This window comes from Vigna umbellata, chromosome 1 (assembly GCF_029865625.1).
Source record: "Vigna umbellata cultivar VRB3 chromosome 1, Vumbellata_1.0, whole genome shotgun sequence".
In the NCBI taxonomy this organism is placed as follows: Eukaryota; Viridiplantae; Streptophyta; class Magnoliopsida; order Fabales; family Fabaceae; genus Vigna; species Vigna umbellata.
In genome coordinates, this window is record NC_142165.1 from 52,595,724 (window position 1) to 52,667,010 (window position 71,287).

General features: G+C 32.1%; 5 protein-coding genes and 2 long non-coding RNA genes across 12 annotated transcripts in view; 6 read left to right on the top strand and 1 right to left on the bottom strand.

Moving 5' to 3' along the window:
* Positions 1-1,056: 1,056 nt before the first annotated feature.
* Positions 1,057-2,224, bottom strand: LOC148205722 (uncharacterized). Of its 2 annotated transcripts, XR_015785648.1 has the most exons (4): positions 1,764-2,224; positions 1,594-1,677; positions 1,305-1,498; positions 1,057-1,208 (listed from the first exon to the last, which is right to left on the bottom strand). It is a non-coding gene; the product is annotated as an uncharacterized LOC148205722 (long non-coding RNA). The 2 variants fall into 2 exon arrangements; XR_015785647.1 differs by having other exon boundaries at positions 1,057-1,498.
* Positions 2,225-4,284: 2,060 nt separating this feature from the next.
* LOC124820284 (katanin p80 WD40 repeat-containing subunit B1 homolog KTN80.1-like) lies at positions 4,285-14,307 on the top strand. Of its 3 annotated transcripts, XM_088103738.1 has the most exons (20): positions 4,285-4,522; positions 5,062-5,192; positions 6,073-6,190; positions 6,493-6,719; positions 6,817-6,919; positions 7,811-7,881; positions 8,469-8,543; positions 8,633-8,776; positions 9,067-9,211; positions 9,426-9,614; positions 9,718-9,891; positions 10,651-10,707; positions 10,789-11,060; positions 11,779-11,895; positions 12,235-12,309; positions 12,444-12,556; positions 13,104-13,220; positions 13,314-13,382; positions 13,820-13,886; positions 14,067-14,307. In XM_088103738.1, the coding sequence occupies exons 1-19, from the start codon at positions 4,498-4,500 to the stop codon at positions 13,878-13,880; spliced, it is 2,283 nt and encodes a 760-aa protein (XP_087959864.1). In that variant the 5' UTR covers positions 4,285-4,497; the 3' UTR covers positions 13,881-13,886; positions 14,067-14,307. The 3 variants fall into 3 exon arrangements, with proteins under 3 accessions (XP_087959864.1, XP_047147903.1, XP_087959865.1); XM_047291947.2 differs by having other exon boundaries at positions 13,820-14,307; XM_088103739.1 differs by lacking the exons at positions 13,314-13,382; positions 13,820-13,886; positions 14,067-14,307 and having other exon boundaries at positions 13,099-13,220.
* An 8,550-nt stretch (positions 14,308-22,857) lies between these two features.
* LOC124820285 (uncharacterized) lies at positions 22,858-27,393 on the top strand. The gene is made up of 5 exons (XM_047291949.2): positions 22,858-23,630; positions 25,104-25,156; positions 25,258-25,335; positions 25,605-26,202; positions 26,458-27,393. Exons 1-5 carry the CDS (start codon positions 23,484-23,486, stop codon positions 27,064-27,066), a joined length of 1,485 nt encoding a protein of 494 aa, XP_047147905.1. The 5' UTR covers positions 22,858-23,483; the 3' UTR covers positions 27,067-27,393.
* Positions 27,394-32,063: 4,670 nt separating this feature from the next.
* LOC124820287 (protein POLLEN DEFECTIVE IN GUIDANCE 1-like) lies at positions 32,064-37,536 on the top strand. Of its 2 annotated transcripts, XM_047291952.2 has the most exons (11): positions 32,069-32,566; positions 33,584-33,723; positions 33,949-34,052; positions 34,516-34,604; positions 34,737-34,810; positions 35,190-35,346; positions 35,453-35,620; positions 35,741-35,838; positions 35,955-36,077; positions 36,854-36,922; positions 37,019-37,536. In XM_047291952.2, exons 1-11 carry the CDS (start codon positions 32,152-32,154, stop codon positions 37,223-37,225), a joined length of 1,644 nt encoding a protein of 547 aa, XP_047147908.1. In that variant the 5' UTR covers positions 32,069-32,151; the 3' UTR covers positions 37,226-37,536. The 2 variants fall into 2 exon arrangements, with proteins under 2 accessions (XP_087959868.1, XP_047147908.1); XM_088103742.1 differs by lacking the exon at positions 35,955-36,077 and having other exon boundaries at positions 32,064-32,566.
* Positions 37,537-38,993: 1,457 nt separating this feature from the next.
* Positions 38,994-41,629, top strand: LOC148205723 (uncharacterized). Its single transcript, XR_015785651.1, has 3 exons — positions 38,994-39,495; positions 39,599-39,661; positions 41,368-41,629. It is a non-coding gene; the product is annotated as an uncharacterized LOC148205723 (long non-coding RNA).
* Positions 41,630-42,023: 394 nt separating this feature from the next.
* Positions 42,024-45,663, top strand: LOC124820281 (uncharacterized). The gene is made up of 8 exons (XM_088111849.1): positions 42,024-42,259; positions 42,353-43,084; positions 43,172-43,392; positions 43,473-43,634; positions 43,712-43,816; positions 45,150-45,225; positions 45,316-45,411; positions 45,495-45,663. Coding segments are annotated over exons 3-8 (573 nt in total). The 5' UTR covers positions 42,024-42,259; positions 42,353-43,084; positions 43,172-43,390; the 3' UTR covers positions 45,627-45,663.
* A 20,524-nt stretch (positions 45,664-66,187) lies between these two features.
* LOC124820288 (uncharacterized) overlaps positions 66,188-71,287 on the top strand; it is a 6,553-nt gene continuing 1,453 nt past the window's right edge. The window contains exons 1-12 of one of the 2 annotated variants that reach the window (XR_015783334.1): positions 66,188-66,376; positions 67,378-67,481; positions 67,607-67,714; positions 68,136-68,171; positions 68,355-68,465; positions 68,630-68,713; positions 68,784-68,902; positions 69,438-69,539; positions 70,468-70,584; positions 70,663-70,728; positions 70,998-71,064; positions 71,286-71,287. The exon at positions 71,286-71,287 is cut by the window's right edge and continues 52 nt beyond it. Coding sequence is in view for 1 of the 2 variants with exons in the window: in XM_047291953.2 (XP_047147909.1) it covers positions 67,479-67,481; positions 67,607-67,714; positions 68,136-68,171; positions 68,355-68,465; positions 68,630-68,713; positions 68,784-68,902; positions 69,438-69,539; positions 70,468-70,584; positions 70,663-70,728; positions 70,998-71,064; positions 71,286-71,287 (815 nt within the window). In the remaining variant the exon portion in view is untranslated. The remainder of the gene's footprint in view (positions 66,377-67,377; positions 67,482-67,606; positions 67,715-68,135; positions 68,172-68,354; positions 68,466-68,629; positions 68,714-68,783; positions 68,903-69,437; positions 69,540-70,467; positions 70,585-70,662; positions 70,729-70,997; positions 71,065-71,285) is intronic. The other variant, XM_047291953.2, reaches the window with a different exon arrangement.

Below are 71,287 nucleotides of genomic sequence, written 5' to 3' on the forward strand. Positions count from 1 at the left end.
CATTGGTCCTTGGAATATAATATTGTACTCGTTATCTCTCATTTTCATTCCACGTGTTCGATCTTGTTCTCAGTTCGGGTTGAACGTTCGTCATTTTAGAGTTTATTGGAATCTTTGTTCGAGATAGTTCACTAAGATATTTATTAATGAAAGATGAAGAAAATATGATTTAGAAATGTTGTGGATTATGGACGAGCGTTCCGGGGAGGAACGACTCATGTATGAATATTGGAATTTGTAAAGTATGACTGTGGGCATGCTAAGCTGGCCGTTCATCCTGATGTTCCGTGAGTACTCGTCTTCACGTAGAGGAGGGTAAGTCATGTGTGGGAACGGCAGGAGGTCCTAGTCCTTAGGGGTACTTTGGACAGATAGGGCTAACCTCGGGTGGCAGCTGTTGAGTGTATCCCAATTACTACATCACCCGGGTGCACGAACGCCTGTAGATACACAGATTTCATACAGTCCGGACAGTCAGTCTAGTGATAGGCTTTGTATGTTACGTACGTTGAAGTTTTATCTTGGGTGTTGGATTGATTGAAATGTATGTGTATGTATGAATTAAATTACATAAGTTTACCTTGTGTTTTCCTTGTGTTGTCTCGTTTTGGTGCGTTCGTCTTGTCGTTGCAATGATCATCCGTGTGGATGTGAGCAGAAGGAGACGCGCTGCTGGAAGAGGCGCTGGAAGAAGAAAATTTGATCGAAGTGGAAGTAAAGGCCGAACCGTAGTATGTTCGGTTAGTAGATAGTAGTTTTTTTAGGAGGTGATCGTTCGGTCACCTCCTCCCTTTTGTTGTTATCTGACCGTTCGGTAATTGTCTTTTGTAAACCGTTCGGTTATGATTTCTCTTATCTTGAACAGTTTAGCTGGAAATTTTATGTAAGGTCGTTCGGCCGTAAGCGTGCGTTGTTAGTGAAAAACTGCACTGATATATTATTAAATGTAATTAATTCTATGATATAGTTTATTACTGTATTTTTGGGATGTTACAATCCTTTTGTTTCTTTTACCCTTTGTCTGTCTAGTTATTTATTTATTATTTTTTTGGTTTATTATATACAATTTAGAATATTAAAACTTTACAAATACCTATATTAAAAGATTTAATCATAATTTTAACTATAGAATCATATCATCTTCCCATTCCTCAAGAAAATGGATTTCAAATTTTGATTCAGTGGCTTGCCTTCTCCACAAACTTTGCCTAAAATTACACCACGGATGATCACCGAATTTCAATGTCATCAAACTGGTAGATGAAATGTTTGAACAGAAGTACTTGAAATCACAATATGCATACCTTGTGCTCGACATAATACATAGCTCTTCTTGAATGCACTTAACTGATACTTGCATCAACAACATTCAATTGCATGCGCGCGACAGACCTTGATTGATCAACATCTCGACCTGTTCGCCTCATAATTTACAGCTGCTGGAATTCAAGCTTGATTGTACTGCTTCAACGTGCAAAAGAATATAACCGCTTCAAATCTGCAGCACCACATCATGTTTGAAAAAGTATCAAACACAGTAAACCATGCACTATTTTACGAAATGCAACATGAATGGATCGAAATGTATGCCACCTCATGCTTCATTGCTTTGCCACAGAACTTCTTGTACTTGAATCTCTCGATCGCCTTGTCTTTAATTCACATATCACCAGTTTGCTGCATAGAAACTAAACCGTCAATAATCCCGTACGTTAATGCCTTTATGATCTACCAGCGATAAAAAAAAAGTGAAATCAAAATACCTCTCACCAACATCAAATAGCCACGAATTGAAATCAACAGCTCGATTCAATTTCTTTAATTCATCACGCCACCGACCCCACAATTCTTGCACGCAATTTCTTGTTCAAATTCGTTTCTCACGCCAAATCTGGATTCTTCGAGAACGTCCATGCAGCCCTTCAATTGCACCGGAAATAAGGCAATAGTTGATTCAATTCAAGATTTCGCCATGTTCAATTAACGTGCGCCGATTGATTCCAAAGCAATCATGAATGAACGCTAAAGATATGCTTTAAAATAGACATTGACAGGATTTCTAAAAGCAAAAATTGAACCGCAAAAGTGGCTTGCTGATTTGCCACGGAAATCGAATCATGTGCTTCCTTCAATATTCCGTACATCGTTCCATACACCTACTCAAGAGCTTGCCAACCACTTGCACCGAATCAAATCAACTTCGGTCTTTGATGATTTGGAGAGGAAGAAGGAGCTTCGAGTGGACAAAAACGAGAGTGAACATTTTCTCCGAATAATGTATTATAATTTATGATTAATTTAATTAATATTTTCAAGATTTAAATTTATTTCTATCCAAAAAAATTGTTGTATTTATTTTTTATTTATGAAATATAGCTATATTTTATTTTGGTAAGTAAATTCTTTTTCTCCACATTTGATCTGTTAAAACTATTTATTTTATTTTGGTCTTTCTTATTTTGTTTACATTTTTCTAAAATATATTTTCTTGTTATATGGAGTAAATTCCTTCGATCCTTATAAAATATGTTTAAAAGGAAATAATTTTGAATAAAATATTGGGTTAAATATGTTTTTCGTCACTTAAGTATCACACGATTTTGATTTTAGTCCCTACTCGAAACTTTGATGGTTTTTAGTCCTCATAGTATTGAAACTATTAGTATTAGTCCTTAAAAATGGACGGCGTCAACTTTTAGTTGATCTGGCAAACGGCGAGACCACGTCTTCTCTGCCACGTTGCTTCTTCGTCATCTCAGTTGGGGGCAAAGCTGAGTTCTTCTTTTTCGTCATCTGAGATTAACCAATTCACTAAAGCTCCCTATCATCCTTCTCGTCAATCCTCAACGCCACTTTCAACTCCTTCAACCCTTGTGCTGCAAATTCGAACCTTTCACTCCTCAACGCTTCCTTCACACTTTCTAACCTCTTGTTCTACCGCCTGTGTCTATCTCCTGTCAAGTATGCTCCCCAGACATAGACTACGTACAGGGTAGACACAACCTCGCGCACCTCGGCATCGATCGGTCGGTCAGAGAGGAGTCGGATAATGGCGGCGACGTCGTCGGAGACCTCGCGAGTCTGCGAAACGGCATCGTTGCAGAGAGAGAAGAGGCGCGTGAAGTCTTCACGGTGTGAGACGAGGTAGGATTGGACCTGAGAGCGGATCTGGAGGGATACGACTCGAGGCGCTGGATCAGAAGGTGCAGATCGGGCGCTGATAGAGGGGAGGTTGGGTCCGAGAGGTCCTGCGCCGAGAGAAGGTCGCAAAAGTTGATATTTTCGAAGAGAGACTCCATCGACGGCGCTAGCGTGGTGGCGAAGATGGCGGAGACTGCTAACGTGCGCTTGGAATGTGTGTTTGTGTGGAGGGTGTTAGCATGATGGGTGCGTTTGGACTTGATGGACTTTGGTTTTCAGCTCTGCGTGACATTGGTTAATCTGAGATGACGAAAAAGAAGAACTCAGTTTTGCCCCAACTGAGATGACGTGGCAGATACTTAAGAAGAAGACGTGGTCTCGCCGGTTGCCAGATCAACTAAAAGTTGACGCCGTCCATTTTTAAGGACTAATACTAATAGTTTCAATACTATGAGGACTAAAAACCATCAAAGTTTCGAGTAGGGACTAAAACCAAAATAGTGTGATACTTAAGGGACGAAAAACATATTTAACCCTAAAATATTATATGGACTCACGAGAATATATATATATATATATATATATATATATATATATATATATATATATATATATATATATAATACAACTGTGTTTTAAGAAAAAAATATAAAATTGTATTTTCAATTACTTAACCAATAAATATAATTATTTTTTGTTAATAAAAATACTTAATAAATAGTTTACGGAAGAATATTTTATATTTATAACTTGTTAAATGAACAAATAAATTTGCAAACAATATTAATGTTCCAAGGGTATAAAAGTACATAACAAAATTTTAATATATTTTTTACATTTATTAGCTTAGAAATTCATTTGTTAATAGTATTGATTGAAACTTTGAAACAGTACTGGTTGAAGGATCTTTATGGAATTGAAAAATAGATCTTATATTATATCCCTTCATAAAAAGCAGAGGATCCCAAAAGAAGTGTTCAGCAGTGAGGAATATATCTGAAGATGTAACAGAGGGTGCTTTTGGTAAACTGGCAACTGCAAGGACATTCTGGTCCGAACAGGGTGACAACTGTTTTTCTTTACTCGACGTGTTCCCCACATAAGACAAGTTCACAACAACATTGAAACTATTATTAAATTACAATTAAAAAAAAGTTTATTTCTGCGTGTTTAATGATTGCTGTTCTTCTTTCTTTTGTTGGTTTGTTGAGAGTAGTTCCCAGCTAAAACTGAGCATGATAAATTTCTCAGTTTGCTTCTGAAGAAGCTCACCCAACTCCTCAATTGCTTCATTTGTGAGGAAAGGAACTTCATTTCTACTTCACCAGCTGCCTTTGCGATTTCCAGACAACACTAATGGCAAAGACAGGATACAAGCTACGTATCCTTTGTTGTTTTTATTTCTCTTTTTGATTAATATATGTGCCTCAGAACATGCTTTCTGGTTCCACCATTAAGGTTGCTGTTACCATTCAGTGACTTAGTTTCTGTTGAAATGTGGGTGAGTTGTGTTCTTGGAACATCCAAATTGTTTTAAATGGTACATTGTTATAATAGCAAGGTCAGGTGTATGTTTTATGTTTTATTAGCTCTAGGGGAGGTGATGCAAATGTTGGATGCTCATCAGCCATTTGGAAGTTATTGAAAAAAGTTCATAATTTTACCTTTTTTTTCCTTGTTTTAGTGGCTGAGGAAATGTTGGGTTTATTTTCTGTCTTACTTTTGATGAAAGTGCTTTTCTAGAAGAAAAGGGTATTTCAAAAATTGATTTTTGATGGTTTGGCTCCAAACGCTGATTTTGTAATTTTTTGAGGTTCTTCGATTGTATTATTTTTTTCAATACCAGTCTGTTATTAAGTCTATGGAGTGTAGATGTTAGGTTGTTTTGATAATGTGCTTTCCTTAGCCAATCAACTGTAGAGGAATTTGTGGCTCATTCAGGGAATGTAAACTGTTTAAAGATTGGAAGGAAGGCGAGCCGCCTTTTCATTACAGGAGGGGATGATCACAATGTCAATCTATGGATGATTGGAAAAGCAACCTCTTTAATGGTCAGTTGATTGTTGCCTTTATATTTTATCATTTAATTGCAATTTGACTAAGGTAGGAATCAGGATTGCTAAGCAGTAATGAAGATCTATTTCTTATGTGCTCTTTGTTGAAACTTGCAAGTTATGTTATTGTAATGGTAGTGTCTGAAGCATTATTGCTCTGACTGAGGACTTGCTTTCAGTTCATATAAACTTAGAAGCTTACATTTGGACTGAAACTGGCATGGTAAAACAATGATGGAGTATGATAGAAAGCAAGATTTTTACTCAAGTAATGCATCTTTACAATTTTTTTACCAAAATCAGGATCCTTTAAATCTATTTACCAATATTATCACTTTTTTTTTCATCTCATCTTGTACATTTATGGGATTCAATGATAGTGTGGGCATGTGGGATTGTACATAATGCCAAGATGCCCTTTTCACCAAAACAGGGACTTTCCTTAATGGTCAATTCAATGATCATTGTACAAGTCTGATGCAAGTTTTGTTTTTTGCCAAATGACTAGCTTGAAAGTTGCAAATGAGAAATTGAATCAAACCAAGATGAATGAAGACTGAACTGTATGATCTCAAACGTGCAGGTAGGGAAAAGTGAAAAAAAGTTCTTGAGAGTAAACTGAACTTTAAGCCTGAAAGTGTAATATCCTTGAAATAGGGAATGTTGGGTTTGATTTATCTTAGTTTTGGGCTATCCGAACAGATTTCGTGGTAGTAACTTCAAACTTCAAACCATACATTGATCATAGTAATCTATCATCTGCGTTTTTTTCTCTGATTGGATTCCCTTTGTAATATGGGTCTGAGTTTCTTATGATAGCAGCATAACAATTAGAGCTTTAAACGTGACAGTCTTATCTTAATGTAAATACATGCAGAGTTTGTGTGGTCACTCTACTACAGTAGAATCTGTGACTTTTGACTCAGCAGAAATTTTGGTTCTTTCTGGAGCATCATCGGGGGTTATAAAGCTTTGGGATTTACAGGAAGCAAAGAGTAAGTTAATTAGTATATTCTGAATCCATGGACTGTATACTTTATAGTGATATTATTTATAGAGCATCAGACTTTTATGCTAGAGAAAAAGGGCAAACTTGCTGATCATAAACAGGCAATTATTTGATTGAAGAATTGAGTTACACTATCTAATTTGCATGCATAGGATTATACTGGCATCTAGAAGAACTATTATCAGTCCAAGTTGAGTTTTATGAATTGATGGGTGAAATGTAAGGTTCATGCATTTACCAATTTCTCAACAATCTAGTAATATGTGTGCAATTGTTCTTGAAGTATAGTGCTTCGCACTCTTACCGGACACAGAACCAATTGCACTGCTGTTGAGTTTCATCCCTTTGGAGAATTTTTTGCATCAGGCTCCTCAGACACTAATCTAAATATTTGGGATATCCGAAAAAAAGGATGTATTCATACATACAAGGGCCATAGCCAGGCCATTAGTACTATCAAATTCAGTCCAGATGGTCGTTGGGTTGTTTCTGGTGGATTTGATAATGTTGTGAAGGTAATATCTTGAAGTTTTCTGTGGCAGACCTTATAATTGTATAACTCTTACTACTGTTCTATGAATAAGTTACATATCTAACTTATTAAATATACAGGTCTGGGATCTAACCGGTGGAAAGCTCTTGCATGACTTCAAGTTCCATGAAGGACACATTAGGTCCCTAGACTTCCATCCTCTTGAGTTTCTTCTGGCTACAGGTGTGTTGGTGTGTCTTAAAGCAGCTTGGAACAGTAGATAATCATACATGTGCACAAAAAATTATAAGGTTCCCTGTTTTGTAATTATAATGTTGTTTCAAGTGCACCAAATGATAATCTACTTAGGCTAGATGGCTGTTCAAACATAATGGAAATTTAGGCAACTAATTCTCGTATGTAGAGGGACCGATAACATATTTGAGCCTCTTCAAAAACTCAATTAGGATTACCCAGAATGCATTCTGGTCTAGCCCCCATAACATGTTTTGGGTGGTGTCGGATCTAGTTTCGTTAACAACTCAAAACACAAGCTTGGGTCAAGAGTGCATTTTGAAAAAAAAAAGTTAAAAGTACTGTGTAAATGCGTTCTTGGGGAACTTCATTTTCAGTGTGACTAATATGGATGTAATGAAGTATGTATATTTATACAAAACAGAAAGCACTGTTTCCATTCTAGAAATGTTACATCCAAATGTAATTTACTATTCAAAACATACTGATGTACTGTTTCATAGATGCTGATGTAATTTTTCATAGAAATCAATTTGAATAAAAATCTTCCTTCTTTCATAGTGTCATCATGACCACAATCACTATTGACAGGGATCTGTCTTTGTTGCCACAGCTATTACCTTACTTTCATCTTCATCTTTGCTGAACTGCTATTATTTTATTATATTTCTCAATTATCCCTATCGCTGTTCCTGAAATTATGTAATTGAATTTGACATCTATACGAAAATGTATGTTCTCTTGTCATGGTTCATTGAACCATGTGACTTGACCTTGAAGGATATAAGCTGTTATATTGACCAAATCATTTATATTGAAACTATTCATTGAAGTCATAAAGTTGGGCAAAAAATTAAGAGTTCATAATTTTATTTACAGGTTCGGCAGACAGAACAGTGAAATTTTGGGATTTAGAAACCTTTGAATTGATTGGATCCAGTAGACATGAGGTATCTAATCTTGCCAAAGTGTTTTTCTTCTGTTTCAAGGGAATCAGTTATACCAATTTATAAATCATAAATTCTGGTTCCAAATCTGCCTCTTATCAATTGAGTTTTTTGCTGTAAATCAGTGTCATACCACTGCTATCATTCATGGAAAGTGGAAACTCCTAGATAACCTGTTTCAATGGTTAACGTGCTTGGCACATTTTTTACCAGTTTGCCATAACATTGTTGTGGGTGGTTTCTAAATACTACTAAATGATTCCTTTAGTTGTAACCTAGAATATTTCCCCAATTTTTTTATACTCTTCAAACTTCAAAGTTAATTTGTTTCTGTAACTTGAAATTTGTAGTGTATCATGCCCAGTTGTTAATCCTATAGATGTGCGTAATGTATTGTGTTTTGTGTTTTAAGTCATATTCTGTGATGTAACTTAGTTGCAATTGTAGTATGGTAGATGTATTTGTTGGTTTTTTCTTTCTTCTAGTGTAAGCCTGTACATTTATTTCCAAGATATGCATGGACATGAACAGACTCACAAAAATTTATACAAAATACTAATTTCTAATAAATATAAAGTACCTTGTGTTAGGTTTCAGGGGTATGCTCACTAACTTTTCATCCGGATGGATGGACCCTTTTTGCTGGACTTGAGGATAGTTTGAAGGTACGTATTTTTTGTTCCAATAATTAGATTATAATGGTAAACAGCTTGAACAGGTTAAAGATTTCATATCTAATTCTCATTTACTGTAGGTGTATTCATGGGAACCTGTCATATGCCATGATGCTGTTGACATGGGATGGACAACACTTGGTGACTTATGTATTCATGATGAAAAGCTTTTGGGTTGCTCATTCTACAGTAATTCTGTTGGAGTATGGGTGTCAGATATTTCGGTGGGACTCACCCTCAATAGATTAGTTTATATGTTTTTTCTTGTCAATGTTGAAACATGATCTGTATGCTATTTAACTAAAACACTATGATTGTAGAATTCCTACTATGTGGCTGGCTGGCTGCTGTTATGAATTTTATGATGTTTTAATTGCTAGTTTTAAATGCAAAGCCATCGTTTCCTGTTGTGTCTATCTCAATGATAAATGTCATTCCATCCTTGTTAGTCTGCAAACAACACAATAAGCTAATATGTAGTCTATCATTCTGATTGTTATTTTTAATGCATCAGCTTATCAAGCCATATGGTGATGGCTTGGAAACTGAGAACAAAGAAAGCACAGAGCAGAAGCTCAGTCTCCAGGGAAGACAAATGGAGAAAGTAGAATATGGTGTGGACAACGAGTCAAAAGAGATAAAGAATATATATATAGACTGTAAGCCATAGACCTTCTTGTCTTCCCATAGCTTCTTCAAAATTATGAATGAATAAAGCTTTCAAAATAAAGTTTGCACCATGAAGTATATATAAGCTTTTTGAGGAGCTTTTTAGTAAGATTATATAAAACTTCCATGTCAGTTTTTCCTTTTTCTTTGTAATTCTGAATGCTCCCCAACTAATGTATTTTCAATTTTTTTTCGTATATAAAGCTTCTGAAGGGAATCCTGATCACTTACTAAGATCCAGGTCCTATAATTCTCCAAAAATGGATCATCTTGAGGAATCTAAAGAAATGTTAAACTTGAGTTCTGCAACAAGAGTTCGAGCAAAATCAAATGAACAAACTCTTAGAAAGTCTTATATCGTGTCAAACGTTGCACCTCTGGACATTCTCAATGGTAAGGACTCAACAAAGCTTTTGAAGTCGTGATGTTGCTTAAGTCAGTTCATGTTCAGGGAGCATCCACTGATATATTTGATGTTTTGATGGGCTTTCATCAGATATTGATTTTAGAGAATTTGTTGATACTATAAGGAACTCTGACAGTGCAACAAATCCTAACTTCGAAATGAATGAAGTCAGAGACTCTATTGATGATAAACATCCTATTGAGAGTGTCGCAGAGAAGTTTGAAAAAACTTTAACACCAGATGGATTTTCTGAACAAGAGAAATGTAAGTTTTTTTTTCTGTCAAATCACTATGTAGGTCAAATACATGTCGTTACTGATTCTATTTCTGGATTTGGATCCTCTAAAGTGGGGTAGTTCACTGTAGAGAGAAGTGTGACATCTCAAGTTATCAACTGTTAATAAAATCCAGGGATAGATTTAACATGTCCACCATTTGTTATATATGTGCATGTAGCAACAATTTATTTTCTCATCAATTAATTGGGTTCCTCTCTCTTCCCTCTAAAGCAAGAGCTCCCCTTAGTGGAGCCAAATCCTATATTTCTTTAATCTTATTCTTGCAATGTCCTTTCTCTAGTCTATGTTTCTATTTCAACAAAAAATGAGTTAACTTACCCACCATTCTCTTGGTTATATCATGGGCTAAATTAGTGTCTGACATCATTGCCCTGAACTATATTTGACTTCTCATTGGTTGAATAACAACTAGTCGCTCTGATTCCAGACTTATATACTCAAATAAGCCAAATCTAATAATCTTTTGTTTCTCTTCCATTCATTATGTCTATGATAAGCTTCTTATTTTCTGACTTCAATCTCCTGAAAAATATTGAGTAAACTGTTAGACAACACTCTCAAGTCTTGACAGATAAACTCTTTTATGTGTTTTAATAAAGTGATCCTGACATTGAGCTTGTTGATACTTTTTCTTGAAAACTTGGCATGCCTTGTGTATTAGGTCATTATTAGCATGGGAAAATACCATATGGTCATCCATGATTAATATGTTATTATCTTTCAGGTAGTCAATCCTCTTCTTACAGCAACGCCATTAATCCAGTTAAATATGCCAATGGAGGTTTGCCATAGCCCATCAATGTAGTTTATTGCACTAAGAAAACTCCTGGAAACTGAATATATTAAAATTCTCCTTTGGCAGTTGCTGTTGTACAAGGAAGGACACGTTCTTTGGTTAAGAGGTTTGAAAGAAAGGAAATAACTCCAACCAAGGAAGATCAAGATAATGCAACTCCCACGACAACAGTTGAAAATAGGGAAATTTTTCTCAAAGAAGATCAAACTAATGCATCCCCCATCACTACCACCTCAACATCTGAAAAGGGGGAAATAATTCCTTTCAGCGAAGATAAAAACAATATGCCCACTGTTCCCAACACAACTAGTGAAACTGATAAGCATATGAACTTCATGGTAAAATTCTAGCTTGACAAAAAACAAGCTTTATGGAACTCTAGAAACAGGCCTCTTCTCTCTAGCTTAATTTTTTTAGCCAAAACCTTATGTGTGGTTGTCTATTTTATGACTTATAAATTGGAATAGGATGCTAGACTTGAGATGCATGTATCTGTTGCTTATTTTTCTCCCTCAGACATGTTCAGTGGCAAAGATCTCAGTGGAAAAGAAAGGAAATTGTTCGTACGTTTGGCATCCACCTGGCCCAAACCTGCAAGCCATCTGTTTTCTTTTCTAATACAAATCTTCTCTTTTAAGAATAGTGTTGAAGGTTTAGAAATCTTTAATTTATCAAGAAATCAAAAAATCTAAAAATTTGATTTCTTTTTTTCACGCATTTGTTTGAGTTATGCATCTGCTATTAGCATGATTTGATATTACTAGAGGAAGGCTCTGAAAGTATACATGGCATTACAATTTTAGTAATTTGGCTTCTGATTTTTTTTCTCTGGAATTGAACCTCTTCTTGACCATCTCTTTGTCCTCGGAAGTTTGGACCATTGATTAATATTTTTTATTCTATTCGTGTTGGTTTCCTGGTTTTTGGGTCTAACTATGAAACTTATATATTGAAAGAATGGGGTAGTTCACACTCACTGGTTTTTGGGTCATGCTATTATCACATTTTACAAATTGTTGCAATGGTTTTCAACTATATCTTGTTATATAATGTTAGAAAGCAGAGTTTGGAAGGGATTCAAATCCTGCAAATGATGGAGAAATAATTGAATATCTGTTGCAAACTCATGATGTAACATTAAGCAATCTCCGGTCACGTTTGACAAAATTACAGGTGAGTTCAGATAGTTAGATATTAATATCATTTTCTTTTAGACCAAGCTTGAGTTAGAATGGAGTAGGGAGAACTCGATAGTATGTGACTCGAGACCCAACAAACTTTAAACCTAAATCCTATCAAATCAGTTTAGTAAGATGAAGTTTACATCTACTTATATATTATAATTTGGTTTTATCTATAGTGGATGTGAATTCTTAAACATATGCACTAATATCAGCTAGAAAATACTTACTTTACCCATGCTTTAAAGAAGCCAAATCTAGAAAGAAATGATGCTTAAGGTGCCATCAGTGGAACAATGTCGTTCACCAAGTTGTCAATGTGCACTTGCAGGTAGTGCGACATTTTTGGGAGCGCAATGATACTAAAGGTGCCATCAATGCTTTGGAAAAGCTGCCTGATCAATCTGTGCGTATTTTTTTTTTAAGTGCACATGTGTCACTATTTCGCTCTTTGTCTGTTCTGTATCAAATGCTTTAACTAGTTATTTATGGCTTTGTTATTGAATATATAGCATTGAAGATAATTTCCTCTGGATGTAGGTTCAAGCTGATGTTATCAGTGTCCTTGTTGTGAAGATGGAGATTCTCACCTTAGATTTATTTTCTTGCTTACTTCCGGTGCTCACAGGTTTGCTGGATAGCAAGACAGAAAGGTAATTCTTTATTAACATGGTGTTAGGAAAATTAAATTTTAGTAGAATCCAGACGTTGTTGGGAGGACTACTTTTCAATTGATATTGACTAAGTCTTGATCAATATTAACTTAGATTGTTTTTGGTCTAACATTAGCTGAGATAATCTTTCAGCTAAGTTGACCGAAAAGTCAAACAATCAACAATGTTGTAAAATTAACTTTGATCCTTGTTAACCTAAATAACTGTAATGACATCCATTCAAAGCAATTTTGGTTGATGACAAATGAGTAAAAGCTTTGTTGACTAAAAAAATAAGATCAACCATGAACGACTAAAAGAGATTGTCAATTTTGAATATTGATATTTTATTTATTAACAATTGTTTGATATTCAAATAACTTCGTACATTAGCCAAAACCAAAAAATTTGAATTCTTGTCTAAACAAAGAAAGCATTTGAAAAATATAACAAGAAATGAGCTTAATTCAAATTCAATGCATTTGCATGTCTTAAAAGATGTGAAATTGCTGTCCAAACGAAAGCTAACTCTATTCTCTCAGTGCAGACATGTGAAAGTGTCATTGGATATGCTGTTGAAGCTTGTTGTTGTTTTCGGTCCAACAATACGTTCAACTATTTCAGCTCCTCCCTCTGTTGGGGTTGATCTACATGCGGAACAAAGGTGACCTTCATCATCAACTATAATGTCGCTTTCATTATCTCATAAAGTTTCTATGTGAGTGAACCTAATTGACATAGAAAATGTTGAGAACAGGCGGGAATGCTCCAATCAGTGCTTCATGCAACTGCAAAAGATCCGAATGATTCTTCCAATATTAGTAAGGTAATAATGTAAACTTTAATGTTGCAGAGACATACATATGTTATAGCCATTGTTGCATACTGATGGCTTGACAGAAAAGAACAAAAAAGTCTTGCGAGTTTCTAGTTCTGTATTTTAAACTCGTCCTTTCATGGCACAGATTTTATTAAGCATCAATCCCTCAGTTTTATTAATCAACTCAATGTTTTTGATTCTTAATTTGTGTCATCAAAGACTCTCAAGAATTCTGATATGAGTTTGAGTCACACATTAAGTAAAAAGGAAAAAATTAAGTGTCGGACTTACAAATCCATTGTCTTAAGATTATGAATTGAAGATAGTTTTTAATTCCTACATGGATCAACTCATGACTTATTGGTACACATTTATTTACATCTACATTCAGCAATCTATCTAGAGTCATGGTTTTTTCTTTCCCCTGGTGTTTATGGTTGCAGGAGGGGTGGCGTATTGGCCAAGACTGCTCAAGAGCTAAATTTAATTCTTCAACAACCTTAACTAAAGGTGCAGTCATATGAACTTCAACCAACATATGAATGATCGATTTGACTCAACATGATCGTTAGCTGGACTGTGTACAAAACATTAAAGTAGTGGTTGTCATCAGATCTGTTTTAGTGGCAGAAAATTCTAACAAATGACATGTGTGGGATTTCTGAATAAACTGTTTGACCTTGTGTTTAGATCCTTGAAGGTGGAAGGGAAGCAGTCATCTAAGTAATTTGTTCTTCAGCTCTGCTCTAGCTTTTTGTTCTTAACATGTGCTGGTCTTCACCTTTATGTTTTCTTTCTCAACTGGGCTTTGATGAACCTTGGCATGACCTAGTGCAACATGAGTATATGTAGCAGTCTACTGTATTTAGTAGCTGTGCAAAATTCTATATGTATGCAATATTAGTGAAGTGAAATGTGTCATTTTCATGAACCAAGTACTCAAGCTTCATCTGTATTCAAAAATGGAGTGATCAGAAATTACAAAATGTGATGCTAACTAGATTTACATCTTAGCATGCTCAATTTATTGAATGCTAGGCAGATTTACATTGTGAAACCAATTACCAAAGCTAATATTGTCTTGAATTCTATTTTAAGCTTGGTGATAATTGTAGACTTGTAGAGTTTATCATTTTAATACTTTAAAATGAACCGTTTGGAAGAATTTAGAAGAATATTGGAATGAAGGTGAAAAGGTTTGAAGTCTAAGAGTTTGATGAAAAGGTTTTTTTCTTTGTTGAACGGAGTTTTCTGAGTTGGTAAACATCAATTTTCCCTTTTACATTACAACTACCTGAATAAGACCATCAAGCCATCATTTTGGACACACAAAAAATGCAACATGCTGGGTGAAAAATTATGATTAAATTAAATAACTCATAAGGTTAGTTAAGACATTTCATATATTTGATGAGGTGTGGGAAGAAATTTGACGGGATGCAGGAAGCAATTGTCTAGTTTGTTTGTCTCCTCTAATAATTAATGAATCAGTTCCACTGTTACATGCATTAATATTAATTCGATTTAATTAGTAATTTTAAGTTCAAATTATAGATATATAATTTTTATATTTATTTTATTAAATTCAAATCAGATTAATATATGAAAAAATGGGTTCAATTGTATTTTCAGTCACAGTATTTTAAATATCTGCAATTTTAACTTCTCTTAGTTTTTACTTTTTTGTAATTTTATACTTTTAAACATATTGATGGTTGTAGTTTATATTGATTAATGAACACTAGATATAAAAATATCAAATAAAAGTTTGGAATTAATTTAGACGGTATTTATAAAACAATTGATTTTAATCTTATTTTCAATTTTAATATTAGAATCAGATTCGAAGATTTTATGAAGTTTTGGCTGTCGTAATATCTAGGATTAAAATATATGAAAAGCAATAGTTAATTTCCTAATTTCTTTTTAATTCATTTTGTACAACTGAATTTTTATTCTTGCATATTGATAATTAAATTGAATTTTTTTTTTCAACATGTTGAAGGTTAAAGAACATTATATTGTAAATAGATGTTTTTATGAGTATTTAGAGGGGAGAATTTTAAGTTGAAGAAGACTGATAACTCTTTTAAGTTAATTCTAAATTCTATAAATAAAAAATAAAAATAATTGTATTATTCACTTCTTTAAATTCATTATCTCACTAAAATTTGAAGATTTGAAATCCTAAATACTTTGAACAATTCTTTTTCTTTTCTTTTTAATCCCATGCGAATAAATAGTTAGAAACATAACCTTATTTTTGGGTAAGTTTCTCTGTTTTATTAGGATTTTAAACTTTCTTTGTTGCATGTTGTTTTCAGTGTGACACGTGTATGATCAACTAAGAAAAGATGAATCATTATTAGTTTAAATCTATGGTGTTATTATTTTCTTTTATTAGGTTTGACTTCTTAAGAGCAAAATAGAGGGTGTGTGAACATTTTCCTATTACTCTCTTGTTTTAAGATTATATTTATAAAGATCGAGGTGTTTTCCAGTAAGAGAAACTAATATTGAAATTTGAATTTAATTATGAGAGTAGAAAAGAAATTAGTAGAAAGGTTATTAAGTATAAATTGAATTTAAATGTTGATGATTTTATGTTGAAAGAATTTGAATAGTGATAAATCTCATCAGATATGATAGTCTATCATTTATGCGAGGGCAATATTGTTCAAAATACAAGTTTGGTCTCTCAAGCAACTGTAGACGAATTCATATCAATATTCTCTCTTTTTGGATGAATATTGTTTAAGTGTTTAAGGTTATTCAACCAATAAGTCTCACCACATCATTTGAGTAAGGACAAAAGCATATTGATTTTGACTCTTAACTAAATAATGTCACTCAAATATGTATTTTCAATTGATATCTCTTTTTTTTTTAATGATTTTAAAGTACATTTGAATACTACTAACATATATAAATAGTTGTATTATTATATTGTACTTTTATCTTTATTCTATGGCAAAATAGCTTTTGTGGTAATTGATTATTCAAAATCGAGATATGAATGATGTAAATATTAGTTACCTAGATAATCATTAACTTGAGTAGAGCGTAAGTATTAAGTATTAAAACTACTATGAATATGACGAATTTAGATTCTCTACTAGATTTTCCTGTATTTTTTTTTTCTTCAAAATGCACATGTTTTAAAATACATTAAAAATAATTTTAATAATACAATGTATTTTTAACGTGTAACAGTGAAAAACACAAAAAAAAATATTAATAAAAGATCGCGACTCAAGTATATCATATCTAAATTTTACTTAATAATAATGTATATGAAAGTACGAGAAGTTGAAAAGTCAATGCATATTTTTTTTTATTAATAACAACAACCATCTACCTTAATTGAGTGTGAATAATTATATAATTATATACTAAACACACCTTCAGTGTAATTATCTTTAATAAGTAAATAAGAGAAAAGAATACAAAACTCATTATCATTATACATCATATATAATTATACAAAATCTTGTTTCCAATTCATATTATAAATCAATTTATACTTCACAATAAATATTATAAATCAATCATTCAAACAATCACATATATTGAACACACCTTAAGAAATATATAAAAACTTTGTTGAAAATATGATATTTTCGCTCAGCCACCAAATTTGTTTGCTCAACTAAAAGTGTCTACCAGCCCACTCGCTCAGCCACCATGACTCGCTCTACAAATACAGAAACAGTGAGTTTTGTTCGCTCAGCTACAAGTGTTCTACTCGCTCAACTATAAGTGTTTTACTCGTTCAGCAGATACACTCGCTCAGCGAGACTGCATAATTCTACAGCACCAAAACAGCATAATTTGCACTCTTCAACTACACCTATCTAACTTTCACACTTCTATTAACATCTACAGCTTCCATTTGATATTGTAAACCTAATTGGACCCATCCAAGCATGTATAATTCAACTAAAACCAAAACTAAACTCATTTTATAAACTTAAACCAACTAAAATTTCAACCTATAAACCATAACTTAAATCTACCACTTTTAGCCCATAACTTAGCCATTTAGGGGTCTAACCAAGTCTCAAATGATCCAATAACAAACCCCAAACACTCCACTTGACCTAAATTCACTTACTTTGAAAACTCACAACTCAAAACCTCTAAAATTGTCTAAAAACAACTAGAACAAAACCTATTTGTAGTTTTACCAACTCAACAACATATTTTTACTCAATTAAAAGTCTAACAAGTTTCAAATGACCAAAATAACATGTCCTAACCACAAATTCTTACCTTAGACCATTAATTCTAAAATTCACCTATCAAACCTCCATTTTTACTACAAAAAATGACTTATAACTTAGTCCAAAATTCTTCTTCTCAATTTCCTAACCAAATTGATACCATCAACAGAAGCATTCATAAAATTAATCAATTCCAAACAAAAACAACAAATTACACTACATCATTCAACCAAATTCCATCATTCCAAACACTCGATACTTAATGATAATCATCTTTAACACAACCAACAACATTGATTAGTTATACACACCATTAAATAACAATTCATGCATCATAATTTAACTAAGATAAAACACTAGCTTCCCTTACTTGCTAGAAACTCCAATTGGCTCTAGAGAACTCTAGTCTGCTCCCTTAGCTCAAAGAGACTATATGACACCTATAGACCATGAAAACATGATCAAGGTATACCATTAAAACCACTGATCAGTAGGGAACCTAAGAAAAATCTCAGACGATCATACGACAGAGAAAAAAACTCACATGCATGGAAGAACGTGAAACTAGAGAAAAGGTAGAAAATTGACTTACTCTATTTGAGAAACTGATCAGGTAGAGTTGAATATCTCACCGTGAGGATCACATAGGCATTCTTCGATCTTCAATCAGATGAACATGGTGCAAGAACCCTTACGGAGAAGACAAAGGACTCTAGAAAAGTAGTTTATAGAGAGATTGCGTTTTAAAAGAATGAAACTCCTTTATAACAATTCATTATCACTAAGTATCTTATAAAACGTTACATCATATAAATCCAAGCACAAATGAGAAATAGAAAGCAAAATAACCAAACAATCCCAAAACACTCACCCAACGACCAAAGACCACTCGCCCAACGAGGGCTCAAACAGAGAGCTTCAACAACTCAGCGAGCTGGCTCACCCAACCCCTACAACCCACTACCAAAACCCCCTAACAACTCGTCCAAAAACTCACCAACTCGCCTAACAAGTCCAAAAACGGTGAGTTTTACGGGCCAAGCGAGCTAACTCGCCCAACCTTGAAAACTCTCTAAAAAACACTCCACTTATTCTCTAGTGAGCAATTTGCTTGCTCAGTGACTTTGCATAATCTGCAGGACACTAAAACTTCACCATAAGAACCCTTTCAACCTTACCTGATCTCTCTTAGGTACTTCTACCAACTTTTACCACTTCCATTTGATATCCTAATCTACAATTTTACCTATCTAAGAATGTATGATTCAACTAAAACAAAAACTAAACTCATTTTGAAATGAAATTATAACTTAAACCAACTAAAACTTCAACTTATAGACCATAACTCAAATCTACCACTTTTAACCTGTAACTTAGTCATTTAGGGGTCTGATCAAGTCACAGATGACCCAATAGCAAACCCTGAACACTCCACTCGACCTCAACCCACTTACTTTGAAAACTGACTACTCAAAACCTCTAAAATAAACCAAAAACAACTTGAACTCAACCTATTAGCAACTTTACCTACTCAACATAAGATTTTTGCTTAACTAAAAGTCTAAACAAGTTCCAAATGACCACATGACATGTTCTAAACCACCAATTCTCACTTTAGACCATAAATTCTAAATATGACCTATCAAACCTCCACTTTTACCTATAAATGACCTATAACTTTACTAATTGCTTCCTCTTTAACATTTAAAGCATAATTTACACCAATACAATTGTATCAACAACATTCACAAGAGTTCTACAAGCCAACATAGAATTTATACAAAGCATCAAGCAATCATACAATTAATTATTCTCCTTCAAACACCACTCTCACCAAAATAATCATCTTAATTTATTTACAAGTTTCTAATCATATCATTATATCAATCACCAATCATATTTCATAATTTAAATTAAAGAAAAAACACTAGTTTTCCTTGCCTTAAACAGAAATGCTACCACGCTCTAACATGCACACATGTTGCTTCAAATGCAATGAACTTTAGAAATGTTTATAAATCACCAAATTGAGATCAGAGTGAGTCCTTGGAACCTCAGATTAACAGAGAACCAGGAATAGAAGACCAATAAAGACCAATAATACATGCAAAGGGGGTTCTTACTCATGGTCATAGACAGAAAACTAAAAGCAAAACGGGGTAAAAATTTACTTGCTCTAAACCAGAAATTGATCAAATAGGAATGAATATTACTCTGTTGTGATCTCCTAGACACTTCTTGATTGTCAAACAGAAGATCAAGGAGTTAGATTTTTTAGAGATTAAGGGAGAGAGAACTGGCAGGAAGAGTTTTAGAGATGATTTATGTTTTAAGTAATGAGACGAGTTTAATAAATTATATTTATATTATTGAATTATTTTTAAAATTAAAATACTTTATCTTATTATTTTAAAACCATATAAATTCTAATATTTTATTTTCTAAATTCTTAATCCTTATCGACACTTCAATTTAATAAAATTCTTACTATATAAGAAATTGTTCTTGATATATTAATATATTGAGAGAACGCATTTTCTTAAAAAGTTAAAAATTTTAGAATAAATTAAAATATACAAGTCTAGCTTTCATTTCTTATTTAAACATTATTGTTAACATGGTAATAGAAATTAAAAACAATATTCCATATAAAACAAAAAACCTATTTTTTTCATCTTTTCTTAATTATTTAATCTATTAAACTTTTTAGAAGTTTCTCTATTTTTTTTTTGGATTCTCGTTTTTTCCAATTCATTTGAACTATACTGATCTAGTTATATCATTAAAAAAATTCAATTGATCAATCTAATTTTTATCGTCTAAACAAAAAGTAGCATGCATATAATGATATACCATTCGAAGTCAAATATCTATGATTAAAAAATGCAGAAGGAATGACCCATGTTTCGAAATTATTGCCATATTAATGTATTGTAAGCATTATGTGGATACTTCTTGCAAATTTCAGTATACTTTACATGGATAAGGCGGATATTTATTAACCAATTTGAATTACTTATGAATATTAGAGATATCATAATGATAAATGATAATATTTAATACATCATACAAAAGCTGACATATAAAACATTGAAGTTTTTGCTTTAATTTCTTTATTAATTTTAATTTATGCAAATCATATTGTATTTAACAGATTATCCATATCCTCCAACTGTATTTTTGTTCATTCAAATCTCTGGACAGCATGGTAATTCGACATTAAATTCTAGATAAATTGAATGAATAATTATGTCATTACATTAACTCTAATAATATTTATGCACTGTTATGGCAATGGAATTATATATTCTGAACTGATAAGAAATTATCGTAACAATTAATAAGCTTAATTGAAAATATAATTTTTCATTAAATAACATTAAAGACAAACATTTAATGTAAATATTAAATTGACTAAAATACACATTATTTAAATATATTATTGGAAACTAATTCTTCGTTCGGTGATGCCAAACTAAATGAAATTGTCAAACAATTTTCAATTTTTTAAATTATTATCTGTAACTGAAGTTTTAAAACAAATTTTGATATTAAAAAAATAATTATTCTTTATACTAATTATAAATCCATTATTTTCTTAAAAATAATTTCATTCAAGTGTTATTTAATTATTTTCATAGAAATTGATAATAAATTTATGAACATAAAAGTGTCTAAATATAATGTATAAATGTATAATTTACTCGTGTGCTCCAACACGTGGCATTACAAAAGTACAAAATCCACATCACCCCACGATCCTATGTTGAGAAAATGCACAAAGGTAATTGCGATTGGGATAGGTTTTAGTGATTATTCCTTAACACAACCTAATAAATCATTATTTAAGTGCTTAAAAGAGATGTTAACGTGTAATTTCATATATCATACATTAAATACGTGAATTGACTTTAGTTATTGATATAAAAATTTTGTTTATAGATGCTTTTCAGATGTGCTTTGAGTTTGGATGTTTGTTTAGGTCTTTGATAAATTTTGAATGTAACACATCTAACTTATTTGAACAAAATGTGTATTAGCATTTAATTATATCTTAAATAAATTGACTTCACAGAATACAAATATAAGAAAAAGTTGATGTATGGATAAAAAGTAATTATATTGTATTTGGATTCTTCTTATGAGGAAATATAAATATATTTAGTAATTTGTAGGATATTGTATTCACTAAACAGTAGTAATAAAAATATTAGTTAAGTATAATCTTAGTATCTGATCTTTATGTACAAAATTAAAATTTGTTTCTATTTTAAATTTTGATATTTTTTAATTTTTAAATTTTCAAAATGAATAAATTTTTTATAGAATTATGTTTGACTTATTTTTAATTTTTAACATATTTTAGTTCAAATGTTATTTTAAAATATTATTTAACATATCTATAAAAGTAAATATTATTAAATTAAAATAATTATATTTATTTATTTTTAAAATTTGAAGATCAAAATACATTGAAGTTTAAGATAAAAATAATTTTCAATTTTCATCAAAATTTAAAAACTAAAAACATATTTAATCATAAAAATAAATTATCCATTCCCTTACAATAACAATCCAAATCTATCTATGTATATCTTGTATCTCTAACATTACTTTAATTTCAATTATAATTTATATTTTAAATATAGAAAATATTTTTTTTAATATTTATGCAGCCAACATTTAATATAATTAATATTTAAAAAAATACTTCGCATTTTATTTGATGTTTTACTTTATAAAAAAATAAATATACATACTTAGTCCAATCAGTAAGTTATGTGAAGGGCCTTACTTCGTAAAATATGGAGAGTCCGATAAGTTGATTAGATCCAAATTCGTTAAAAATATTATCTGATATTATTATTATTTAGTTATTATTCTATCATTATCTTATTTAGTTATTACCGAGATCTATGGGTTAATCAATCCTATATACGTGATATTAAGGGAGGAGTACTTAAGCATGTAGGTGGATGAACTTGTTCTAACTTACTTTATATTAATAACACAACATCATGAAAAAATGAAAGATTCTTCCACAATTTTTTATAATAATAACAAAATTTTATATAAAAAAAAATAGAAATCACCATTCAAACACATAGTATAAACAATATTACCAAAAAATATCATAAATAAAAAAATAACAAATACAAAACAATAAAACTGAACTTAAGAAATAAAAACCATAATTACACTATCGACCACGAATTTGTCATTATTCAAGCACAGAAATTCAAATTTCAGACATCCAAATTTGCCAGGGGGCAAAAGCGCGCAATCTCGAAAGAGAAACGGCGAAAATAATAAAAGAAGAGGAGGAAGAACTAAAAAGCAGAAAAAGGGTAAAAGGGTGATTTCACAGAAAAATCCCCCAAATTTATAAGACAGAAGAATACATAGTTGAGAAATTGAAAATACGAGTCTACACGACATTCCTGATTGTCGTCCATTGTTGTTGTATGATGTGTACCTTCATTTTATTCTTTTTTTATTTTTTCATTTTACCCCATGTTCCTTCTTCTCTCAATCCATCATCTTCTCACATTTAATTAATTTTTATTTCATTTCCTGAACAAACCAACCACCCAAAACCGCCACCCTCCGCCGGGAAACCAACCTCCTATCCCTTATTTCCTCCGTGCCACATCTCCAAAACCCGTTTTCCGCTGCCCAAAACCTTTTTTCTCGCCCCTCGAGCCATTCTCGTTCCATTTCCGTTGTGTCTGTTATTTATTCTCCGTTGCCGTGGGGTTAGTCGGGGCAGTAGCGTTTTTTTTTACGACTTTGCTAACGTGAGCCGCGAGCGTAGGATTAGGAACTTACAAAACAAAAAAGGCAGTCGTGTTTGCTTCAATCTCGAACGTACACGTGTACGGCCATGGGAGCAGAGTTGGTGGTCACGTGGAACACCTGGGAGGAGCTTCTCCTCGGTGGAGCTATTCTCCGGCACGGGACCCGAGATTGGACCGTCGTTGCCGCGGAACTCAAGACCCGAACCGTTTCACCATTTAGTTTCAGTCCCGAGGTATGTATAATATTTTATTGTATTTATTTATTATTATTTTTTATTTTATTCTCTTTCCTTCTTTCTTAAGTATAAAAAAGACTAGTGAATTAATTTCGCTTCGGTTTCAAAACCGTTACAGGTCATTATTGACCGACCCACTGACCTAATCTCATTGCCTACATGTGATTATTATTATTTTTATTTTTATTAATATAGTATTAAATGAAACGAAATGACTTTATTATATTTAATTATTTATATGTTTTATAGTGAACGTGGGGCTAGACTGGAGCTTTTGATGGGGTTTTTCTTGCATTGTATTGTATAGTATCCCAACAAACATCGATTGTGACGCCTAAAACCTTTGTTTGTGTATTGGATTTTGCTAACGTGTTTTTCGGGGACTGGGTGCTGTTTTACGTGCAATTCCTTTTGTTCGCTTTATCGATTTCGTTACGCTGCTTATATCATCCACCCGCATATGGTGATTGAGACGGCGTTAACCCTATAGCTCAATTTGTTTGCTGATAATAACTCACATCTTTCAATTTTGGTTTATGTATTAGAAATTGTGAAATGAATCATTAGGACCTGTGATTATAGCTTTTCATTTCTTTTCAACTTTGAATTGAACGAAAGCCCTCAATTGAATTCGTGGACCTACCAACTTTAACGCGTCCTAATAATTTCCGTACCAAATTATGTTGATATTAAGTTTCAACAATTATAATAATGTTTTAGTACACTTATTTTGTGCGTAAAATTTGCTCCGTGTTGCGTTTATATAACCTATAACATTCAGTGAAATTAGATGGGGGTGGATATGAAATTTTAAAAATCCTATATTCAAATTTAAAATTTGAAATCCTCGTACGTTTAATTGAACAAGACTTGTTTGAGTTTTTGACACTGGCTTAAATTTGGTTTTAAAACCATTTTCTCTATCAAATTTGGTTTGGTTTTGAATTAGATGTAATCCGTGGGGAATGTCTTAACTAAGGTGGTCGAGTAAAAACTTCTCCATCTGGGATTGAGGCAAATGTTATTTAGTGTAGACCAACTAAAGATGTCTAAACAATCCATTAATATTGACTTAAAGTGATTTGGATTGAGTGGTTACAGATTTGTTTCAATTATTTGGACCTTTTGCACATCCCTAGAGTTGCATTATGTTTGGTTGTAAAACTTAACCTTTAAAGATGGTGCACAAGAAGTCTAGTACCATGCCTTGTAGTAGTTAATATTTGTATTGAGAGTCTTGTTTAAATTAGAATCCTGAGCAATGTGAATTTAGTATGCTCACCTTGTTGGGCTGAATGTTGGAGATGGCTGAGTAGTAAATCTTACATTTTTTTTACATTGGTTACTTCTAGCATGTTTACATGTCAAACATGTGGCTCGCTATATTGCTGCTCTTCATGCTTTTATTGTTAAGTGTGAAGGAAAAACATTTGATGAACCTTCATTTGATAGGGGACTTTCTTTTTACAGGTTTGTAAAGCCAAATATGAAGAGTTGCGACAGCAGTATTCTGGGTGCATTAAGTAATAATTGTTTTCTGAGTTAGATTTACTGAAATGCATCTTGAAGATGGCATTGAAGTTGTATTGTATCTCAGCATATTATGTTTACATGACTTTATCAGGGCTTGGTTTGAGGAGCTTAAGAAGAAAAGAGTGGCAGAGCTTAAGAGAGACTTGGAGCTATCTGAAGAATTAATCGGGTCAGTTACATGGCCATATTTCTCTGTCTGCGAATTTGTAAGACAGCTAAGTAATATTATGAGACACAACAAATCTCGATTTCTTCAAGCTTTTTGTTTACTTAAATGTCCAAAAAAAACTCAGTTTAGCTTGCACATTCTACACCTTATTGAGCCCCTGGCGTAGGGCAGTGTGAAATTCTGACTACAGGAACTAGTGTAGATATATCTTTTCACTGTCGTAATTACCAGCATTTGGGGTATAATTATATTCAATATCTTTGTTTCAGATCCCTTGAGTTGAAGCTTGAATCCCTTAAGACTGGAATGGACGAGAAAAGAGTTGATTGCCATGTTGATGATGGCTCAGTCGGACCCGAATTACATGTTCCGTTGGAGAAATTGGATAGAGTTGTTCCTTCTGCAAAAGAGATGTCAAAGGATGGACTATCTGCTGGGAGTTTCACACATGAAAGCCAGACAAACTGGTCTCATGAATGTAAGGTTCCAGCAATGTCATGTGAAGATGTGGAGACCAAACCTGAAGTTTCAGAGTCTACTGTGCAGGAGAAAGTTTTGAATGTAGATAAGTCGACTCACACTATATATGAAGGACAGGGAGGGTGTTTGAAAAAACGAAGAGGGAAGAGAAAGAGGAAGGATTGTGGCAGAAATACAAATGAAGCCAGTGTAAGAGAAAGTGATTTATCAGCTGATGTGTGTAAAGAAAGTTCTACCAGCAACTGTGATGAGATCGCAAAATCTTCTGGTATGGATGAGGCAAAAGCAAACTTGAAAAAGGATGAAATAAAAGAACTGATGGAGCTCTTGGATTCTTTTTTGTCAGTTCAAGGTGCTTCTGCCTTCTGTCGTAGGCATGATAGTCAGGTATGTGCAAAGTAAGAGATCTCATTCTACTCAATAATTTAGCAACTTTTTTTCACCTTGTAATGCTTTTAATCAAAGGTCCACCAGTTTCTTAGACGCGCATGCTCTAGATCTTACAAGCGAAAGTTTCATAGTTTCCTTTCCTTTTGAAACTGTTTAGCAATGAATGACAGATAGGTATATAGTTTTTAAAACTTGAGGCAAGGAATAGGCAATGATGTGGTTCATTACTTAAGCACCACTTTTTTACAACAGAAGCGAGGAAGATACAAGAAAACGATCCGGCAACACATGGATTTTGACACTATAAGGTCTAGAATCAGCAATGGAACAATCAAGTCCATGTTGGAACTTATAAGAGACTTGCTACTATTGACCAACAATGCTATATTATTCTACTCCAAGATCACTCGTGAATACAAAATTGCTCTAAAACTGAGAGACCTTGCCATCAAAACATCGGCAGAGAAACTTAAGTTTTTGAGCAGCAGTGCCTCCACATCATCACCTGTGCCTGATCCTCAAGTGAAAGTCAGAAGCATGAGCACATCACATGTGCATGATCCTCCAGTGAAAGCCAAAAGCATTACCACATCACCTGTGCATGATCCTTCAATGAAAGTCAGAAGCATGCGCCCCGGTAACCGCAAGATTGTTGCAAAGGTAGTTGGTGGCAGCAGCTCTGCCGAAAGGGTCTCACTTAGAGCTAAGAAAGAAGCTAATAAAGTAGAATCTCCATCTTCAATCGAATCCTTACCCATCAAGAAGGCTTTTGGAGGTAGAACAAAAAACGTTGTACGTGAAAGTGCAGGTCAGAGACATGCAACTCCAAGGAAGGGAAGGAAAAGAGGGAAAACAAAGTGAGGATTTGACCATCTTAAAGGCTCTGTGTACAAAGGTTTGTTTACCTTTTTTTTTGCATCCAAAAGGATTAACTTTCATGCAAACCAGAAGGAGCTGCAGCACCAGGCAATGAGCTGGCTAGTTCAAGTATATTATATTATAAATATCCCTGAATTATGAATAAAAAAAAAGTAGCTATAAATTACAGTAACCAAGCTAGACAACATTTCAAACTGTACTAGGTACTTCTAGTAAATCTTTTGTAAGTTGTAAATCCAGATTTTGTTTTCAACAAAAGAGAAGTATACTAATTTAAATAGACAGAAAGTTATAAATTAGCATATGCTAGATGTTTTCTTGGTCCCTATTGTCATTATCTAAAAGGTTTCTTCTGTCAAATTTATATAACACGTGTTAATATTTTTAATTTTAAAATCATGATTGTGTTGGATTCTAATGCAATTTGAAGAGTTAACATGACCCAATGGCAATAAACCACTTGATTTTGTCTTTGTGGTTGTCTCTAACAACTGGTATCGATTTAACCCTTCCATTTTGTGATTTGTATTTTATTCATCTTTTGTTTAACAAGATATGCCATGCCTTGTTGATAAGATTTTCCATGTGGACTTTTTTGGCTTTTAAATATATTTTATGCAGTCAAAGTCAAATGCACAGTACATTGATAATGTAAAGGGAAAAAATGACAATAATTGTTATAATTTAGGGTGTCTTGTGCTTAATTTGATGTATAAAATAGAACAACTAGATTAATCACTTAGAGAGAATAAAGTGTTTCTCACCCTAATTTTAACGTTTTTAGCATAGATTCATAGATCGTGCATCCATTACCAAGAGAGTTTCCACTTGATGAATATGCCATTTTGTTTTTTCAAAAACACTTTGAAAATATGCTAACAACCATTTTATATATATATATTTTGTCCCACGTCCACAATAGTATCAAAGTGTTCCTCATGAATCATTCTTTCATGTGACACTTATTTTAGTATATATTCCCTTGTGGATTACTCCAACCAAACCATATTATGAAAGAAACTTTGAAATGGCTTTAACCCTTACAATGGCGGAGAAAACAATTCGAAATAGCAATAAAGGAAGCATAGGTGAAAAGAAATTCACATGAAAAAAAAAATCAAAATCAAATGTTGAAGACCTTTTTTTTCAACAAAATGTTAGTTTTTTTATTTTTATTTTTACATAAATAGGCATAGTTGTATGATATTTATTGAAGTGAAACATTTAAGTTAAATTAATTGAAAAATAAAGTATATTTCAGAATATAAAAAACGAGGAGAGTATTCAAAGAAATATTTTTTGAAATACCTTCTTGAACATATTTTATTTTTGAAAATTTTAGAAATTATTTTGGAAGTTTTATTATTTTAGTGTTTTGGAAAAACCATATTTTTATTAGCATATTCTTTTCCATTTTAGTGGAAAGTATTGTAATACCCCAAACAAACATCATTTAGCTGACTATTGCAAAAGAAAAAACAAAACACACAAACAAACAACACAAAAATAAGGGTAAACTAATATATCAAAAAACCTACATATAATTAAAGCGTAAATATTACCTACCACAAATGAATCAAACAATCCTAAGCATATAGTTCTAGATGGACTATCTGGATACAGGTATTGATGTCAAGTTATGGCGGGTCATGCACTTATGATAGCCTCTACTGTTCTGCAGAGCCATTGCCAATGGGTTTCACCCTACCACACACAAGATTAGTCCGATAAAGCACCCTTTTGCCAAATGAAGAAGGTCCCTCAGACTAGGACCTTTTGCTACTCCTCACCACATAATCTCCTCCTCTACTTGAGATAAAACAATTATTGGAGCGTCAAGATAATCCCCAAGACTGAGCTCCTACATCAACACCAACACTAAAGGGCACCACCATGGAACCTCTCCACGAGAATCATGGAATTCCATCCATCTACTATGCACATGATCAACAACATATTCATCATCATCATATATCATACATAATCATAGACATAACCTTATTTTCATTTCGTATTATAAATCAATTCATAAACCTTTCAAACATTCCATATAATATACCAAACAAACATTCCATTATCAATATAGCACTCCTTTATGAGAAAACTAAAGAAAAGAATCAAAAGAACTAACCCACTAACAGGTGCTTAGCGCTACTACCCTAGCGCTCAGCCCCAACACCATTGGAAAAGTGGCGCTCAACGATACTTTCCTGGCGCTCAGCCTCAACACCACTGAAAAAGTAGCGCTCAGCCCTATTATCCTGGCGCTTAGCCCTATATCAGAAAATCAACAACTCTAAAACTAGTTTTGGTTGACCTTAATACCTATCCAAATTATCAAAATGGCATCGTAGACAGTGGGAATGATCCAAAAACAGGTTTATAACTTAAATTAAATACCAATTTGGTGATTTGGTTAGGAATCAAGGTTCAATCGATTCAAATGCTTTAAACCAGAATTTTTAAAGTATTGACTAGCCAACTAAGTTCTAAATGACCTCAACGTAAACACCAAACAACAACTTTACTCACAAAATCATTCTTCTAGATTTCATCGATCAAAACCCTCCCTTTCTTGACTAAGACTGATAGCTACACTAACTTATTGACCAAAATCAAAACTCTAAAACTCATATATCAAATTCTAAACATTTCACCTTAGATTTTGTTGAACTAAAAGGCGACACAAGTCTTAAATGACCTAGACACCAACCCCAAACATTAGATTTCTCCCTAAAACCACTCATATATAAATTCATCTATTAAAACACCCAAATTAGACCAAAAACTAGCCCAACACCCTTCCATTTTATTATAACCAATACCATATGAGTTTTTCCTTCACTAGAAAACAGCATCACATATCCAAACAATTCACAATCCACCAACATTCACATTCATATGCATCAAATCACCGACCGATAACACACTTTTAACTAAAATCACATAAACAACTTCACATACCAAATCATCAATTTCTAATTAAAGCAATCATACAACACAATTTATCAAAGCATCAATAACATAAAACAAATGATAATTAGCCTCCTTTACCATTTTAAAAGACCAAATTATCTTAGAAGACCCTATACTGCTTTTACAGTTCAAAAAGCTCTATCTACACCTACAGACAATAGAATCATGATCAGGGTACACCGTTACATCCACTGATCAGTAAAAAACCTAAACTAAAAATACTCAAACCATACATGCGACAAAGCGAAACATCACATGCAATGAAAAATGTGAAATCAAATAAAATAGTAGAAAATTAACTTACTCTTTTTGAGAAACTGGTCGAGTAGACTTGAATATGTCACCCGATAATCACACAACCTCTGATCTTTAAACAGATGAACAAAATGCAATAACTCTTATAGAAAAGACGCATAACTCTAAAATAATGATTTCTAGAGAGATAATATGCTTTAAAATAATGAAATCCGTTTATAACAAATCTATTTATATTAAAACTTTTTAATATTAAAATAAATAAGTTTTATTATTTTTCATCCAGTGTCACTTCTAAAATATTATTTTCTAGGTCCTCATGAGTATTTAATAAAGTTAAAAGGGTATTTTAGAAATTATTTTTTGAAAGGTTAAAAAATATGTTTTGACTAAAGAAACATTTTAATTTGAAGTTCATGAGATAACCAAACTTGATTTTAATTAAATTTGTATGGTACTATAAAAACATTGGAGAGAAACGTGTAGCACAAAATGGAAGTTTACTGAATAAACTTGTAGTGATGATAACCTTCAAATCTAACCTAGTTGTATACATATGGTTACTAACGTTATTTATTTACACTTCCTTTTATTTTTGTATTATTATACAAAATTGAAAACGATTCTTAAACTTTATGACATTTTATTTCTCGTATTTTAAAAAACAATTACTTTAGTATTGATCTTTGACCACGATAAAATTTGTCCAGGTAACAAATAATTTTATATTTTAATATTTCACGTATGATAAAATAAAATGAGATGTATTTAATACTGTTTATATTTATTTTTATACTTTAATATCTAAATAAATAATGTAAAATAAGATATATTTACCTTCATTTTGAGACAAGTTATAAAAGTAAAATATCATAAAAAATAAGTTTTTGACTTTTAAAGGAAAACAAAATATTAAATAAATATAAAAAATTTGTGTATTAAAATATCATTTCTATTCTAATACATATGCTGGCAAGTCTCTACCACTGTTATTTTATTTTTCATAAATAAAAAAATCATTTTATTTTATTTTAGGTCCAAAATTTTAACATTAAAAAAAATGTTTCTTCTTCCTCCGCCTCAACGCCATCGTTATTATCATCTTTTCTTATCAATTACCTGGAACAATCATCACAACTCCATTTCCGTTTTTCAACTCCATTATTAAACCCTTCATTTTCACATCTCCATTCATCCTCTTCTCATTGGTCAGTAAGAATAAAGCATCCCAAAATAAGAACAGAAGAATATTAAGAAAGGTGGAAGAGGGTTTGTTCATCAACACCACCAGTGAAATCACAAACAGAATTTAAAAGCTTGGTCCATGGCCGTGGGAGGAGGCTTGCGATTTGAGCCTAGAGGATGGCCCTGCCATCGTCGCCGCGGGGGCTCTGAGGCTATAAGGCTTAACAAGATTATTAAAATATCATTACAAATTAAAATATACAATTTAAATTTTTGTTTTCGTTATTTTTATAATTTAATATTTCTATATATTTTTTCCTTTTTCTTCATTTTACATATTAGTATGACAACTAGATTTTTTTTAAAATTAAATAGTTGATAATAATTAAAACATCTTTATATTTTGTATCATTTTGCAATTTTGCTATCCAAAATTGATCTTTTTTTTCCACAATGAATGAATGAATTAATTATATAAATAATTTATATTTAAATATGTTTATTTGTATGTATTTTAATATAATCTTGTAATAGATGAGGGATAACTTGGACATTTTATCTACCCAACCGCCACTTGTAATAGATACGGGTTCTGTCTGATACCCATATTAAAACTTGGAATCATTCTTGACCAAAATCCTTTAAGTCAATATGAGACACCGCAGCGCCGCGCCACTCGCAGCGGAACCACCGCAACCCCAACCTTCACTGTCCAATTCGCTTCCTCACCGCAAGAAGAAGCGCAAGCGCAGAGTCCCCGGTCCCGCCACTTCCACTTCCGTTTCCTCTGAAACCAGCTTCGCCAATGATCCCGACCAGCTCAAGAATCGCATTCATGACGCTGCTGTTGAGTTCGAGCAGGAACCTAAAGGGGAACAGGGTATATCCTCTTATCCTTTGCTGGAGCTAAGGCAGAGAAGTGTGAAAGTTGGCGAGAGTTTGGGAAATTCGGTGGTTACGGCCGTCGATGCAGGTGATGCTAAGGAAGTTTGTTCGATTGCAGCGGCAACATCGGAGACGGCGGAGTCGTTGGAGTTAAAGCGTGTTTTGGAAGATGATTCGATCTGTGAGTACAATCTGGCTAATACTTTTTTGGACAAAAATAGTCAATTTAATTGTAAATTATATATGCCATGGTATAAAATTAGTTTCTTGCAATTGGTAAATTGAGAGGGGATTAAAAATGACCATATTTTCTATCTCTTATATTTATTTGATAACTAATCTTTTTATTTGTTTTCTATCTTTTAAGTTATTTTATTCTTGCTTGCCAACATCATGATGTGATGTGGAAAACCCAATAGTGTTTTAAATATTATTGTAGATTTTCAAACTGGCTTGTCTTAGTTCTTTCTTGACATAAAAATATAAATTAAAATTAAAATAAATTTTAAATTGAATAAAAAATTATTACAAAACTTTAACAAAAAATTATGTTTTAAAATACAAATATATAAAATAAATCATTTATAAGATATCAAATTTAAATTAATTATTTAAATATTTTTTATCGTAATTATTTACTTTTATAATATAAAACATATATTTACAAAATATTAAATTTATTTTATTTTATTAATTATTTTATATTTTATATTTTAATTATTTATTTTATTATAATGTAGTAAAGTATTTTACTAAATATCAATAAGTTAAAGTAGTGTTTGATTTTGGTGTTTTAAGTTTTCCAATACATTTGTTTTTAATTTTTTTCTTCACCGCGTAAACATTACATTCCTAAATCAACACATCCTAGTTGAGAAAATCATCATGTGATTGTTAAGAACTTTTATGGTATTGTAAAAGTCAACAAACTTATCCTATACTAATTTGTGAATGGACAATCGTATGATAGTGCATTGATTATTTACTATTTTAACTAATAATATATGTGAGTGCATATAATGTTGAACGTGAGAGTGAAAATATCAAGTTCTGGCCTGTATCCCTGTTTTCTTCCTATGTTTCATCTGTTCATTAATCAGTAGTCAATCTGTAATTTGATTATTTCTAGAAGTTTGTTGCGTTCCTTACCATTTGTCTTGTTTTATTAAGGCATTTATGCTTTACAACGTGTTTTCAGCGAACAAGTCACCCATGTCATACTTTTTTGAGAGAGTGTACTATGGAAATTCTGTGTGGAGCACAACAACTATTGGGGATGAAAAGGGACGAGAAAGAGTTTATGACACTATCTTCCGCTTGCCATGGAGATGCGAATTGGTATTTGGTATACTTTTGTTTAATTCGTTGAAAAATAAGATTAATAAAAGGAACTTTGTATGCCGTTGACAATGTCGTCTAGAGGTGGACTTCAGTCCAGTGTTCATGCTGTAGATGTAACCTTAAACTGTTCACCTACTATACTTAATTTATGTCTGGGTAGTTTTATTAAGATATTCTACCCTTTGTATTATGATTTCTCAAACTTGGAGTGCATTATTGCAGCTTATAGACGTTGGTTTCTTTGTCTGCTTCAATTCGTTTCTGTCATTGTTAACTGTCATGCCCACTAGGATGCTGATGGTCGTTTGGAGGCTTCTGAAAACAAGGTTCATTGCTGTTCTTCAATTTTCTCGTTTAGTACTTTAGTGTTTGCTAAGTATGCTTAGATTTGTGAGGATTTTGATGACGGATTAATCTTGCATTGTTGTTGTGATTTAGATGATGGACTAATACTCTAAAGCAATGTTTTTAGTATTCAGTTTCATAAATCAAAAATTTCTTTAGGGGAAAGAGAACAGGGTGATTTTTTTTACCCCCGTCACTCAGATTAAATAGTTCATTTAACGACACAATAATATATACCTGATTTTTTTAAAAATTATAAGTGGATTACCGTGGTCTGTGTTTACTGAAGAGTTGGAACCAATCTCCGATTTTATGGTACAATATGCTAATTTTTGTGCTTTGATTTATATGCTTTTATACAATGCTCGTGTTCTGTTTTAAGAATTGTGGTTACAGTTCAAGATTTTTCAGTTTTACACTCTGACCTTATCATGCTCATGGCAGGAAGTTCAAAAGGCCATCTACAATTGAGTTTTCAGATTTTAGCTGTTTTCTTATTTTGGCTTGTGGAGTCACTGTTTTGCAGCAAATAGGTATAACGATAGTATGCTTCCATAGTTTTATCTTTTATGTTTCCTTTTTCCATTGATCACGTTCTGTTTATTACTTTGTTGCTATAATAAATTTATTTTAAGCTCCCTGCTTTAAAAATTTTGCTATCTTAGATATCAGCTTAATATATCATATGATCCGTGGTCAAGCAACAATCAAGTTGTATGTGATCTACAATGTGTTAGAGGTGAGTATGAATTAATCTTTGAACGTAAGTTGTACTGATTAATTAGCTCTCCACACATGCTAAATTTCTGGACTTCTGAATGTAATTAGATCATTGTTTGGCATTTTTTCAATAGATAGTGGCCAGAACTTGTGTGATCAAGTGGATATGCCATGATACGAAAGATGTCTATTTTGTATGTGAATCATGAATGTATAAATGGTGTAATATATATGTATAAAACGGCCTTTTGGTTTTTGAACAATTCATTTCACTAATCACACTACTAAAAAATATAAGTTTTTTCTGTCTCCTACATTCTGTTTATTGCATATTGGTCATAATTATCTTGACTTCTGAACTGAAACTTATAGTGACTGGTCCTTGAACCTTCTTGCAGATATTTGATAAATTATGTCAAAATTTTATTGGGGATGTGCTGCAAATGCTATTTCATTCAGCAGAAGAGCTTGCAAGATGCCCCCCTGAAACACAAAGTATGAGATTCTGGATATGGAGATTTATTTCTGACCAAGTTTTAGCCGTTGTTACTTCAAATATCCTTTTTCTTTGAGTTGATAATTTTTTTATGTTTAATTGTTTCATCATATGAAGTCAAGGGATAAAACAAAAGTGCTGGTTATTTTCCTTGACTACCTGTACTTGTTCATTCTGTTATCTTATTAGTTCAGGCAATCACTTTATCAGCCTGTATTGTTTCTCACTACAATGCCCTGCCAGCCCTGCTGGTGTCCAATAATTTTGCTGAGATAAAAAGCTATGTGTTTAAGGGATATAGTAAGGATAACGTTCACAGTATGGTGTACTCTGGTGAGTTATCTTTCTTCTTGTAGTTGTTTTTTCTTTGATTGCGTTGTGTTTTCCTCTTTTATGTGCTCTTATATTCTTTCGTTATTTTCTTTGTCCATTGATCTTATTGCTGACTAGCAGATTCCATAGAGAGATTCCATATATCAGCATTTATCTTATTTGTTTTGGCTCAAAATATTCTGGAAGCAGAAGGACCCTGGTTTATAAGCTTTATCAATGTAAGTTTATTTAACTTTATAGCACCTAAGATATATTGTATGTGTTTATTAAGGGGAAATAAATGTCATTGCTTGGTTCGGTCTTGCTCGTATCACAGTTATTTTGTGTGGTGCAGAATATCCTCTTGGTTTATCTATTTGAGATGGCTATAGATGTGATCAAGCATTCATTCATTTCCAAATTTAACAACATTTCACCCATTGCATATTCTGAGTTTCTTGAAGTCCTATGTAAACAGGTATTAATTTGATTTCATGTGCGTGTTAGCTCTGCAATATGATTAGTACTTACTGCTTAAATTCGAATTGTACTCGAAAGCAAGAACACTTTCTATACTCAATTGCAAATGCTTTTGAAATCATTAGCTGCAGCCTGCAGAATGTTCTGTTGAGAAAAGGGTTGTATTCCTGTGTCCCTAACTTTTTTATTGGGCAACATGGACGAACAGAAACATAATCGAGTTCCACGTTTTGGCTCCCCCCAACTTGCAATTCACTATTTCTCTCATTTCGTAGTCGTATTATTTATCCGCATATGTAATTTAGAAAGGCTGTTGATGCCAAGCGGCTTGTACCTTGGATAAAAAGAAAGTTAATATTTTATGGCTCTTATCAAACAAATTTTCTCAATAGTCCAGTGCTAGTATGCTCCATGTCTACCCAATGATGCCTATAGTACATAATTATTCCAACATGCTGCTAGGATAAGCCACCAAAGCCTTTTACTCATTAGTTATTGGTGCTCGCTGATGCATAACAATCTCTTAATGAATTCATCGTGAAAATTAGTTATCTGTACTTTGTTAGTTTCATTGGAGTGTGTATAGGCTTGTACTTTTGTGTTACAAGAAGAGAACAAGAGAACAGTATTTATCCTTCTATTTATATGTCAAGAAAAACCATATTTTGAATCTTTTGTTTTGTGTTAATGTGTTGTATTTTGGAGTAACTTATTGTCTATTTTCTTTGATGGACGTTTTAGAATATACGATTGACTGCTGCTTTTGTTTTGTAGACTCTACATATTCAAACCGAGGATGCAAAAAAAAAGTTGACTTTTGTCCCTCTTGCTCCAGCGTGTGTGGTAAGCACGAATTTAATGTAATGTCCTTTTTCTCCTTGGTTTATGGCTGCTGATGGATGTCTGTCTATTTCCCCCACCAATTTTTTTCGTTCTTAGGTCATTCGAGTTCTGGCTCCAGTTTATGCCGCTAACCTTCCTTACAATTCCCTTTCATGGAGGCTATCTTGGATTCTGTTATTTTCGGCAATAACCTACATTATGCTAACAAGCCTCAAGGTTCTAATTGGCATGGTTCTACAGAAGCATGCCAGATGGTATGTTAATCGCTGTCAAAAGAGGAAGCATCATCTTCATGCAGATTAACTTGTGGAGCACAACTAAATTAATGCAGATCAACTTCCAGCGCCAAGGAAACACATACACGTAAAATATTGTACGCATGCAGGTAATCTTTGAAGCATGTGCAGTAATGCTCATCAAAGATGTGCATTTGAGCTTGTAAATGATTGTGTATGTATGTACATTATACACATTTCCATTTATCGTCTTTTATATGATTTTCACGAAGCTAATAGTTTATTAGACAACAAAAATGTCTTTGTGCACATGTAAAATGTTCTGTAGCTTCTACCTTATTTTTGAATTAATCTATTATGCCATTTTTTCCTGCTCAACTGCTGTAGCTTTGAATTGATGCAACTCTGCAAATTACTGGTGTTTTAGATTCAAGTATTTTGGGCTCAACAACGAGACTGTTATCTAGTTCTCTAGAGGGGAATTTGCAATCAAAATCGAACCCCATCAAAGTTTTCGGAAAATTTTATCCGAAATATGAGTGGGTGAGTCTCTTTTGGAAAAATATTTTCGTAATTGATTTAGAGTGTTTGGAAAAATAAAATCCGAAATGATGGGGTGAAGGGAGAAATTTGACGGGGTGCATGAAGAAACAGCCCTATAGTTTCTAAAGTTAATCGTTTTAGAAAAACTGGGTCAATGAAGGGCTGAAGCACGTCCTCTACGGAGACCTTCCTCTTTATTGTGTTGATATTTTTTAAGGACGAGCAGTTCAATTTTTACATTAGATTTCACCTTTATTTTTGTTTAGTTTCTCAATTACATTGATTAATATATTTATATATTTTTATAATTTTTTCTACTTGCACCACTAGCTTTGATATTAAGTCTGATTAATTATTGCACTTGTAATGAATTTTTTTACATGGCATAATTAATTGTTAACGAGATATATTTTTTTATGAAAACAAATGTAAGAAAATGTTGCAATTGAAGTTTAATTGAAGATGTTTTATTCTTTAGATGCATTTGACGATGATTGAATTCACACACACACACACATATATATATATATATATATATATATATATATATATATATTTAAATGCTTACTTTATCTCTATGTTAAAAGGTGAATTTCTGTTTAGTACTTGATTTTAAAATTGAATCTATTGACTCTCAAAGTTGTAAAAATTATATAAATAAAGTCTCCTCTGTTAAGTTAGTATAAACAAAGTTAAGTCTGTGCTGACGTGGCTATAAAATCTGACTTTTTTCTTCTCTCTCATATGTTCTTTCTACAATGTTTAACTTTTTCTCTTTCTATATTAATGATTTTTATAAGCGAACATTTTTTTTTTCTTTTTCTCTTTTTGCAGTTTGGTGGTGACGGAGAAGTGGTCCTGAACGGTAGTGATAAGGATGTAGAAGTGGAGGAGGAGGAATAGGGAGAGGATGGGAATGGAGATAGGTGTTTTGTGGGAAATGGACCACCACTAGTAAAAAAATGGGATATTACCGTGCCCGTTATGCATCGGTTCACCAGAAACCGAAGCATAAAATGGCGCGGTGGCATTTTTGAAATTTTCTCGACAGTATAGGCCTCGGTTGCCATTGAACCGATGCTAAAGAGGGTATATGACCACGGTTGTATGCAGAACCACGGCCAAAAACCCTTGCAATAATCTGACAGTCTAGTCTCCTGGTTATTGAAAATCCCTGTGCAGGAGATATGGCTGTTGTTGTCTGCAGAACCGCGGCCTAAAACCCTGACAGTTCACATTTTTAGTCTGTTGTCATAAAGGTTGAAGTCAGACTGTCAGGGATATGGCTTCGGTTCCCCTCCGAACTGCGGCCATAGACCTGATCTTAACAAAATCTAAATATTTAAGTAAAATATAATTTTTAGATTAGGATTTGGCCTCAGTTCGGCGGGGAACCGTGACAAAAAGGTTTAAAAATTTTCAAAATTGTCATTTCAGATTGATTTTGAATTTTTTTTTTAAGAGAATAGGCATCGGTTGTGTGTGTAACCGAGGCCATATCCTTGATATTACCGCGGTTTTACTGAGAACCGAGGTAATATCCTTTCGTAGGTTAAAAAAAAGAAAGCAAGAGAGGAACAATGTCATCTTTCTCGCGATTGAAACAATTTTTGCATTCTCTCTCGACACAACACTGTGTCGCGCTCCTTCTTTGCCAATTTTTTTGCAATTTTCACCGTTTAATCTTGATTTTTCTTGTTGCTGTGGCCATCTTCAAGGTTTAGGAAGCTTTTTAGCCGATCAAAATCGTTCCAAACGTCTCTTTGATTTGGTGTTTTCGATTCCCCCTTAGAGGTAAATTTTCGATGTTTTTTTTTTTTTTTTTGCATTTTGATGTTTGATTTTGTTTCTAAAACTAATATTATTTTGTATATTGTTGTATGTTTGAATTTTGCAGAGTTCAATTTTCTACCTTTTGGATCGCGGGTTGTTCTTTGTTATAGGCTTTTCACACTATCAGGTTCTTATATTAATATTTAAAGTTTACTTTTTAATAAGATTATATAATTTTGTATGATTGTGTGATTGAATATGTGATTGGATGATCATATAATATGTGTATAATATTTAGGATTGAAAAATTTTGTATGATCGTATAATTTTTTGTATGATGGTATGATTTTAAAGTTTATTTTTTTAATTTTACAATGTTATTTTAAAATTTGTTATGTTGAATATGTGATTATTTCAATACTTATTAATTATATGATTATATGATTGAATTGAATTAATCTTAATTTGTCATTAAATGTTCACTACAAAATTAATTTTTGTAATATAATTTTGTAGAATATTTCAAAATATTTACGTATGGATTGAAATTGGATTAATTTACCACGCATTAGTGCTGAGTATGAGAGAGTGGTAGAGAAATTTATACAATTTGCGCAACGTAATGAGAGTAGAAGTGATGATGAAGTGAAATTTAGATGTCCCTGTGTGAACTGTTTGAATGCGAGAAAGTTGAACGCAACCCAAATTAGAGAACATCTTATCTGTGATGGTTCCCTAAGATGCTATACAACATGAATATGGCACGACGAAGAAATGCACTTTCCGACTGACTCCCAAACTGAAAATGTTATTGATTCCACCATGAAAGAAGATCGACCGGATGAAGACAAATTAGAGGACATGATCCGCGATGTTGGCGCAGAAAATTTTGCCAAAGCTAATGTGCATGAGACGATGTCGACTGATGCGAAAATGGTTCAACTAAGTTTACACGTTTGTCAGCGGTGTTAAGGCTCATGAATTTGAAGGCGACTAATGGATGGACTGATAAGAGTTTCACAAAGTTGAATGAAATGCTGCCAGATGGAAATACACTACCCACTTGTAATTATGATGCGAAGAAAATTCTTTGTCCGATGGGTATGGAGTATAAAAGGATATACATTCTTCTCATACTTTGTTGTGGCTTGCAAATGGTTTAAAGTTTGATGTCGTATGTTGTACAGGTTATGAAGTCAATAATTGCACATTTTTTACGAAGACTTTGGATGATAAAAGCACAATACAAAATAATAGAGTCAGTTTAGAAGCTGAGTCGCTTCAATTTTCCACATCAAAAGATCAAACTCCTGTACTTGCATCAATGAGATATTATGGTATAATAGAAGAGATATGGGAGGTTGATTACACCAACTTTTTTGTTCCATTGTTCAAATGTAAGTGGTTTGACGATAAGAGTGGTGTGAAAATAGATGAATCGGGTAAGACACTAGTTCATTTTCGAAAGGTGGGTTCTCGAGACAAACCGTTTATCATGGTACATCAAGAATCTCAGGTTTTTTTATGTTAAAGATCCTGCGTCTGACCATTGGTATGTCGCTCTTCAAGGCAAAAAATAAATTGAAGTTAACAAAGGCAATCTGATTAATATTCATATTCCTAACAACCATTCATTTCAAACTACGACAAATTTGGATGACCAACCTCTAGTTGACGATGTACATGCAATTCAGTCAAATCATAATGAGGGAATATACATATGATCAATCCATATCTTTATGTATGAATTTCAAATTTGTGTATAAGTTTTTTATTAATATTACATAAGTTTGTTATTAATATTTCATATAACTACTATTACATGTTTTGTTAAATTATATGATATTACATAAGTCTTTTATTAATATTACATGTTGTTATTTATTTTGACAGATATATGGCTGACCATCCACATTCATAAGGGGATGAGGCTCCCTCATCCAGACTTACTAGAGGACCCACCAGAATGAAACAACTTTTGGTCAGAAAAAATAGTGATGAAAGAACACCCATGGATGTTAATGTGATCACGGGTGTGGCATCTGGCCCAAATGCAGATGACTTCCGATCATACCTTGGAGTAGTTGCGCGTGATAGGATTAGTATACTTACTCCATCTTTTGACCATGTGTCCGAGGTTGATCGGAACATTATATGGAACGATATATTTGTAAGTTAATTAATATCATTTGAATTACAATTTGTTTATATTGATAATTTTGTACTGATACAACTTTATTATGTTTATTGCAGATGACATTTGATATTCCAAATGTCGCAACACTTAGAAATAAGTATTTATCAACTATTGCTGAAAACTTTTGGGGTTTTAAGAGTAAGTTGACCTCGAGATATATATTTGGAGGCCAAAAAAAATGAGACTCCATGTACAAAATATAAGGCCATTGATGAGGAGACTTGGCGCCTCTTTGTACAGAGTCGGACATAAGAGGAATGGCAGGTTAGTATAGTTGATATTATTCAATTCCTCATTAACAAATATATATCATATGAACTAATTAATTCAATTATGTGACAGGCAAAAAGAAGCAAAGCACAAGGAATAAGTGCTCAAAATAAAAACCCCCACCTATTATCTCGTGGTGGGCATAGGAAGCTTGAGGAGAAAATACTCAAGCAAAAGGCATAAGGTAGACCATCATTTGAGGGTGGTAGCCCCCAGCTTCCTTCTCCACCTTCTCGACATGAGAAATGGAAGTTGGCTCGTTTAAGATCATCGGGCGCCTACTCTTTTGATACTGCACGGGAAATAGCTGAAACAATTGTAAGTTATCACTGTTCCTAAAATAATAATAGTTTCATTATACATACTATCTTGAACTTTTTTAAGAATAATGGTGTTTTGTTATGTTACAAGACTCCTTGGTTAGACAGAGCTCCCAAGGTCAATTCACTCCAGAGGGTCGCCAGGATATTCTTACCATTGCAATTGGACAACCTAAGCACCCTAGATGTGTGCGTGCTGCTGGAACTGGAGTAGGCATTCGAGATTATTTTGGGAGTTCTTCTTGTCAGACTTCTTATGCATATAGCAAAGCACAAGAACAAAGGCTGCCACAAGAGATCTGAAAAAAACTTAGTGCGGACCTTAGGGAGGAGCTTAGGGCAGAATTGTATAAGGAGGTCACTACAAAAGTGACTGACAGAGTTATGTGCCAGTTCCAACAGCAGTTTGAGAGTTATGGCATGCACCCGCAGCCATCTCCTGTACAGGAACAAGAACATGTTGTACCTCCCATAGGTAAAATTAATAAACATTCATGTTCAATAATTTCTATTTTTTGTATTAACATGTTGCTCAGCACCAGCCGTCCCAGGGGATGACATGGACGATGTTAGTCCATGTCTGCTATACGTTTTAGATGGTACCGAAACGATGCTGGTAGCTCGTGGAACATTGTTTCAGCTAGCGACTATTGTTCATGGTATGGAGCTATCAGAGGATGAGGTGAAGGTCTCAATAGACGACATTATCATACCAGATGCCTCGATTCCTCTGCCCACAAATGAGATTTTCACTGTGGCACATGCATTCCAGTCTTTTATCGCTTGGCCTAAACACTTGGTTGGTTCGGTTTCTGACCCCCCAGTATGGAAATCTACTTTACACTTCTCAATTTTAAAGTTTACATGTTATTGATGTCAAAACTTATTTTATTTTTTCATGTAACAATAGACGCAAGCATAGGAGAAGATTCGTTTATCTGAGGATGATCCTCTTGGTGCATTGCAGCAACTTTGTGACATCATTGCAAATGAGCCTTTGGAGGTTGAATATGATACTAATGTATTTGGGAGAGGCTATGAGTTCCTAATATACCTGCATAGCCAAGATGTCAGAGAACTTGTGTCGGGAAGAGAAGATTTGAATATTACATTAGTTCAGCTATGGATAATGTAAGTCTATGAGAAATTATTTATATAAAATTGATTTATATATCAAGTATACTTATATCAAAGGTAATTTTTTATTTCAGGTATATGTTTGGTGTCAGTAACAACTTGGGGTACAATGATGTCTATGGGTTCATTGATCCCCAAGTCATTCACGAAGCAAATGATTTTGATGAGACCACAACATATCTCACAAGTAGATTTGCAAGCGGGAAGGACATACATTTTATTCCTTATATATCTGGGTAAGTGAATTTTGTTGACTTAATAAAGTTCCATATGTGATTTTAATATATAACAATTAAGTTATTATCAATTTCAGGCACCATTGGCAGCTACTTATTATTTTTGTACCGGAGAGCTATGCTTTGTGGTTCTGCTCATTGCACAAGTCTCTTCCCAAACATCTCAGACAAGCAGTTGATTGGTAAGAACCTCAATGTTTGGACTTTCTTTGTTATATAAATGAATGCTAAAACCTTTTTTTTAGGTTCAATGTCGCGGTAGGTCCCCATTTTGGTCAAAATTTTCAAATAGGTCCCCTTTCTTTTTTTTGTCTCAATTGGGTCCCTTTTTGTGTAAAATTTGAGCAATTAAAGGCCTACCATCAAATTGGGTAAACGACCATTTGAATGTTGGTTACGTGGTATGGTCAGAGTTCACGTTAATGAGACGTGGCATTATAAACAAATTTTGTATTAAAAATTATGAATGCATAGTGGTGTAATCAGCTTTTTGGAAGGACACAGTGGAAATAATAAAAAACTTTAAGTGCAGCCATCACCGCAACCTCCATGACCGTCATGTGAAGCCTCCCTCGTCCTCGACCTCCCTAATGCTGCAAGCCAAGTTCGCATCTTCATCATCTCCACCAGAAACGTAGATCTGCAGTGCCTCCATGGCAGCCACCAGGGAGCGAAATCTTCTCCATCCACCATCGTCAGAGCACCGTAAGCTTTTTCCTGCGCGCGCCATCATAAATCTCATTAACACCGAGTTGCAAGTCCTCCATGGCACCCAGCAGAATCGCGAATCGCGCCACTCCTCGCGAGTTTGTCATCTACATCATCGGACCTGCAAAGCAAAATCCAGAGAAGAACAAAAATGTCGGTCTCTCACCGAACCTCCGCCGTGGTGCATCCATCTCCCTCGCATCTTCATCGTCAACTTGCAAGCAGAAAACCACAAGAGGCGCACCACCAGAAACCAACCCAGAATCTTCTCCACCATCACCAAGCATCACCGTCGCCGCTGTTGAAGCCTAAATCGCCTCGACCACCATCGCACCGCCACTTTCTCCATCGTCTCCATCAACTTGTGAATCAAAAACACACAGAATCCAATTCGCGGCGCAGGAAGGAAGGCCTTCTTCCAACTTCCAACGCTAATTTGTTCCTCACACGAACCCTACCCCTAATTTTTTCCCCAATCTCAATTACATTTGTCAATTAAAGGGGTCTACACTTAAAGTTTTCTATTATTCTCACTTTACCCTTCCAAAAAGCTGATTACACCATTATGCATTCATAACTTTTAATACAAAATTCGTTTATAATGACACGTCTCATTAATGTGAACTCTGATCATGCCACGTAACCAACATTTAAGCGGTCGTTTGCCCAATTTGAAGGTAGGCCTTTAATTGCTCAAATTTTACACAAAAAAGGACCCAATTGAGACGAAAAAAAGAAAGGGGACCTATTTGAAATTCCTGACCAAAATGGGGACCTACCGAGACATTAAACGTTTTTTTTATATAGTTCTATTTCAGCAAGTATGATGTTGGTTAGGAGATCAAATGCTAACCGTAGAAAGCTTGCATGGATTGCTCTCAAGGTTTGACATATGCTAAAGCCATACTTTCTTATAGTTATTTTGTTATAATGATTTTCACTAACTATTTACAACTGTGATGATATATTGTAGTGTAACAGACAGAGCGGGTCATATGAGTGCGGATACTATGTAATGTATTGGATGACCTACATTATTCGTGCCCATATCACAAGAGGCTGGGAAACGGTAATATCTAAATTTAATGAATCTTGATTTTCTCCAACATTTGGAATTCATATACACTAATTAATATCAATTGTCTTGTACAGAGATTCAAGACTCCTACTCCAATTCCTGAGAAGCCACTTACATTCTTGAGGAAGGCAATTGCAAAACATTTAGTTAGATTATATAATAGTTCACAGTTATTAGATTTGTCGGAACAATCGGTACCGTTATAGAGTCGCGCATCGGAATAAAATACTCGAAAAGCGTGTTACGGTCACAAATCAAGTTATGATGGTCCGTTTTAGAAAATCAATTTTCTTAGAGAAAATTTAACAAACAATTGATGTGCATAAAACAGTAACGAGTGTAAGGAATAAAAAAGTTGACACACTGGATTTTTATCCTGGTTCGATTCAAAAGAATCTACGTCCAGTTGTTAATCACTATAAAAAGTGATTAACGATTTCACTAAAATCAGTTTCAACAAAATACAATTAAGAGTGAATAAAAATAGAAAGATAAAACCTTCCTTCGACCAACAAAATGGAAACAAGCAATCTACACTTTCCTTCGACTGACGAACCGGAACAGTGCAGAACAGTTCTTCCTTCGACCAACGAACCGGAAGAACAGTAGCGTTGCCAACTCGAAGAGAATCGCTCCGACCTTTGACCCACAAAGCGTGAGCTTCTCCTTTTCACGAGACTAGGCAGTGCAATGAACAAGCTTATGGAACTTCCTCATATCACACTGTATTCTCAAAAGCTCAGAGTTCTTTTCTAAGAGTTCTGGAAATAACTTATATAGCCAACTGGTCTAAGTTCGTAGAGATGAACTATAACTGCCACAGATAATCGATTATTGTTAGTGATAATCGATTATTTGAGTCCGTTACAAGGTTTTTCAAAAGTGATAATCGATTATCCTGAGGAATAACCGATTATTCCAGAGACTTTGACAGTTCTCATCAGAACTAGTGATAATCGATTATTTGGAGTAATAATCGATTATTCCAGAGCAACGAGGTTTTCCAGAAGGACTCAGGATAATCGATTATAGCTTCTAATAATCGATTAAATGCGTAACAATTCTAGAAATACGAAATTTTCTAAGTATTACATGTTTAAGGCTTTTCCTAATACATTTATAATCTACAAAGTACTTTTAAAACAATTATCACAATCTATCGTCTTTCAGCATCATCAAAATCATTTATCTTCAAGTTTACCAATGCTCCTCATTGGTAACAAGATTTAAAATACATTAGACATGTTGATTTATATTTATTAGACTTTGTACATTATGTGATGTAAATATTGACTATTGTGTTGAATATGTTGAATCTGTGTTGTTATAATATTGTTTGATATGCAGGTTTGTTTTTGTGATAATGGATATCACAAAAACATACCTGCTATTAAAAAAAATTGTAGGAGAATAAGTCGTGGTTGTGGTCAAAACTGAAGCCATGGGGTGCACGTGATTTTTAAAATAAAAATATGGCTTTGGCCGCGGTTCAAGCTAGAACCGCTGTCATATCCCCACGTTATTACCTCTGTTGAACTGAGGTAATAACCCCTCCCCCCTTTTTTTCTCTTCTTTACTACTTCGGTTACTAAAGAACCGAGGCAGTATCCTTCAGGATATTACCTCGGTTGGAACCGTGGCTAAAAGTCCCAAACCTTTTTACCTCGTCCGTATATGTCGCGGTTCTAAAACTGAAGCGTATATTAAAAAACAACCGCGGTTGTTTCCCTTCACTACACTAGTGCACCACAAGCCACCACTGCAACCTAGCACCATCGTTGATCATCTTCACCGCCATCAAACCCTATTTCGCCTCACCACCATCAACACAGACCTGCAATCAGAAAAACCCCAATCGCGAAGCCACTACAAAGTTGTCACACTCATCTTCTTCACCAAAAACCTACATGGCTTCACGTAACCAGGACACCACCGACTGAAACGTAATAGTTTTATTGAATATTGCCTCAACCAAGTCGCGTCCTCATGATGATGGACTTAGAGTGATGATGATGGAAGTGGTTGAGTCAAAAGTAATTTGTAGTTTATGGAGGGTCTGGAATTTTGATTTAGTAGGGATTCCAATATGGGCATGGGTATTGGAATTGAAAAATTGTGATGAATTGGTTGAATTAATGGTTGGGGTTGAATGTTTCAGGAAGGCTCTTTGGGTGATAAAGATACAAAGGAAAATAAAAAAACCTTGATTGGGGAGAGAAAAAGAGAGAGAGAAAAAGATGGCAGCAATAGTAGAGGAAAGAGAAAAAAAGTGCAGTCAGGTCAGCACGGACTTAACTTCGTTTATATTAATTTAACGGAGGGGACTTTATTTATATAATTTTTACAACTTTGGGACTCAATAGATTCAATTTTAAAACCGAGTACTAAATAGAAATTTGTCTCTTAACATGAGGGCGAAGTAAGCATCTAAGCATATATATATATATATATATATATATATATATATATATATATATATATATATATATATATATATATATATATATATATATATATATATATATATATATATATATATATATATATAATGTTTTCTTTAATGATTTAGTTACATTTATTATATTACTTTACATGTTTTTAAGTTGATCTTAAATTTTTATTTTATAATTTTGTTTATTAAAAGATTTTAATAATTTAAATATTTAATCTTATTATTTTATCAGTTTCTTATTTAATTTTGATACTTAATGAGGCATGTAAGAAATCACATGGTATAGGAAATTGTAGTTAGAAGAAATGCATCAGAGTGACTATTATAAAGCAATTAAGAAATTGTGGCAAGTGTTAGTCCCTAAATTAAGTGTGGCCTTTGATAGGTTTGATATCAAATTTCTCATACTACTTACAGTCATATATTAAATTAAATATTTAGTTTCTTATAACATACATACTGTACTTTATGAAAAATATGATTGGAGTTAATGATTATTTATGGACAGTTAACAAGCATATTAGCAGGTATTAATGGGTTTGATTGCCTAAAATATATTGCGTTAATGGTTAATCAATGTGCTTGACTGCTACAAGCCCTATAAATATACGATTGATGTTGAGATAATATCTACTTGATATATCCTAATAAAATAAAGACTTCTTTGAAAAAGATATCTGACTTGAGCGTCAGAGTGTCTTCTGTAAGTCAACAACCCATCGGAGTGAATTGCGTTCTCGGAGAGGATTGGACAATTGAAAGAGAGCAGAGCAAGTAAGGAAGACCGACCCTCGGACAATTTCAACCGAAACATTTGGAGCCCATCATGGGACCAAGCGACATTCCCATGAAACCACGAGGAACCAGACGCGCGCTCGGTCTCAATTTCGCTACTTCAGATCAATACTAGGTTTTGCAACAAGAGCAAAAGATTTCATAATAATTTCTAAAGGCATGTCTTTTGTTTTAAGAACTTTCAAGAAGGTTCAATCCCTTACCGCTTGGTCGATTGGACCATCAACATTCAACCTTATCAAGTTTTAATGCCATCTCATTATAAAAACAAAATGTTGAATATTTTATTTAACGCATATTTTTGTTAGTAAAAATATCCTACACAGGAAGGTTCAATCCCTTACCGCTTGGTCAATTGGACCACAAAGTTCAACCTTGTCAGGTTTTAATAGCGTCTCATTATAAAAATAAAATGTTGAATATTTTGTTTAACGCATATTTTTGTGAATGAAAATATCTTGCATAGGAAAAAGTTTCAAAGAAAACTCCTAGCGTCTACTGCTCAACATAGGAAAAAGTTCTAAATAGGTACTCCTATCAGTCGTCGCTCGACCTAGAGAAAAAGTTTCAAAAAGAACTTCTAGAGCCTCTGGTCAACATAGGAAAAAGTTCTAAAAAAGAACTCTTATAAGTCGTCGCCCAACCTGTGTTATTTGCTTGGCCGTTTGGCCTTATAGCATAAGTTATTTTGATATTAATTGTCTAACCTCATAAGTGTGTTGGTTTGATTGGCAATACTTTTCTTGACAAGTTCAAATTTGAATTGTTATTTTTCTTCAGTGCAGATAACAGGATCCTAGCGTCTACTACCCAACATGAGAAAAAGTTCTAAAAAGAACTTTCATCAGTCGCCACTCAACACGGGAAAAAGTTCTAAAAAGAACTCCTATCAACATAGAAAAAAGTTTTAAAAGGAACTCTCATTAGTCGTCGCTCAACATGGGGAAAAAGTTATAAAAAGAACTCCTATCAACATAGGAAAAAGTTCTAAAAAGAACTTTCATCAATCACCGCTCAACATTGGAAAAAGTTCTAAAAAGAACTCCTATCTACATAGGAAAAAGTTCTAAAAAGAACTCTCATCAGTCGCCACTCAACATGAGAAAAGTTCTAAAAGGAACTTCTATTAACATAGGAAAAAGTTCTAGAAAGAACTTTCATCAGTCACCACTCAACATGGGAAAAAGTTCTAAAAAGAACTCCTATCAACATAGGAAAAAAAATTTTAAAAGAAATTCCATTAGTCGCCGCTCAACATGGGAAAAAGTTATAAAAAGAACTCCTATCAACATACGAAAAAGTTCTAAAAAGAACTTTCATCAGTCGTCGTTCAACAATGGAAAAAGTTCTAAAAAGAACTTCTATCAACATAGGAAACAGTTCTAAAAAGAACTTCTATCAACATAGGAAAAAGTTCTAAAAAGAACTCTCATCAATCGCTACTCAACATGGAAAAAAGTTCTAAAAAGAACTCTCGTTAGTCGACGCTCAACATGGGAAAAAGTTATAAAAAGAACTCCTATCAACATAGGAAAAAGTTCTGAAAAGAACTTTCATAGTCGCCGCTTAACATTGGAGAAAGTTCTAAAAAGAACTCCTATCAACATAGGAAAAAGTTCTAAAAAGAAGTCCTATCAACATAGGAAAAAGTTCTAAAAAGAACTCCTATCAACATAGGAAAAAGTTCTAAAAAGAACTCCTATCAACATAGGAAAAAGTTCTAAAAAGAACTCCTATCAACATAGGAAAAAGTTCTAAAAAGAACTCCTATCAACATAGGAAAAAGTTCTAAAAAGAACTCTCATCAGTCGCCACTCAACATGGGAAAAAGTTCTAAAAAGAACTCCTATCAACATAGGAAAAAGTTTTAAAAAGAACTACCATCATTCGCCGCTTAACATGGGAAAAAGTTCTAAAAAGAACTCCTATTAACACAGGAAAAAGTTCTAAAAAAACTTCCATCAGTCGCCCTCAACATGGAAAAAAGTTCTAAAAAGAACTCTTATCAACACAGGAAAAAGTTCTAAAAAGAACTCTCATCAGTCGCCGCTCAACATGGGAAAAAGTTCTGAAAAGAACTCCTATCAACATAGGAAAAAGTTCTAAAAAGAACTCCTATCAACATAGGAAAAAGTTCTAAAAAGAACTCCTATCAACATAGGAAAAAGTTCTAAAAAGAACTCTCATCAGTCGCCACTCAACATGGGAAAAAGTTCTAAAAAGAACTCCTATCAACATAGGAAAAAGTTTTAAAAAGAACTACCATCATTCGCCGCTTAACATGGGAAAAAGTTCTAAAAAGAACTCCTATTAACATAGGAAAAAGTTCTAAAAAAACTTCCATCAGTCGCCCTTAACATGGAAAAAAGTTCTAAAAAGAACTCTTATCAACACAGGAAAAAGTTCTAAAAAGAACTCTCATCAGTCGCCGCTCAACATGGGAAAAAGTTCTGAAAAGAACTCCTATCAACATAGGAAAAAGTTCTAAAAAGAACTTCCATCAGTAGTTGGACCACCAAAGTCCAACCTTGTCAGGTTCTGATGGCTTCTCATTATAAAAATAAAATATTTAATATTTTTTAAACGCATATTTTTGTGAATGAAAATATCTTTCACAGGAAAAAGTTGCAAAAGAACTTCGGGCGTTTACTGCTCAACCTAGGAAAAAGTTCCAAAGAGAACTCCTAGAGTCTGTCGCTCGGTACAGAGAGGAATGAAGACTTAAAGCGCATCGAAATAGACTCCCTAAATATAATGTGAGCGACCTCTCTTAAGCACAAGAAATTAATGGTCATTTATGGACAGTTAACAAGAATATTAGCAGGTATTAATGGGTTTGATTGCCTAAAAATATACTGCGTTAATGATTAATCAATGTGTTTGACTGCCACAAGCCCTATAAATATACAATTGATGTTCAGATAAAATCCCCTTGATCTATCTTAATAACTAAAGACCTCTTTGAAAAAGATATCTGACTTGAGCGTCAGAGTGTCTTCTGCAGGTCAACAACCCATCAGAGTGGATTGTGTTCTCGGAAAGGATTGAACAATCGAAAGATAACATAACAAGAAAGGACGATCGACTCTCGGACAATATCAACCAAAACACACAATATATATATATATATATATATATATATATATATATATATATATATATATATTAAAAATTAATTGAAAGATAAAAGTATAAAGAAAAAATTATTAATATTATATCTTAAATTTTAAAAAGAACAATTAAATAAAAATAAAAATCATTAAAAAGATAAGGCATTGGAAAGATAAAAAGTAACACATTCATGTTGCTATCTTGGAATAAATGTAGCCATGTCGTGATTAAATTTAATAAGCATTTAAGGTGCATCGGTTGGAGGAACCAATTTAAAGTCAACATAATAATAAATATCAACTCTGGACAAAAGCTAACTGAGCTTCAAACAAAAACTGTTCTTCTCTCTTCTTAAATTTTACTCAAACTATTTCCATAAGTTAATTTAATTTAATCACTTTAATTATGACGATAAATGAAAATTTTCATATAACTACTGAATTTTCTAGTTGATTGTCATTTATATATTTTAATATGATAATTATAATTTTTTTAATATTGCTCCAAGGTTGTCTTTATAGTAAAAGTTATGCTAAAACATTTAAGATGTGGATCGTCTAAGTATGTTTATATCACAAAAGTTTAAAATCTTGGACCTTAAATAAGACTCTACATCATAAAATAAAAATATTATTTTTTAAAATTAAAAAACAATTTTTATTTAAACTAAATATTTCATGATAATAAATATTTATGTAAATAACATGTTATTAAACTACATCTTATAAAAAATTTACATTGATGAAAAGTAGATATAAAATCTTAAAAATAATGACTTGATAAAACTTAAAAAAAGAAAAAATTATATCTTCTGCAATAAACATACCTAAAGAAACACTCACACTAATCTAAGTTATTTTATTATTAACGATAACCAAAGCAGGTTAGAATACTGGTATCCGTAAATATGCTTGTAAAAGAAGATGTATTAATTGTTTGTTTTTAAATTATAATAATAACGAAAATAAAACAGAAAAATATATAGGAATGTTTTAATAACAGTTTTCTATTCTCTTAACTTCAACCCAAGGTCGATGACAAAAGAGAATCCAAAATATTTGTAAACTATAAAATATTTTTAATATTATTTTATACTAATTCCATAAGTAAATGAAAATTATTGTTTTATTATTATTTTTTAAATAAAAATGTGATATATTATTGACATTTATATTGTAATTAAACGTCAGGCTTGTTTGAGTATGATAAATTTTAAAAAATAAATTTAAAAAATGTGAATTTATTTTGTTAAAATCAAATATTTTAATGTAGTCTGCAACATACCAAAATTAATAACGATATACTAAGCTTAGTTACTTGATAACAAAGTTAATTAATAATTATATATTTATGTTAATGTGTAATTGCAGTCCATTGCAAGGAATTCAAAATCACTCAACAAGAAATATTAAATATATATATATATATATATATATATATATATATATATATAACCATAATTTATACAATTTTCAAAATTTATATATAAATTATCATTTGGTTTAACTAATCATTTAAGTTTTCAGTGACTTTTCTTAAATCCTGTACTATTATTACAATTATATATGTATTTTTTGTAACGTATTATCATACTATTATTATTGCATAAGACGAAAACAAAACAAACACAGAAGAAAAGAATCTAAGGGTAAGTTAAGCTGATACACAAGAAAAGCTTAGGGTATTTTAAAAGTGTATAGACACAAAAAGAATTTTATACTTCTATTTAAGATGCAATCAACCCTCAACTTTCATCATTCTTCCACATACTTCCGTCGAATAACTCATTCTATAAAAGTTTCATTATATAAATCAACCATAAACTTCAAATCATAAAAATCAACTATCTAACATTAATCCATACTACTTTATCCAAAATCTCAAGCACAATTAAGTCCAAATGACTCAAACAAAAAAATACATATAAACGTTATTTCTGGAAGACTAATATATGGAATAGACTCGTCAGACTCTACAATCATATTTAGTACTTTGAGATATTATTCTCTATTTAGATATATAAACAACTCTGTGTAAAGCTTGACACCAAAATAAATATATTTTCTGGTGTAGCGTGGATGTAAGCGTACAATTCAAAGCCATTTGTATCTTGAATCACTTTAAATTCTTGTGTCATTTATTTCTCTTCTTTTATTGTCTCGTTCTTAACATGACTCATTATTTTATGTTTATAATTATTTTCTAAATACAAAACAAATATTTTAGAATTTCAAACGTATTTGTCAATAAATAAATAAAAATGTGACTCTAACACTTAAATAACATCTTTTATGATGTGTTCACTTCAAGTTCACGAGGAATTAAGCAAACGGATTAAAGAATTAAATCATGTTCGTTACGAGGATTTAGAAGCAACTTAAAGAGCTGATTTATGGGATACATACTTTTTTTTATCATAGCTTATGTGCTCATATTTGAAGGTATTTCACACTAAATATCCTTTCTACCCTTGTATAATTTCATAATTCCAACTTTGATACTAAATGTAACCATATTATAACAAATTTCAAATTAAAAGTATTCTATTTCATGTGAAAACGTAATCTTGTAATCCAAAAACGTAACTAATATGTTTTAATTAGTAATAAATAATAATAATTATTATTATTATTATACCACGATTAAATTATATTCTTAAAAAATAATATTTAAACAAAAATAATATTTAAATTAAAAATAATAATTTTCTAAAAAATATTCTTTTAATTATTTTATTCTATTATTTAAAATTATTTTTATCAAAAAGTATTTTATTAATTTTCTTTAAAATTATATTTATAAACTTTAAAGTATTTTTTATATTCAATTTACTAAATTTCCATTTTTTTTTCTCCTTATAAACATTTTTACAATTAAATTTAACATTAACAATTATCATTTTATATTACTTTAATAACTAGGGCATTTTGGTAATATTTAATTTTTATCAATTAAAATAAATTTTTTATCTGTCACATCAACTAAATCTTACACTAATTTTCATAAACTTTACTTTCAAATCTACTCTCATTTACCTTCAAATCCATTCAAATAAACAACATCTAATTCACTCTCAAATTCCTTCAAATTCATTCAGTTAGTCTCCCCAAATCATCTCCCCCAAGTGAAAGTTTAAAAGATAGAGACTTGAAACATTTGAAAGGTATAGTGTTTATTTTTTGTAAAAAAAAATAATCTCTTTAAAATTTGTAGCCTTTTTCCAAATTCTTTTTGTGATAAAAAGATTATACTTTTTTCTAGAAAAAATTTCTTTCTTCGTACTACTTTTTGCCACTCTTTTAAATTAATTTTTCTTATTTGTTTTGAACATATGTGAATGATAAATAGAGTGAATATTTTTTTTTCAATTATATATTTAATTATATTTTAATTTTTAACAACATTAGAATAAAAGATAAATCATTAAAAACAAAAAAATAATACAACAACGTTAAAATTATTTTATTATGTAATTATTTTTAGTTTTTTTATATGAACTAAATAAATTATCAATTATATAATACTTATGAATATTTGTCTTTTAAATAAAATAAATTTGTATTGATAATTATTAAAATTAAAAATCATTTATATTATAATTAACTACAATTTTTTGTAAAATTAAATGTTTGAGGGCTGACCCGAATTTTAGATACATGATTTAGTTTTCTGTGCAATACAGTTATGAGTTTGAGTTCTAAGACATTTTTTTCCTCACGTACTTAGTATTAAACAGGTTTTTCTCAAGACATTTAAAATTAAAATGAGCATTTCAATTTACATATTGTGTTACCCTTTGCAAAACCAACATTCTCAAATGTTTATGGCGAACCAAATTGCACCATTTAACTAACAATAAGCAAATAGTCACATACACCACTACACAAAAATTAAAATGCAAACATCTAGGATCTGTTTTATGTAACGACATGCATGTTGGTGATAGTTGGCAATGCGATGATGCGAGAAGTGGTGAGTCTATCGAAAAGGAGGTTTATTCAGAAAACACAATACTAATAAGATTTGAATTCAATCATATAAAAATTTGACATTATTTTCTATAAAAAATTTTAAGACAATAAATTAATGAAATTTTTACCTTTATATAACGTTTTACTTTCTTATTTTTATCTAATGTAGGATTTAAACTCTTTTAATTAAAATTCTTTTCTAATTTTATATTCGATTTTTTCTATATTCTATTTATTTGCTTTCGATTACTATCAAATACAATTTTTGAAATCAAAGTTAAAAGTTGAAATATCAATAATATTTCAAAATATGTATGGATTTTTCATTTTCATAGAATAATATATAGATATATTATAAAAAATTTCAGAATTTTCTCTCTTTTTTTATCTAGTCTATTTTTTTAGAAAGCTTCTGTTTGTTCAAATATTATCCTTGTCTTTGTTTATGTTTTGGATTGAAACAAATTACTATAATTCGTCCTCGTCTTCGAATCAATCGACATTTTTCACAAATTTTACGAACCGAGGCGTTGATTTTCATATTTGACATTCCTTAATATCAAGAAGTCGCTAATCTTTAAGATAAACAAGAGAAGAGAAAGGAGTTGTTGTCTGCACGTTTGGAATGGAAGGAAAGGAAATAGAAAAAGACTTTTGGGTTCAAAATCTCAGTATTCTCGCATTTTTTGTTATTGGCCTACGACTTGACCCACTTCACTTTGTCATTTCTAGTTATTATATTCATATGTAATAAATAACGATCACGGTTCATTTTAGTTTTCTATTTTATTTTATATTAATAATTAGGTTAAAATATTGTTTTTATAACTTTTATTGAAATTATTTAATTTGGTCTCTCTTTTTTTTCAATTAAATTTTAATTTTTTAAACGATCAATTCCAGTTAAGTTTATTTAAAAATATTAACGTTGTTATGTCACTTCTTAATTTATGATATTTTTATTTTTATTTATTTTTATTTTTAAAATTTTTAATGGTTTTTTTTAACTTTTTTTCACGTAAAATGTCCTTATTATGTGATGGGACAATACCAATATTAGATTTCAATGTGAGTATCATGTTAATATTAACACGTATCAATTCAATTAAGTCCTTATATTTAATTGTTTTATTCAATTGATCTTTAACTTTTTTTTTAAATTAAGTAAGGTCTTAGAGACTAAATTAATAATTAAGTTTAATTACAACTTACATATTTATATATTTATGTTAAAATATTTTTTTTTAGAATATATACATTAAAATTAAATTTATTTTTAATTTAAAATTTAAAAATTACCAATTTTAAAGTTGTACTATTTTTAAGTTTGACTACAATGTTTTGAGTTTAATATGTCAATCAAGTTGATTATTGACTAACAAAAAAAAGTTAATTTTGACATGAAATTTAAACTAACTTATTAATATTTTGACATCTTCTAACTTTATTTGTCTATTTAAATCAACTTTGTAAATAAATAATATATATAATAATAATAAAAATTTATAATTTATTTATTTATATTGGTAAATAAACTGAATTTAATTATATTTTGGAGAGAACATCATTATTCTACATCTTAAAAAAATTGTGATATAAAAGAATTAAATTGAATATAAAATAATAATATTTGGTATTGATATTGAGAATTGGTATTTAATATTCTTAAGTGAGGTTGACACGGTCATTTTTCATCAATTAAAAGAATCATCAATTGAAAAAGGTTTAATAGCCTATTTTGTCCCTAGTTTTGCTGAATAATGTCAATTCAGTCTCTCGTTTTAAAAGTGTTTAAAATTGGTCGTTACTTGGTAAATATTGCGTCAACATCGTCCCTTTCGTCAAATACGAAGAAACAATGTTAACTTTTTTTTTCTCTCCTATGCTCCTTTATATAATAGTAGACTTTTCACTTTAAGTGCATCAAATTAATTGTCAGCTTTTTAATGTCACATCACGTATCACTCTTCCTACTAAATGTACTACCTAACCAAACATTTTTTTTCTTTTTATATACAAAATGGGACCCACACTTTTAATTTCACCCAAATATGAACCACTTTTTCCTAATAACCCTTTATGAACCTTCCTTCATGCAACCTTCATTCTTCTTTTCTTATTTACCAATCATTCTACTCTTCTTTTATTTTCTTCCTTTATTTTTCTTTTATTCTTCTTAAATTTTTTCTCCCCCTATCACTAATTACGTAACAAAAGAACACTCCCATGCAGTAACAATTTTTCACCCCGTTCCAATTTTTCACCCCATTCTAATATTGTTAATATATAGTGAATAATTATTATTTATTTTAAAAATGTAGTACTTTATTTCTTAGATATAGTTTTAAGTCATGTGATTGAATTTGTTATTTTTTTTATCTCATCATAATGTAATTCTTACCAAGTGATGTATGTGACTTTGGTTCAAGTATGTCACCACACGAACAAAACAATGCCTTAAACATGCATGGTGTATGTGTATGTATATGCTAAGTGTTTCTCTGTAAGTTTGACAAAGAACTTTATCACTATAGTCTGAAATTGTGGTTAACTAGCTTTAAACATTTGTGTGCTTTTTAAAAGGAAAAAATACATTGTTTATTCAAATTTATACGTAATTAATGGTTGAAGGGTTGCAGGAACGGATTCGTGAATTTCGAGAGCATAGGTTTGTGTAGTAAAATGGTAGATATGGGAGAAAAACCTGCACGTGAAATTGGAAACCAATGTTTCTTCTTTGGGCACCATGATTTTATACGAGAAGAAAAATGGAGGGGATCATTGCAAGAGCTTCACGTGTGCAGTGGAGTGAGTGGGGTTTTGTAAAATAAATAAGGTTGGGATTGACTAGTTTTATAAGAAAGGAGAAAGTGAAATAGATGTGGTTTAAATAAAAAGAAAGAATAGAGAATAAAGAGGGTAGGGTGAAACGTGAATTTAAAAGAGAGTGCAGGGGAGAATGGTCATAGAGGGGTGTTGGGTTTCATTGAACATCCACTAGTTTTGAATTTGCATGCAGGAGACAACCCATCCTCTCAGTTAGGCTTGGAAGGCAAAGACGCGAGTGGCTGTGAGATTTTGGAAGAAAAGAAATAAAGATTATTCATGGTGAAGAACTTCCTGAATGCAACATATACGGGTGAATTTGCTTTGAAACTTTGATTGAGTATGAGACCCATGATGTAAGTAAGGAATAATGGGGTTTAATAAAAATGTGCAGAGTCTTACTTTTTTCCTTTAAAGGTTTTATTAAATATTTAGTAGTACAATCACTAATAAAAAATTTACATGGTCTTTTTTAAGAGAAATTTTTGGGTGAATCCCATTGCGATTTAAATAATCTTTGAAGGCTCACTTTTAGGTGAGGGGCTCACGTAATTAATGGTACAAACACTGACAAAAGGCTGCATCCCACATAAAAGTAGAAGAGAAAGAAAGAAAATGTTAACGCCGTTTGTGATATTTAACGGAAGGGACGATGTTGACCCAAAATTTAATAAGTGAGCATTAATTTCAAACACTTTTAAAACGAGGGACAGAATTGATATTATTCAATAAAACTGGGGACAAAATAGGCTGTTAAACCATTAAAAAAATAGTATAAACTAATACATAGCATACGCAAAAAAGTCATTTATACAAATATAAAAGAAAAAGACCTAATTATTCATTTTAACAAAATATAGAATCAATTAAATAAAAAAATAAAAAATAATTTTTAAAAACTCCAAGAATTTTTTTTTTATTTTAGCCTAATAGTTAATGAGTTATAACAGAACATTAATGCTCTTTAATATAAAGTAACGATTTTATTGTTAAATGTGCCTTGTAATTCTTTTTATCTTTATTGATATATTAAAGGATAATGATACTTTGACAATATTTTTTTGATAACATTTTAACATTGTCTACATGTCATTCTGTGATTGGTCCAAAATTACTCCACAATCAATAATAATAATAATCATAAATACCAACATAGACCAATCACAGAATAACAGGTAGATGGTGTTAAAACGTTGTCAAAAAAATGTTGTCAAAATATCATTATCCTATATTAAATATGGATAAGGATACTTTGACAACATTGTTTGACAACATTTTGACACAAACTACGTGTCAAAATGTGACTTGGCCCACATGGAAATGAAATTTCAAAATGAAAAATGATGTGGAAAGATAATTGGAGGCATAATTTCAAGTTGCGGGTTTCATTTTTCAAATTTCAAATTTTCAATGTTAGAGAGAGAAGTCGAGAGAGTCGCTTTCTCCCACCCACCATCGAAGCTACGAGAGAAAGACTTCCCTCTTACCTACCAATTGCTGTCGAAGTGCCACCGTTTACGTCTACCCACCCACCCATGCAATCTTAGTCAGAGTGGCGGAGAGAACCCGAACCCTAGAGAAAAGGACTTCCCTTCCACCTACCCATTTTCATGCTTCTTCCCAAAAGCGTCGTCGTAGTGTCGTTGTTGACGAAAGTATTGTTCGTTCACCGTCTTCACCGTCGTCGTTCACTGGGTGAATATTGGTCAACGTTCGAAGCTTTGATTGCATCGACCACCAAAAAAGGGACGGTTTTTGCCGGAGTCCCGCTATTGAGGAAAGTATTATCCGTTCATTGGTGTCGTTCACCGGTGTTGTTCACCGGGTGAACATCGTTTGGCGTTCGAAGGTGTGACTGCATCGGCCACCGAAAAAAGGAGCGTTTTCGCCATTCTGTAGTGGTTTCACCTTTCGTTTGGGAACTCTTTAGGTGTTGTTCGGTGTGTGTTATTTCTTTTCTACTTTTTTCCACCATATATTGGTTTTATTATTTTATGGGTGTTATTGATATATTGTTTATCTTTGTTTGGTTTTGGTGTAGTGTTATGGAGGAATTTGGTGAACCAAGCAAAGCTTGTCATACGAGGAAGAAGGTATGTATGGTTTAATTTGATTTGCATAAAACATTTTTGTAGCTTGTATATATTGGTAGGGATATCAGAGTTCTTGCTTCCCAATTGAAGTGGAGTAGTTTTCCCAAATATTTTTGACCTTCTTTCGGAGTTGGAGTGTGTGGGTAAGTACAATTGGGGCAATTTAGTTTTTGAGTACTTTGTTGAAAGTGTGTCAACTGCTTCAACAACAGTGAAGAATGAAACAAACAAAAGCCATTTTCATCTTGAAGGATGTGCTTACCTATTGTAGGTAGAGGTTTGTTATGTAATTGTTTTTGAAAGACAATGGTTTGTTATTGTTTTAGATAATTTTGAATGTGAATGTTGTTTGAATTAAAATTTATAGGTTTGGTTTTGTCACCATTTTGTGACATCAAACTCAATGTACAACACCCGGGTAACAAAATTCCAAAGGTTGTTGAACTGGATTGACATCAATATTGGGGAGAAGTTCATCAGAAGTGCGTTGGCTAAGGGATCGATAAGTAGTTAGTCATTTGATGAATGTGGTAGTGCAATGTATTTTATATTTGGTGTTTTATGTATTGAAATTTGATAATGACATTGCAGGTTGTTGTTGATGTTGGTGTGTCCAAAGAAGAGCTTTGTTATGGTATGGTCAAAGAGGGTATTCATAAATATGGTGTTCTGTTTAAGAGGAAAAATAGAGGAGATAAAGAGAAATTAATTCTTGTTGTAGAAGAACAAACACAGGTTATATCGGACATGCAAAGTAGTATTCATGATTTAAGAAAGTTGGTTGAAGCCATAAATGAAGATAAGGGTGAAGATTATGTGGAGGAACCGTTTTGGGGAAGTGAAGATCCTTGTCAAAGTACGCTGGTTCAACATCAGCACCAAACCCCGGTGTTTAAAGGAGGTGATGAAATCAAACAAAGCACAATATACGATCGTATGAAGGCTGAACCACAAAGACAGATTAAGAGTCGGGCAAAAAGAATTCCCTTTACTGCAGATGGTAGAAGAAAAAAATGAGTAGTTCAATAAATTATTGTAGAATAGGAAATGTAAATGTTAGTTAATATGATGATGTTTGTTATCCTGTTGAAAAAATTGGTTGATTTTGAAAATATTGGAAAATTATTATGAAGGACGAAATGTGACTTAAGGTGTATGTTATTGTTGATGATAGACCAAGGAAGTTTAAATGATGTTTGTATGGACATGATACATACTTATTTGAACACGGACTAGATAGTGTATTTGAACCATGTTTTATTGATGTTAGCACATGGTTGTTGAAATGAATAGATTTTGAATTTGGTACTTCATTTTTGAAGACCACAAATGATTACAAAGGCATTAAATTGGATTAAATTGGTCGTGATACAACATCCTTGTTGAAATCATAGGTTTTTGTACATATTAGTCAATACTAGAAGTTTAAGACCTTGATGTAAAAGTTAGTCTACCCTGGTGTGCATAAGTCATACTCATGGTGCATAAATAGGAGTGGTAGCAAAGGCAAAATAAGTGGGTACTTCAGGCCAAGGTTTTGCACAGAAAGGTCAACTTCATTTTGGAGTGCCTAATTTCTTTCTCATCCTTTTTTCAACTTAAAAGTCACGTGGAACCAAATATTATGTCATTTATGAAGAATTTTGTGACCTAGGAACCATATTTAGTCAAACTCATGGTGCAGAAACAGGAGTGGTAGCAAAGGAAAAATAAGGGGGTACTTCAGGCTAAGGTTTTGCACAGGAAGGTCAATTACGAACATGACACTCATTTTGGAGTGCCTAATTTATTTCTCATCCTTTTTTCAACTTAAAAGTCATGTTCATGCATTCGTTGCCACTTAACCCAATTTATTTTCATCATTTTTTCTACATAGAACCCTGTACATACAAGGTTTCCTAAATAATCACTTCCAAATTTAGTGGGGACTGCAGTGGAAACATTTAAAACATTGATCATTCTGATCTTCAAATTTCATTAAAAATAAATGTAACCAGTACTTTTCTTTGAACATTTTTAACAACAAATATGTACATTCAGTCATCATCAATACATATTGAAAAAGTTCTAAACAATTCATCAATAACATTGCAAAAATTCTTTTCACCAACATCTACACAATGCCTAAATCTTGCAACACTTCATCCCTTCGCACATTGTCCACATCCAAAATCCAATCACAAACATACTTCTCCCTAACCTCTTGCAGTTCCTCCTACAAAGACAAAAATGCACAACATATGAATAAAATGCACCATTTCTATCAAAGCTCCACAACATGAAAATTTTTACAACTTACAGTTGTGTAACTGGACATTATGTTGTCTTCGTATTTCTCAATTTCATCCCACAATTCCATAAGTTTCAAAAACAATTACTCCATAATCAAATCTACAACAAACAAAGTTCAAACAACAAAATAATGATATTTAACATATCAATGAAACAATACAAAATTATATTTACAAAAATAAACATCACATACAAGTTTGGTTGGATTGGAGTCTGCAACTGTTGTACCTCCAACAACAGTTTGTTGTCTTTGGAACTACTAAACAAATGTCCAAAAAACAATGTAAGATTTTGTGCTTGCAAAACAACATAGTCCCCTTCACTATCGAAACTACTAAACAAATTTATAATTACAAAGTACACATCAATTACAACACTTACAATGACATTGTCAATCTTTTTACGTTCTTTTCTTTTGTGCACAAAAGAGTCCAGTGCAAACAAACTACCATTACACAACTTTTTTCAAACAAACTAATCAAATTTGAAAACATGAAATGTACTTACATTGTTATGACCTTCTTCTTTTGTGCAATCCATCACTGTCAAACCAAACATTACAAAAAAATAATGTAAATTTAACCCAACAACAACGAAAAAATCCAATCATAATACAAAACCATAGTATAAAGAACCCAACAACAACCACAAACCAAATAAATTCATACTTTCCTCCCAAAAACCACATCAACCACTATATGTTCTACACACTTCATGCAACACTAAACCATACCACGAAAAACACCCAAATAACACAACAACTCATAAATGCCCAAACAAATTTAAACAAACTAAACCAACCCAACACAAAAAATGCATTACCAAAAACAATGGAGGAAACCTTCAAAAAACACTTCCAATGGCGGTATCCAAGTACGTTGGTTCAAAAACGCCTAAAGTTTGCCGCCTACAACATTGCAATGGCGACAGTCCGACCAATACCAACGCTTCTCGGTGGCTGGGAGGGAGGAATATCAGTGGGTGAGTATACGTCAACGACGACACTCTGGCGGACAACGGAGCGCGACGCTTTAAGGAAGACGCACGAAAATGGGTTGGTGGGTGGGTAGATGTAAACGGCAACACTCCGGCGACAATGAGTGGGTGGGAGGGAAGTCCTTCTCTCATAGATTGGGTGGTGGGTGGGAGGAAGCAACACTCTCTCTAGGGTTCAGGTTCTCTCTCTAAGCTTGGGTTCTCTTTCTAACCTTGCTTCATATTCAAATTCTGAAATTTGAAAAATGAAACCAACAACTTGAATCTTTGCCTCCAATTATCTTTTCACGTCATTTTTCATTTTGAAATTTCATTTTCATGTGTACCAATCATATTTTGACACGTGACTCGTGTCAAAATGTTATCAAGCAATATTGTCAAAGTATCATTATCCTTAGTGAAATTATGTGCTTTTACTTTTTTACCATAATAAAAAAATAATATAATTATTATTCTTATTACTATTATTAAATTAAATATAAGTAATTTTTATAATTTTAATGTATGATTTTATTTATTTTATAAGTAGTTTTATAATTTAAAAAATGGTTAAATTTAAGACGGTAGCAAATTGAAAAATCGATAAAACTTAAAGAAAATGATAAAATTAATAAAATAATTATTTTATTAAAAATTACCTATTTAAAAAATAATTTTGAAAAATAAATATTGACTAAAAAAAAGGAGAAATTCATATATATATATATATATATATATATATATATATAATTTTAACAAAAATTATAACGTAATTAAATAAAGAAACTAAAAGGAATAATTTCAACAAAAATTCACAAACAAAATGTATTTTAGCCTAATAATTATCATTAATGAGTTATTGCCGAAACATTAATGCTCTTTCATATACAAACAGTAACGGTCTTATTGTTAAACGTGTCGTGCAATTCTTTCTTGTGTCGTTATTAATATATTAAAAATTAAGATTAAAGAAAAAAAATTATGTATCTACTTTTCCTTATTTTCTTTATTATATACAGTGAAAGCACATGAATTATACATGTGTTTTAATTTTTTTTATGATAATAAAAAATAATAAAATTATTATTCTTATTATGAAATTAAATATAAATAATTTTTATTTATTTTATATGTAATTTAGAAGATAAATATATTTAAAAATTGATCATATTAAAAAAACAGTTAATTTTAAGAAATGATAAAATAATTATTTTAATTTTAAAATATTTTTATTAAAATAGTAGTTTTAAAAAAAATAGGACACTAAAAAGAATAATGTTTTATACATTGGTTTAGATTAATAAGATAAATATTGAAAATAGTATAATTTTAAAATATAACTAAATATAAGTATGAATATATGAGATACACATAAGAAAATGTATATTATGTATTATTTAAGTAAATTATGATTTAATGTTAACTTTTATTTTAATAATTAATTATTTTTTGGAAATATTTTGTTGTCTAGCTTCTATAGAGCCCTAGGGTCGCATATTATTTTCTGTCCAACTCTTCTTTTAGTAAAAAAAATATTCATTTATATGAAAAAATAAAAATAGTAATACAGAAATTAAATTTTTATATGAAAAAAAGTCACAGATGAGTGTAATTTCGAAGAAAAGAAACATGTATATGAATAGAAATAATTTTCCTTTGTTCTTATTTTTGTTTATTATTATTATTATTATATATTATGATTATTATTTTAATATATGTAATATATTGATGACCAAAAAGGAAATAATAACTTATGTATTAATAAAATGAAAATAAATTATCATAACTAATTTAAAACTTAGAATATAAATAAGGTAAAATTTAAAAATTAAGAGTAACTAATTTCAATTAATTGAAAGGAGTAATCTTGTTGATATCATAATTATACTAATTAATGTTTATATTAATTAACGTTTGTCATTATTATCCACTCACCACATTAATGAATTTATCTTAATTTGTTTTTCAATACACGAGTTATATTTAGAATTGTAAATTTTATAAATATTTTTCAGTAAAATGTGTTAATATTTTATACAATATAAAACCTTATTTATAATAATAAAGTAATTATTTTTTACCTAAAAATATCATTGTGTAACTCATAAATATTAATAAAATTCTTACATTGAAATATAAAATCTTAAAAATAATACAGCATAATTCTTAAAAAAAAATAATAAATCACGTTATAAATGTTGCATTGTAGATCACAGTTTCTCATTCATTAACCATGAGCCAAGCTTGGTGCAAGCTTCCATAATACCACAAATACCCACAGTTCTCCGTAACAACGCATGCATATAATAATATATTCCTTTCACCTCTCTCCCTCTCTCACTTCACTCGTAACTCTTGTTCCATTGTCCTCGCCTTTCATTCTTCCATATTTCTGGCTCTGACCTTTGTTTCCCTCTTCACTGAGATTCTTCTGCATCTGGGTATGTCCAGTGATCTTCAAAGCTTTATCCTTTTCCATTTTCATGCATACCTTTTTTTCCCCCCTGTTTTATTATCCATCCCATTGCCTTTCATGTCTCTTTTCCCGGTTTCCTCTTCTGGGTCCTATTGCTTAATTCTGGGGAGAATCTCCAAGTGTTGGAAAGTTTGGAATCTGTCCTATCTCATGAAAATGTTGTTTCGATTTGTGATGCCAATCAAATGAAGGTTTTTGCTCTTTATTTAATTTTGGGGTGGAAGTATAACTTTACTCTTCTCTATGTGGCGATGATGAATGAAAGTCTCTAAGGGTTGGATCTAATTAAAAATCTCAGGGAGTTGTTTTCAATGTTTTTTATGTATGACAATTTTGAAGAGTGACCCGTTTTTCCTTTTCTGTAAAATGTTTTTTGTTTTAATTTATTAAGCAATTGGACTTTTTCTGTAAAGGGCAGCGTTTTTTTTTTCATGTGTTGACCAATGTTTTGGCCAGCTTTGTATTTCCTCTCCCTTTTCTTTTTGTTTTTCATATGATCCTTGTGTCGGTTAAATCCAATGCATGCAGCTCTGTTTCGTGTTCCTGGGGGGTGCTTATGTGTTGGAGTATGTGGTGTTAGTTTTTAGATAACTTTTATATGAATTTTAGTGCCGTTTTAAGTGGAGGTTTGGCTGTTGTTGGTAACGAGTGTGGATTAAACAACTTGTGATCATTGCATATGCTCTAAGCATGTTTCTGAAATTCACATGCATTACCTCTTTCTTGTCGCACTGTAACATGTGCATGAACATCTCACCAATCCCCTTGTTAGTCCCAATCTCTCTCACATAAGTAAATATAATTCACAATAGCTTATATGCCATTCAGTTATATGCAAATTTCTCCGTGTTTTGGAACCTGGGGTTTGAGTTGGCTTGTGATTTAGCTGACAATTCTAAAGCAGTACTTTTCCTTTTGACCCTTTGTGTTTTATAAGATTTAATAATTTCTGATACTTTCTATCAGAGCAAACAGTTTGCGATGAAGACTGAATAAGAGATCCATTTCTTCTATGAGGTCAATCGAATCATGGAGGTGGCCGACGGGAAAAAGGAGTGTCTTGCCTAATGGTTTGTCTTGTTTTCTTTGAAGTCATTGCTTATGATATTTCGAAGGAGAATATCTCGTAAACAGATTTTTATTGAGTTATGTGTTTGTAACTCCGCTATTCTAATTCTGAATTTTCTTGAACCAGGGGAAATCAATTTTGAAGATGAAGCAACTTCCTTTTATGGTAGTTGTTTGTACAGTAATGTTGTTTGTTGTGTATAGGACTTTAAAGTATCAATATTACGAAGAAGAGGTATGAGATCGCATGTCATGACTTTAGGCCAAAAATGTTGATTAAACTTATATTCTGCATCAGGTTGGGGATCATTTACTGTTGAAGCGCTGTTTATCCAGAGTAGTATAACAATGTAAATGTGCATTTTAGTTAGGAAACTTGTGAAGTGGTTCTCAATCATTAAACAATCAACTCTTTTGTCATTAAGTGATATTGAAAAAGTAAATCTTCATAAAATTCTATAGCCTTCCTTGAACGTTATTTCCAGTTCCTAGTATGGTGTACATTTACATGGCCTGAGCTTTACCCTTCGTAGCAGGTGGCAGCTACATTGCCCAGCCTTACCCTTACTATAATGCACCAATACATGACATTATATTCTGGTACTTCCTGTTCTAATTTGAAATTTCCTTCTGTGTTTCATTTATATTATCATCAGATAGACAAAAGGTGGAGTTTCCTGGGAGAACAAGAGGTATATTATGGCGCTAATCATGATTTTTTCTGAATTTAAGCCTTGGTGCATTTAGATGGTGAATGATGGCAACTTTCAAAATTTTGGATGCACGTCCCTACTTTGCAATACTTTCATTTTTCTGATAATCTAACTTGGATGCATATTCGTTTTCATATTGGTGCTTTTGATGCCACTTTGCAGGCATATCCTGGTACTTCAGGAAATCTGAAGGGCTTACCCCGAGGTATAATACAAGATACTTCAGATTTTGAGTTGAGGCCTTTATGGTCGCCAAGTAGTTTGAGGTCAAAGGTAAGCATCTTTGAAGTTTTATATCTTTTATATTGTGGTTTTATTTAAACTGACAGATGAGGGCTGGATTTGGGAAACTGCAATTAGCATGCCATCAATTATCAAGCTGCTTCACCTGAGCTAGCTGATTTACTGATTTCTTGGTGGTGGTTATTTGATTGCAGGTTAGTGTTTACTCCGATCGCCACTTGCTTGCAATTCCAGTTGGTATGAAACAAAAACATAATGTAGATGCCATGGTGCAAAAGGTATTTTGTTGATTCATTAGGCTATCGAAATTGTTTGTCAGTACTCCTGATCTAATTTCATTGATTTCAGTTTCTTCCAGAAAATTTTACAATTATTTTATTCCATTATGATGCCAATATGGATGGATGGTGGGATCTTAGTTGGAGTAGCAAGGCCATACACATAATTGCTCAAAACCAAACAAAGTGGTATATTACTAGACCAACCATATATGTTTTTTCTTTCTGTCTGGAATCCTTATATTGTTTAATGTGTGTTAATTAGAGAGGTTTTTCTTCAAACATTTCTGGGAACATGTCATGCTTTTATCAAGGATTTATTGAAAATAATGAGTCAAGAAGGCTTCCAAATATCATTAGAAGTAGGGAAGATATTTTTGTTTCTGTCAATGTATTAGAATCAAGGTCATGATTTACATCCGTTTTTATTCCTGGGAACAACCATTCGAATCAATAAACATTACAGAACAACTAAGTACCTCACTGTATCCATGTTAACCTTCTAGTTGTAGATGAGTTGGGTGATGTGCTTGACCTTGGCTCTGTTACTATTGCTTGGTTATGTATCTCTTTTCAGTCTGTGGCATTTCTGTGCATGCCAGATAACGGTCCTCTTACTTTTGTTGCCTAACATATGCTTTTGTTTTAAATATATGCTGAATGTCTATATTTCAATGGTTTGTTTTTTACCTGTCTAGATATCAATTCTTGAGTGTTTCCACAGGTGGTTTGCTAAAAGATTTCTACATCCAGATATAGTTTCTATTTATGATTACATCTTTCTTTGGGACGAGGACTTAGGGGTGGAGCATTTTTCTCCATCAAGGTACTACTGGTGGTTTTGTTCCACTCTTGTGCTATACTTTTACATTTGTCTGCTTTTTTGCTTCTAATATGAAGCTTTTCATTTTAGCAGTTAAGGGACCCATGATACAATTACAATGAAAGTGATCCTATTTTATTCAATTATATGACATGATAATTGAATAAAATAGGACCATGTTTCATTAAAATGGCATCTTGGATGCCTCGGCTGCTATATAAAATGAAAATCTTTTAGAAAATAAAACCCACTTAAAACTGTAAGTTGTAGAAAATAATTTTCAAGATAAAGTTCTTTATAGTGAACACTTTAAGAGGCGAGCCTGTATAATCAATTTGTTAAAGAGGTATTTCCCATCTGTTTAAAATTACTATGAAAAGCTAGATCATGGCTTTTCAGAAAAAAATGAATTCTCTCTCTTTCTATTGTAGCACATATTTTTGAAATTAAATTTATTTTATTTTATGTCAACTTTTGCTTCACCAAATCAGCTCACAACCTGCTTCATCTGCTCATGATATCAGTAGTTCACTTGATTATTTATGCCCATGGCTGGTGATGCAGTGCCAATTCATTTCTACATGCATGTGTTTCAATGATTTCATATTTGTTGAATGCCGCATTTTCAATTTATACACCTATACATTATTGCAGTATTGATAATTTTTTAATTTTAGATAAAACGCAAGGAAATATTGAAATTCTTTTCAAACTCTATAATGATTCTCTGCCTTTCTGTTGTTTAATTGAACTTGCACGCAAAATAAGCTCTAAAGTATCCTTATTAGATTAATAAAGTCACATTAGATCTCTTAGTAATCTTTTATTGTCTTGTTATTTCAAAGACTAGTCAATCACCTCATGACAAGCTTTTTATGCTCTCATCAAAGAAAGAATGAATTAACATGTTCCTTTTCCTTTTTTTTTTCAGATACATTGAAATTGTGAAGGAAGAAGGATTGGAGATATCTCAACCAGCACTTGACCCAGATTCTGGACAGATACATCATAAAATTACAGTTAGAGCTAGAACAAAAAAAGTTCATAGGTGACTTTTTGTTTGAGGCTATTGATACATGCACTTGCTAATCAATTTCAAACTTAGCTTGAGTTTTCATGCATGCAGAAGAGTCTATGAACTCAGAGGCAATACTAGGTGTTCAGAGGCAAGTACAGGGCCTCCATGCACTGGGTAACTGCTACTTTATTTGAACCTAAATATGCCAATTTTTTCTTATGATGTTCATTCTGATTCTTATTCCTGTGGTGTTATCCTCCTTCTTTGTGGCCATCAAGATATCATAGATCTTTAAATTTGACCAGTCAAGTCAATGCATTGAAAAAGGAACTTAACAAAATGAAAATAACATTTCCTCTTTTTTTTTGGAGTTTTATGATAGTTTTATTTTTTGCATCTATAATCATGTTATGAATGATAGAAATTTCATTGAAACTTGGCAGGTTTGTGGAAGGTATGGCTCCTGTTTTCTCTCGGTCTGCCTGGGATTGTACTTGGCATCTTATACAGGTAATTTTCGGTGGATTAACTTTCTACTCTCTTCTCTTACAATTGAAAGTAAAACTTATTCCAATAAACTTAGATTTCTTCACTTATTTTTTGGTTAACATCCGTATTGAGTTTGACTTTGTCATTCTGAATTTTTAGTATTTAATTTTTTATTTGATTGCTTATAATAGATTAAAATAGTTCATAGTTTGGTAACGTCATTGTCATTTTCATTTTCTCAGAA

What these genes read in the sequence shown, in the direction of transcription:
- LOC124820284 (XM_047291947.2), top strand. Translation starts at nt 4,498, where the DNA reads ATGGCAAAGACAGGATACAAGCTAC. An exon ending in GATTTGATAATGTTGTGAAG is followed by an intron (nt 6,720 to 6,816) that starts GTAATATCTTGA and finishes TTAAATATACAG; the next exon opens with GTCTGGGATCTAACCGGTGG. An exon ending in AGTTAAATATGCCAATGGAG is followed by an intron (nt 10,708 to 10,788) that starts GTTTGCCATAGC and finishes CTCCTTTGGCAG; the next exon opens with TTGCTGTTGTACAAGGAAGG.
- LOC124820285 (XM_047291949.2), top strand. Translation starts at nt 23,484, where the DNA reads ATGGGAGCAGAGTTGGTGGTCACGTGGAACACCTGGGAGGAGCTTCTC. An exon ending in CAGTATTCTGGGTGCATTAA is followed by an intron (nt 25,157 to 25,257) that starts GTAATAATTGTT and finishes TGACTTTATCAG; the next exon opens with GGCTTGGTTTGAGGAGCTTA. An exon ending in CTATCTGAAGAATTAATCGG is followed by an intron (nt 25,336 to 25,604) that starts GTCAGTTACATG and finishes TCTTTGTTTCAG; the next exon opens with ATCCCTTGAGTTGAAGCTTG.
- LOC124820287 (XM_047291952.2), top strand. Translation starts at nt 32,152, where the DNA reads ATGAGACACCGCAGCGCCGCGCCACTCGCAGCGGAACCACCGCAACCC. An exon ending in CACTGTTTTGCAGCAAATAG is followed by an intron (nt 34,605 to 34,736) that starts GTATAACGATAG and finishes TTGCTATCTTAG; the next exon opens with ATATCAGCTTAATATATCAT. An exon ending in GGTTTATAAGCTTTATCAAT is followed by an intron (nt 35,839 to 35,954) that starts GTAAGTTTATTT and finishes TGTGTGGTGCAG; the next exon opens with AATATCCTCTTGGTTTATCT.
- LOC124820281 (XM_088111849.1), top strand. An exon ending in CTCAGACAAGCAGTTGATTG is followed by an intron (nt 43,817 to 45,149) that starts GTAAGAACCTCA and finishes TTTTTTATATAG; the next exon opens with TTCTATTTCAGCAAGTATGA. An exon ending in TTGCATGGATTGCTCTCAAG is followed by an intron (nt 45,226 to 45,315) that starts GTTTGACATATG and finishes GATATATTGTAG; the next exon opens with TGTAACAGACAGAGCGGGTC.